The sequence below is a fragment of the Crassostrea angulata genome, chromosome 9 (genome assembly GCF_025612915.1).
Source record: "Crassostrea angulata isolate pt1a10 chromosome 9, ASM2561291v2, whole genome shotgun sequence".
Taxonomy (NCBI): domain Eukaryota; kingdom Metazoa; phylum Mollusca; class Bivalvia; order Ostreida; family Ostreidae; genus Magallana; species Magallana angulata.
The window spans coordinates 34,203,322-34,275,410 of NC_069119.1; the positions used below are offsets into that span (position 1 = coordinate 34,203,322).

Consider the following 72,089-nt stretch of genomic DNA (forward strand, 5'->3'; position numbering starts at 1 on the left):
TACAACTGCTTACCATCCTCAGTGCGATGGATTGGTAGAGAAGTTTAATGAAACCTTAGCAACTATGTTGTCAATGTTTGTGAATGATCATCAGCGTGATTGGGATGTTTATATTCCTTATGTGTTATTTGCGTATAGGACAAGTTTACAAGAAACTATTCAGGAGACACCATTTTATTTAGTTTATGGACGTGATGCACGACTACCGATTGATGTGGCATTGTCTGAACCAACAAGACTATATACTGATGTTGATGACTACAAAAGTGTTATAATCCAGAGACTGAATGAGGCTTTCACCTTAGTAAAGAACAATATTGAACTTGCGCAACAAAAACAAAAACAACATCAGGATAAAAATGCAAGAGAACCAGATTTTAGCATAGGAGATCGAGTGTGGATTTATTTACCAGTAACAAAGCCAGGTCTTACAAGTAAATTGATACATCCTTGGAATGGACCGCATCGTGTTATAGAGAAAACATCTCCTGTGAATTTCAAAGTGGAAAGTTGCGATAACAAAAAGAGACAGCAAATTATACATGCAAACAGAATGAAAATATTTGTTGATCCTGAAGATTTACCGCCAAATTTACAATATTGTGAAGATCAATGTGCCGATGAAGATAATTCTTTAGATGAAAACGCAGTCTGTCATCAGGAAGAAGGAAACAGAACAAATGATGAAATTGAAGAGGATCCTGTAAATGCATCAAATGCTGAGATTGTGGAAGTTTGTGATAAATTGTGGTCTAGAAATAAAAAGGGAAGAGCAGAGGCAAAATATTTTGTTAAGTATAAGAACGATGAAAAGGAAAGTGCATGGGTAGATTCTTCATTGGTCCCAGGAGATTTATTAGAGGAATTTGAAAGAAATTATAAAGGTCGAGGTGCTGCATACCGTCAAAGAAGAAACTAATGAAATGTTATTTGAATAAGAAGAAATGTAGTAGAAAACTGTGAAATTTCTTAATTTGTTGAATAGAAATGCAGATAATTTGACAGGAACCGTAACTTGTATAATGTACATTAAAGTGACCAGTGCTCCAAAACCATCTGGATGGCTCCAAGATTCATTGTGTGTGGCTCCCAAAACACATTAATTTTGAATTTGACATTCGACACTATATATACTGAAGAACTTCATCAGAAAACTCAAACTTACATTTGCCTTCTTCGAATACTCATGGATTATCCTCATTCTACTGAATATTGTTCACTTTGTGATCGGAAATTTAAACATAGAAAAAATCTTTATCGTCATAACAGAGAAATTCATGGACATGGAAGATTCCATCATCAATGCCCTGTAACAACATGTGGGAGAATTTTTGGAAGAAAATATGCCTTAAATCAACATTTGAAAACGGATCATTGCAGTCCCTATGAAGAGCCAGTATTTGTTACTGTTACCAATGATCTGTATTCAGACATTTCCGACGAAAATGACAACGACTTTGAAGAATTTTTTGACAATCCATATTCACCTGTAAGTGAAATATCCTTAACCTCATTAGAAGAAACAATGGACCGTCTGCAGTCTGGGAACGAAAACAATATGGAGGAAGAGGAATATACCATGAACGCAGAAAATTATGCAGACGAAGAATATATCCTGAATTTAGGAGAGGATGAAGATACTGTGCACCGCGAAGACGAAGAAGAAGATGTCATGATTCAAGAGGATAATGGAGTACCATTAGATAGTTCATCAGATGTCCCTCATTCTAGTAAAATTGACACTCGTGAAATAATGTGTATCACTTTGAGTTTAAAGAAATTTCAACATACCTATCTGGACGGGCACAAATCGATAGAAAGAGAGACAGAAATCAGTTACAGTGAAGACCTTGTACCTGAAGAAATTGACTTCTCCGCCGTAGCCGAAAACATTTTAAATGAAGTACCAGAACATATGGACAATTTAAGAAATCGATTTGTATCCGCAGAAAATATTTGTTAGTGATTTGGACATTTAAGTACTTCGATTAATTGGATTATTATTTTCGTGAATTGACAGTTAAAATTGTTACGAGTCCTATGAACAGTTAAAGATATTATTTTACTATTGTATAATTGATGTTTTGTTGTTTAATTCTTTTGTGCACTTCTTTTAATAGAATCATTTATTAGTAGTACTGAGATCAAAAATTAAGGTAGTGGGTAGAGAATTTTGATCATTAATTTGTGAGGTGTATATACTTAATGTTTAAGTAGTTTAGTGGAGTTTTTTTATTATTTCTAATCGTGTATTCTTAGTGGTAGTTTTTTTTTGTAGTTTTAGTTTACAGTTATTGTAGTCATAAACTGAGGACAGTTATATAAAAGATGAGGGGGAGGAATGATGAGGGGTAAATTTTAGTGTATTTGTTAATAGTGATTTATATAGAGTTACAGATTTGAGAATACGCTGTTCAGACAGATCAAGCTGTGTTTGGGTAATTAAGAATGGATTAATGTCTAGAGTGGTCAAGTTTTATGGGCTTTTAATTATTGGAGCTATGGGAGCTATTGTATGTAGAATTGGGAGCCAAGGTCAAGTTAGAGTTCAGACAAGATGATTAGAATTTTATAGAGATAGATGTAGAAATGGAGCTAATTAATTAATAGATTGGAGCTAATGATTTAAGATAATCATCAATTGGAGCCTAATAGTATATATATGATGAGCTTTAAGGATTAGCAGAGAGAGAGGGGTGTAGAATAGAGTAAGGAATAGAGTTGGAGATTCAAGGTGCACATGGATTAAACATAATATGTAATGTGACTTTTCTTTAGTGATGTGAATAAACTTGTAAATAGTTTCAAGCCGACTTTCAAATATGTGTAGATATAAAGAATTGCCGGTCACCTCCGTGACAAATCGAACTTGATCAGCTTTATTAACACTTTGTAGGTACGTGTTCGATGTACGTGTATAAATGATGGTTTAACCGAAATATTAAAGATTTTTTCTTTGAATATAACATATATAACATATAGAATTTTATAAATTAATTTACTTACTAGTGGAAATAAAGGTGCTCTTTTGTCGTCGTGTATTTCAGTGTAATTCAAAGGGACTTCAAAGGTACGACGCCGTTATAGATCCACATGGATTATATGTGTATAAAGAAAACATTTATGTATAAGTTATTTATGTGGAAATTGATGTTAAATATATATGTTTTCTAAATATAAATATATAATGATTGTTATATGGTATAAATAAGATACTCTTAATAGACCTAATAATAATGTGGACTTAAAAACTAAAACAGAAAGCATGATATCCCCTTGTTTTGTTTTCATTACCGAAAATCTTATGTTATCATTTGAATATCCTAGGAAGTAGATTTAGTATACCTCTGTATAAAATTTCGATGTCAAAATGCAACCAATAAACATGCTATTATCTGCATGGCCATGAAATAGTGGTCGTGCTTTCTGCCCATTTGAGTAGTTCTCAAAATTATTCACGACAGTATTCGATTTTCCTCCTTAATAAATTCAAACCACCAATGGTGTCAACCAAATCGCTTTCTTAAATTCATAGCTAGATAACTCTATTCATAGCATCAAGAAAATATGCATTTCCAACAAATAGATATTTGTCATCGGCTCAGCAAAAACATATTCGCTGAATATTAGGACAATAGAAAGTTTATTGTTCCCCTTTGAAAGCAACTATTTTGCCTGAAAGATTAACTATCCATCGGCATCATAGTTATCAAATATGTATATTATATTGTTATCTGGTGATATAGATAACCCGAACTTGGACTCATCTGTATATGCAACTTTATTATTATATGATTTAAAACCAACAAGAATTATATTTTTTTAACATCATATAACCATCTTTATATTAATTTTCTCTTAGAGCTAGACATCATAAACAGAAAATGATGCATGCCAATCAAAAACACAGATCAAGCAGCCTTGTTAAAGTATTTCGAAATGGCAATTCATCTCGCTCCTTGTTATCTAGTTCCTGCTAAGCACATTTTTCTTTAATTTGTTTGCCGATCAACCGATGAAATAAGAGCATTTTGTTTATGTGCTTACATTGTCACTGACCAATAATGCATATTATTTTAAAAAATTATATACGGCAATATTTACAATTATATTGTATTGAAGACACGTTTTGATTGGTTTTATGACAATTGATGATAAATTTGGATCAAATGAAAAGACTGGGGAAAAAATAATACATTTGCTTACCACTTTCAGTTTCTTTAGTACTTGGCAATTTACAAAGTTTTGCAGTATCTGCCAGTATATTGAAATTTATACGAGAACGGAGATATGTTTCAAATATCATAAATAAAATAAAGAATAGAAATCATTAATCATAATAGGAAGAACAGCACATAAATCATGGATCATAATAACAAGCGCCTTGGTTTCCAACAGCACACACTCCTGTTGAGTTCCGCTTACAACAGAAACTTATCGGACAATATTTCGACGGCACGTTACATAAATTAGCCGTAGGAGGGTCTAGATGAAACTGTACATTATTGGTTAAAAAAAAAAAGGTTATGTAAATGAATGATTGTTTAAATGATAGAATGTTATAACACTTTGCTTATCACTGTAAAAGAGAAATATACCTTTAAAGGTATTCAGGCTATAATTTGCGTCAATTAACGAGAATGCAAGTGTTCGATTACTCATAAAAGTTACATTTATGCTGTTAAAACCTTTTGTATTTAGAACAAAATTTACCCATGACACTGAACTGTATAACAATTCGAATTTGAGAACTCAAACTCTGAGTAAACAATAGTCGTAAGCATATACAAAATTGAGACGGAAATGCAATATGGCAAATGGCAACGGCCACTTGATTTCCCGCGGACATGCGCAATGAGGTCAATTTTGCTGTTCCTTCATCGATATTCATGATAAAGGTATTTCTTTCTTGTCAGGAAAATAAACAATTTAAATTCTTTGTAAGGTACGGCGGCGTGGAAGGGCCAGATGAAAAAATAAAAAATTCTTATTTGTTCGGACAAATAAGTTATTTGTTCGGACGAATTACGATTTGTTCGGACGAATAAGTTATTTGTTCGGACGAATTACGATTTGTTCGGACGAATTAGGATTTGTTCGGACGAATAAGTTATTTGTTCGGACGAATTAGGATTTGTTCGGACGAATTACATTTTTGTTCGGACAAATAATTTATTTGTTCGGACAAAAAAGTTATGTGTTCGGACGAATTACGATTTGTTCGGACGAATTACGATTTGTTCGGACGAATAAGTTATTTGTTCGGACGAATTAGGATTTGTTCGGACGAATTACACATTTGTTCGGACAAATAATTTTTTTGTTCGGACAAATAATTTATTTGTTCGGACGAATTACGATTTGTTCGGACGAATAAGTTATTTGTTCGGACGAATTACGATTTGTTCGGACGAATTAGATATTTGTTCGGACGAATTAGGATTTGTTCGGACGAATTAGGATGTCATAATCATGGATACATAAATGTGAAAAGTCTAATCAGTTTACATGATCATGCGCGGATCCAGAAAAATTTACCGGGGTAGTAGTGGTGGTGGTGGTGGGGGGGGGGGGTCTGATAGATAGTTTTGTTTGTGGGGTGGGGGGGGGCAAGGCCCCCCGACCACCCCGGCTCTAGATCCGCGTATAGATGTATGCCAACTCTAGTCAGCGCAGGTTTTTTCTTAACTAACTATAAGTTTTATTTCGCGCAATGCCAGAAGAAATGATTCCAATAGTCATAATTATATGATTCCGCTGGTGGATTTCGATTGTCGATGTTTATATTGAAAATGTAGTCATTCTCCTGTTTACTTGGGACACTGGACATACGAAATTATCTTACGCCTTAACTTTATACATATACATGTATACGATCAAAGTTAACTGATATGCTTCGTTGAATTGTAATAATCGCACAATTACTTAAGTGACTTATAAAACAAACTAGTTTTTACTTATACTTTATAATATAAAGACTACATGTATATTTAGACTACATGTATCTGCTCTGGTAATGATGTAGATGAAAGGGGGGGGGGGTCAAGCCACCCCTTTCCTTCAAATGATAAATTGTTAATAATATAGACATAGGTGTTACATGTATACTATCTGACATGTATGCAATATCTGACATATTGTGCTGTCAAGCTCAATTTTCAAACTCTATCTATCTAAAGGATTGGAGTTATATTATCATGGTGCCATGGGTTTTCGATAGTCTAAAACTAATGTTAACCTTAATGGTTGTCTCATTAGTCAACTTTGAATCTATTTAATTTTTAAAATCAGACATAGCATCAAAAATCGTCGATACAAAATCAAAGTTAGTCGTCATCATATGCAGTTTTTATCTATAAATAACCTGGATGCCGCATTCGACCGATGAAAATAGGCGTCAGATGTTTACGATAGTATGATTCATAAACAAAATTTTTCAATAATAGTTAAGAAAAATGAAATACAACCTTTTGAAAATATTGTATAAAATTGTCAATTGTTTTGTAAGCTTTTATTTCACCTTAAATCGTCCAATTATTTTAATTTTCCCCATAACTTGATTCAATCAGTTATGATTATTCAATCAGTTATGATTATTGATAATGTTTTTATTTGCGCTCCTAAGATTCCAAACATAGGAAAACTTTACAAAGCCATATGATAATTTTAGCATGCAAATACGTCAGCAGAGGTCTATTTGACGGACAATAAGTATTTTTATCATTAAATTCTATTTTTATTACTTTTTTGCATTATAGTTAGGATGTTGTGATATTTTGCTGACTTTATATTATAAAGTATAAGTAAAAATTAGCTTGTTTTATAAGTCACTTTTAAAAGTAACTGTGCGATTATTACAATTCCACGAAGTATATCAGTTAACTTTGATCGTATACATGTATATGTATAAAGTTAAGGCGAAAGATAATTTCGTATGTCCAGCGTCCCAAGTAAACAGGAGAATGACTATATTTTCAATATAAACATCGACAATCGAAATCCACCTGCGGAATCATATAATTATGACTATTGGAATCATTTCTTCTGGCATTGCGCGAAATAAAACTTATAGTTAGTTAAGAAAAAACCTGCGCTGCCTAGAGTTGGCATACATGTACATCTATACGCGGATCTAGAGCCGGGATGGTCGGGGGGCCTTGCACCCCCACCCCGCAAACAAAACTATCTATCAGACTCCCCCCCCCCCCCACCACCACCACCCCGGTAAATTTTTCTGGATCCGCGCATGATCATGTAAACTGATTAGACTTTTCACATTTATGTATCCATGATTATGACATCTCTCTCTCTCTCTCTCTCTCTCTCTCTCTCTCTCTCTCTCATACATGTACCACTATTAATAACTTATTTGTCCGAACAAATCCTAATTCGTCCGAACAAATCCTTATTCGTCCGAACAAATCCTAATTCGTCCGAACAAATAAGTTATTTGTCCGAACAAATCGTAATTCGTCCGAACAAATCCTAATTCGTCCGAACAAATAACTTATTTGTCCGAACAAATCATAATTCGTCCGAACAAATCCTAATTCGTCCGAACAAATATCTAATTCGTCCGAACAAATAACTTATTTGTCCGAACAAATCCTAGTTCGTCCGAACAAATAACATATTTGTCCGAACAAATAGCTAATTCGTCCGAACAAATCTTAATTCGTCCGAACAAATAATTTATTTGTCCGAACGAATCCTAATTCGTCCGAACAAATCCTAATTCGTCCGAACAAATAACTTATTCGTCCGAACAAATAGCTAATTCGTCCGAACGAATAAGATTAATTTTTTTTCTCATCTGGCCCTTCCACGCCGCCGTAGTAAGGCGATTTACAGATTACAGATATTTTTTTATAAATACATGTATACAAAAACTTGCGTTTCCAATGTCATCCAAAATTGACAAAAAATATAGCATTTATAGCTTTAAATAAAAGTTATTAGTAAGTAATTTTTGTTACAATTTGTCTTAATGTTATTGTAATCAGGCTCATTAAATTAACCGCTAGATTTCAAATACTATTTTTGCATATGTGTTAGATATTTTTTTTTAATATTGTAAATATTTAATCTAGTTTTCTTCTTTGAAAAAAATATCCTACCCGGACTAAGACACCTTTTTTCTGACTACAATTTGTTTCCCCTCCCCATCTTGCATCTACTTACTACTGTTTACAGATTTTTATTTACGACATGTCACATGTGGGAGTAGACGTGGGGTGATGAAGATTTTTTCTTTTACCTTGTCATAAATAGAGACTGAATGTCAAAAAAAAAAAATCACCATCAGATCTCACTTATCTTGTAATGATTCATATTTTAAAGTTTGAACTTAAAGAAAATTCATTAAATAAAGGTTTAGAATTTTCATGAATTTTGATAATGAGCTCTTCCTCTTCAGAAGATCGATTTTACCTAAAAATGTCAGCGCCTATCAAGCCCTCTAAAATAAGAAGCTTTTCCCATGGGCACCTTTAACTCTTTTTAACAAAGTTTTGCAGCTTTCAAATGTTATTTTATATTTTTCCTCACCGAATGAGTGTCCCATATTTAATGTCTTTACTGTAATGCATAAGCTAATATAGTATTCAAAATCAAACTATTTAAATGTTTAGACGAAGGACGCTAACGGACTGACAGTAGTTATTATGATATTAAAAATGTGTTGGGTATGTCCTAAATTTGTACATAAAACGAAATAAGTTGCCTAAATTTTAGTTTCGTTTGAATTTTTTAAATCAAAAACGTTATATTCAGACTAATTCATAGAGAAAAATTAATCAAAAGTACTTATTTCAGAATTCATGGCTATCTCCATCTATTTCAAAACAAGAGGCCCATGGGCCACATCGCTCACCTGAGGAACAAGAGGTATGATAAAATCAGCTCAATGGAGTCATAATACAAACTATCTGGACAATGTACAATAATTCATGTAAATCCTGTATAAATAAAATCCATTTTCCCCTGGATATTCTTATGTTTATAATCATTAGTCCCTTTTCTAACAGGATGAGTTTACAGTCATATCATATGTTGAGTATTGCAGATCTAAAAAAGATCCCTAACAATAGTTTATATATGGGATATAAACGTACATCAAACTCTGAACCTTCTCGTGAGGCCAAAGAATTGTCCTGGGGCCAAAGTCTTAACAATTATAAAGAATCATCTGGTTGATTAGTTTTTGAGAAGATTTTTAAAGATTTACCCTATATATTCCTTTGTTAAACTTTGACCCCCCCCCCCATTGTGGCCCCACCCTAACCTACCCCTGGGGATCATTATTTTCACAACTTTGAATCTACACTACCTGAGGATGCTTTCACACAAGTTTCAGCTTTCCTGGCTGATTAGTTTCTGAGAAGAATATTTTTAAAGAATAACTCTGTTTATTCCTATGTAAAACATCGACCTCCCATTGTGGCCCCTTCCTACCCTCGGGGGTCATGATTTTCATATCTTTGAATCTACACTACCTGAGTATGCTTCCACACAAGTTTTAGCTTTCCTGGCTAATTAGTTTCTGAGAAGAAGATTTACTGTATATAATCATATGTTAAACTTCGATCCCCCATTGTGGCCCAAACCTACCCCCATGGGTCATGATTTTCACAACTTTGAATCTACACTACCTGAGGATGCTTCCACACAAGTTCCAGCTTTGCCGGCGAATTAGTTTCTGAGAAGAAGATTTTTAAAGATTTACTGTATATATTCCTATGTTAAACTTCGATCCCCCATTGTGGCCCCACCCTACCCCCGGGGGTCATGATTTTCACAACTTTAAAATTTACACGACCTGAGGATGCATCCACACAAGTGTCAGCTTTCCTGTCTGATTATTTTCTGAGAAGAAGATTTTTAAAGATTTACTGTATATATTCCTATGTAAAACGTCGATCCCCTATTGTGGCCCCTCCCTACCCTCGGGGGTCATGATTTTCACAAATTTGAATCTTCACTACCTAAGGATGCATCCACACAAGTGTCAGCTTTCCTGGCCGATTAGTTTCTGAGAAGAAGATTTTTAAAGATTTACTTTTTATATTCATATGTTAAACTTCGACCCTCCATTGTGGCCCCACCCTACCCCCAGGGGTCATGATTTTCACATCTTTGAATCTACACTACCTGAAGATGCTTCCACACAAGTTTCAGCTTTCCTGGCCGATTAGTTTCTGAGAAGAAGATTTCTTAAGAGTTACTCTATATATTCATGTTAAACTTTGACCCCCCATTGTGGTCCCATCCTCAGGTGAGCTAAAAAGGTTAAGTTTACAATTCAATAAGTGGGTTTCTGGAAGAACAGATTTTGAAAATTGTCGTAATAAATATTGACAATTTTTTATACTTTTTTAATCTTTAGCTTTTAAGATCTGTGTACAAACATAGAATTGTGAGCAAATCTCTGTATCTTGCTTATAATACGAAGCTTAATACTCAAATATGGTTAGTAAATAGAAATTGTAAACAACATGCACTACATGTATAACAAATAAAGAAAACAATTTATTTTTTCGAAATGAATCATATATATATATATATACATGGATATACCTACATATTTCCGTAAGCGATATTAAACTCTATTTAAACTGAATAAACTAGAGAAAATGCCGAGCATCTCAACAAAACCTATTGCATTAATCTACCATTACGCAAAAGATAATGCCGAATTACCGATAGAATGAATTGTATTTCAGTACCCCTACATCAGACTTTGCTTAATATGCGCAGGTAAACAGTTAACGTAACTGTTTGATTTACCGAAGTCTCTGATTGATTTGATACGAAAAATCACGAAATACAGACGATAGTTTCCAGGTTACAAAGCATAAATAATGAAAACGAAACGAAAATCAGAACAAGCTAACACCAACGTCATGTGTGAAAACTGTCAACGCATTGAAATATTTAGCCTCAATTTACTTCACAAAATCGGCACCAATATATTTTTCATGTTTCAAAACTTCCCTTCATACGCGAACTGTTGCACAACAAGCAAATTCATCATAGTCAGATTGACCCTTTTTCGTATAATGTCATGGCTGCTTTAAACAAAGAACCTCGTTTTAGAAGTATGGAATACGAGTCTTGGTAAAATGGGTATGCAAACCCGGGCCGTGGCAAAATAAATGCCAGGGCAGATCGGCAATTGTCAATTCCAAATACGCATTATTTTGCAGCAATATCTACAGCGAATACAAATATACTAGTTCATCAAATATCCTGAAATTTTAATGAGATTGGCAGATTAATAACTGCCAATCTTTTGTTTTGCCCAGGCCAAGTCTTGCCTACCCATTTTACCGGATGCCGAGCCCGATTGAAATACGCCTTTCCTTTATTATTATTTTCGTAATAACTTCGATTTGAAACAAAATTACCACTTAATTTTTGCGATTTATATTTTCCTTCCCATAAGGATAATTTATGCTAAACTACGTTGAATTTGCCTCGGTAGTTCTTGAGAAGAAGATTTTTAAAAATGCATCCCCCTTTTTCTACAGTTTCAAGGTTTTCTCCGCTTTGAATACAGATCGGACTTTAATTTGCAATTTATATTCGCCCTCCCATAAGGATGCTTTGTGCCAAATTTGGTTGAAATTGGATAAGCAGTTTTAGAGAAGAAGTTCAAAATGTAAAAAGTTTACAGACGGACAGACGGACAGACGGACGGACGGACAGACGGACAGACGGACGGACGGACAGACGGACGGACGGACGACGGACAAAATGTGATCAGAATAGCTCACTTGAGCTTTCAGCTCAGGTGAGCTAAAAAGTCATAGATATCAGTCTTTATGGTTATATCTAATCGTATCGAAAATTAAAAAAAAAACACACATAAAAAACTATGTTTAACCATAGATAACTTGCTTGTTTTCTCAAACAATTAAATTCATTAAATGACCCAGTAAAGTGATCAATGACAGTTTGTAAATAAATATTGTATGATTGTTCCTGCAAAGTAAGAACAAGTCAAAGCATTAGAGCTTCACCAGTATTTATATACAAACTGAATTTTAAATATCAGCTGTAAGTTGTAACATAAAGCATTAAATAATAAGATATTTTGACTTTCAATAACAACGAAAAACGTTCAACGATATCTTAATCGAAAACAAATATGAAATTCAATATTTGAAATGAAGAAGGTGATAAATACCCTGTAAACGTCAGTCACCCGGTTATGGTATACACAAACTTACCGCCAAAATATCAGCTCCAAAAAATAGGTACAAATTTAAACTTCCAAGAGACATTTGTTTAATTTGATGCATTCATCAACTGTTCAAAATCAGTTTTAAAAAAGTACAATACTGTAAACCAACTTTATGTCGCGAAACTTAATTTTGTAATTCCACCTGGCTATCGGCTACTGATTTTCCCGAATATGATATATGGATTTTCTTAAAACTAATAAACTAAATGCTTTGAGAACTGATTAGCGGCGAGAAATATTTGCAACGATGAGAATCACGCTAACATCGCGAACATTTCTTGCGCGCGAATAAAATATGGTTTACAATAAGCGTTTTCGTTGTTAACCAGCTTACCATATTGTGCGGAGTAGAAATCTTGCTGTTTTACCGTAGGTATCCGGTCACATGCTTCTCTGGAAATGATGGCAAACAGTGCCATGATTCCAGTAAATATCATCATGTGAATACACGATCTGTCTCGAAAAATACACATGTTTCTATAAAGCCCTTCCTATCAATGTATTTCGAATGAGTGTTCCATCTTATATTTGCAAAACAGAAACCCATGCTAATGGCATCATTAGTATTATGCAACCTTTAGTGTTTATTTGTTCAGTGATAAATTGTCTGACAGTAGTTGAAGGTACAGATGTTTTTAGAAACGTCTATCTATCGTAACAATATTATCAGTCTGCTTGTTACACGTACCTTATTAACGCCTTTTTTACCAGAGGGGATGCTTTTGTAATGAAATTTGCAAACATTATTTGTAAAGTATTTCCACCTTTTCACTAATGTCAAATATCTTTATACAATTTTGGAAAAAAACCAGCATTAATATTTAACTGATAATGCCTTGATTTTGTGTCTGAGATATGTTATGATTATTGACAACTTACAATGATTGAAACATCATGTAAATAGCTTGAAAGGTTTGATTTTTAAAAAATTGTAAGAATTCACAATTATAATCCTTGAGGGCATATATCCATTGGCATGGTAAAATTGAAAAAAAAACTAATGTAGGGAAATGGGATGAAATAAAAACACAATCTTTTTTCAAACCATTGATATATATCAAGTCTGAACATATCATTCAACAGTAATTAGTTTCCGCAGAAAAGTGTTTGCCAGAGGGGGGCATCAATTAATCAACAGTTGGTTTAAATAATAACTGAAAATGCTAATTTTCTCTCACAGCTGTAGGAATACCGGAATGAGTTTATTTTCATATTTGGATATTTAATTATTGTTTCTCAACACAGTTTTTTCAAATGCTTTTGGCTAATTTTTTTTTTGGATATTGTATAAGGAACTACAGATTAGCGGTGTCGTGCTCTAGACAGCGGCTGCAGAATACCCTCCGTGTATCTATTTTTAAATTTTTTTTTTAATTGAATCAAAATTGTTTGGTTCTGTTTCTTTACACTGTAACAATGTGCCTTATTTAGTTTTTTTTTAACTTTTATTCAACATGAAGAAGAAAATTGAAACCCTACTTCAATAGGAATTTTCCTGTTTGAGAAAATTTATATATTTTTCAGATTATTGAGAACATCCACAATACAACAGCTACACTGTAATAGCTATATATGAACCATTCTGCTAATTTAACCACAAAAATTGATTACATTGAGATTGATGTTTTATTTTTCCTAGACACTACCAACAGTAATAGTTGGTCATAATTAATGAAATACCGCCGTATAGTGCAAACATCTTGTAATTCAGTAACATCGCTGTATAATACAACTAAGGTTAATATCTATTAAATGAAATGTACCTACAGCTTTATGAATTTCAAGACGTAAATTCTTTTAATGACGCTTTATAATGATAGCCTTATATGATAAGGTGTTCTAGTGCTTAATTTTTTTTTACACACATTGAAAAATCATGTCATTATCTATGGAACATAAAGGAAATATGTAACAATGTCAGATTTTTGTCTATTTTTTAACGGATGGAATATATTTAGGTTGCATACAGTCTCTCCAAAAACGGCATTAAACAAGCGCTTGACCTCGTCTTTAAAAGGATGTTAAATTGAAAATATGTATCGGAACTATCAAGACTACTTTTTTCATGATTTGATTTAGAATGTCAAAAAATGTTTCATTTTCTACATAATTCCTTTAAAGCCGAAAATTAAAGTACAGGAACATTGTTCATCAAATCAATTATGACGTCATAATGGTTCTTGCATCGATCAAAAGAACACTCTGGAATCATTTACTAGATCGTTACCTTAACATTAAATCTACAGTGGATTCATTAGATATCGTTGGAGCCTCTTTTTAAATATCATAAATATTACAGGTTTGTTGGGACATAAATGCAAGTATTCCGTATACTTATAATGTTAAACGACTTTATTGTACTCTTTTAGTAATCAAAGGAAGATGTTAATTCGGGAACAAGAGGTATCCATGAATTCCACAAAAATTGAGCGCTCACGTAATCTAATAAATCAACAGTAATTTCATCTTACGATAAATATGAGTTACTCGTGGTAAATATCCGATTATGTACCGAATAATAATGATAGAAGACATGGGAATTTAATTTGAATTTGCATCCATGGTTTAGCTAAGTCCTTAATAAATGCGACAGAAATATTTACTTATAGTATAATATAACAATGCTATAAAGCATCTTCTGTAACGAAATGTAATTAAATGACATACACAAAATATTTTTATCATTGAACAATTTATTTCATTGGAAAAGCTCTCTTTTGGCATTCATCCGCGAATGGACATATACTTCCAAATTGATGAATAATATGAAGAATAGAAAGCAATTTATTAATTTAATAACAATTGCCGTGGTTTCCAACAACACACGCTCCTGTTGGGTTCCGCTTACAGTAGAAACTTCTTCTACAATAATCCGACGGCACGTTACATTGGTCGGTTGTAGGGGGATTTAGCTGAAAATCTGCATTATTAGTTTGAACGGCTATGTAGTTGAAGCGTACCTAAATTAGGAATGAAAAAGGATATGTGAATAAAAAGATGGTTAAATGATAGCATACATGTATAATACTTCGTTTATTATTGTAAAAGAGTAATGTACCGTTTATATGTAATAGGTAGTCAAGATAATAACATGTGTTGTTATACTTTCATGTTAAATACTGAAATCTGATTGGTTTAGACGCAGTTCATAATCCGTTCTATTACCCTCAGCGTTAGCAACGCACTTAGTAACCGGTAACATTAAAAATTGTTACATGCGCAAAAATTATGCGCGTACGGTTCGCCGTAGAATTCACGTTATTCCTATGTAAGGCAGTTTAGTTTTCTTTAAAATTAAGACATACAGTATAACAAAAAAAAATAGTGCCTGTTTGGTAGGATAACAGTTGAAATTGACACCCCTCGAAAACCATCGTCAACCTACGCTTGGCGTCGGTTGACAATGGTTTTCTCGGGGTGTCAATTTCAACTGTTACCCTCCCAAAACAGGCACTATTTATATATTGTTACCTTTTTTAAAATTAGTGCATAGTACTCTAACCAGGTTCATCAGATTAAATGCTAGATTCCATATACGGAACAAAGCAGATAAATTGTGAATATGCCTATTAAAATAACCTTTTAAATATTCCGAAGACTTCATGTAGTTTCATTATATACCAAGTATCGTTTCTAGACTAAGACTCCTTTTATTGACTATCACTACAATGTATCCCTTTCCCATCACTGCAGTTTACAGATTTTATACACTTTAAGTCAAGTTCGAGGGGGGGGGGGGGTGGATGAAAAGTCAATGCCTTTTTACTTTGTTAAATAGGCTGAATGGTAAACAAATCCACCATCAGATCTCACTTAAATTTCTATAGTTGATGTTTCACTGTATAAACTTTTATTTTGTAAAGAAAAATTTCCATAAATATCTCATTAAAAAAAAATAGAATGTTCATATACCTTTATATAAAGCTTTCTTTTTTGGGGATTAATTCGGCCTAAAATTACAACGATCATCAAGCTCTCTTAAATACAGAACCTTCCCCTTGAGCACTATTCGCTTTTCATTTAACAAACATTTAAAGTCCCTAAATGTTATTTCATATGTTTTCCTCGCCCATTAAGTGTATCATATTTAATGTCTTTACTGTAATGCATATGCTTACTATGTAGTATTCAAGATCAGCCTCTTTAGACGACGGACTCTAACGGACGGAGAGTAGTTTTTTTGGAATGTGTCGGGAATGTTGTTAGTTTGTAAATACAAAGAAATAAGTTTCCTAAATTTTAATTTGTTTTGAATTTTTAAATAGAAAACACTTTATCTTGACATGTCTTGTCTTGACTTATTTTTTATTTTTTTGTTCTCAAACATTTAAATTCATTGAATGACTCAACGATGAAATCAACGATAGTTTGTATAAAAATACGGATGAAACTCTTTTGATTTGTTCTTACTTCGCATGAACAGTCATACATCTGTGACATTCTGTCGATGTCATCTTTTTCCACATATTGCATTTGTCTGTAGTCGTCTATTTGGAGCTCCCCTTCTCTTTCTGTAGCTGTTAAATAAAAAATATGATTTATGAAAAGTGATAGTCTAACAACAACGTCTGACCCAAGCCATCCACTGTTAACGCCAAAGCATGGAAAAAGGTTAGAAATTTTAAAAATGTAAAAATTTGTAAATGAAAAAAGTGATGCTTTGATTGATTAAAAGACCGTTGCAGAAATTTCGTGTAAAAGGAAAATTGCATCTTAGTGAAACTAAAAGAAAAAAAAAACTCTGGGTTGAACTAAAATATTTCGTAAATATAAAGAAATTCTAGGAAATAGACACAATGAATCTGCATTAGAAATAATAAATATTTTTCACGGATCACTGTGATGAAAAAAAAAAAAAAAAAAAAAAAAAAAAAAAAAAAAAAAATATATATATATATATATATATATATATATATATATATATATATATATATATATATATATATATATATATATATATATATGTGTGAATGAAGAACTCTATCCACATAGGTATGACGTGATTCATATACTTCTTTCTGACCTCCTGTTCATGTTACAATAATATAAGGAGAATATGAATATGCTGGATAGAAATATTACCAATTTCACAGGTATCATCTATTTAAGTGAATGATGCAGAAGTATCTATCTATCTATCTATCTATCTATCTATCTATCTATCTATCTATCTCTCTATCTCTCTATCCATCTATCCATCCACTAATCCATCTATCTATCTATCTATCTATCTATCTATCTATCTATCTATCTATCTATCTATCTATCTATCTATCTATCTATCTATCTATCTATCATCTATCTATCTATCAAATCAAAAATGAAAATGTCTCTGATAAACACAGAAATATGGAATAAAGAAAAGTGTTAAATAGGGTAAACTAATACTACACGGTGGCGCTTTTAGTGCTGTGATAGGTTATTGTTATAATCGATTCATTTCTATTATAGCATACGTTTCAGTTCCGGGCTTGTGAAACATTCAATAAGCGCTTCAATTCATATTCATGAATTGAATCCAAATTTTTGAAAATTATAACTTAAAAAAACCCTAAAAAACCCCATATTTTTTCTAGTTGTGGATTTGACTGGTACACGTTTTGTGCACTGTAATCAGATAAGTTTCTTTTAATTTTAAACCAATGTTGAGGTGTTATGTGCAACTTTAATCGTTTCTCACCGTACAGAATGTAGGAAGAATTCACGTCCAGCATCTGTGGTCCACACGATTTTGCACGTCCCTCTCCGTAAATTGTTTTAAAACCTTTAACGATATCTTTAATCCCGTTGTACTGTAAGTAGTTACATTAATAATAAGATGGCCTGACGTTCAATAACAAAGCAAGACGATCAGCGTTTTCTTAAAAGAAATTAGATATGAATTCAATGTATGAAATGAAAAAAGTGATAAATACCCTGTAAACGTCAGCCACCCGGATATTGTATACAAAACCAAACATTTCATTTTCCGAACTTCTGTTCAAAATGTCAGCTCCAAAAACTAAATACAATATTAAACTCATTAGAAGCTTTGTTCCTTTCTATTTGATACATCCATCAAACATATTTCATAATCAGTAAAAAAAACAACAACAATATAACACAATTAAAATTCGCGAAACTTATTTTCGTAATTTACGGCGTCAAACTGGTTTGCGGATATTACTGTTCGCGAAAAGGATACATAGATTATCTCATAACTAATAAACTAGATGCTTTTAGGGATGGTAAGCGGTGAGAAATATTTCCAACGATGAGGATCTTGCTAACATATATCGCACGCGAGAATAAGTTGGTTTAGCGTAAGAGTTTTCATTGTTAACCAGCTTACCATACTGTGCGGAGCAGAAATCTTGCTGTTCTACCGTAGGTATCCAGATACATGTTTCACTAGGAATGACGATAAACAGTACCAAGATTCCAGCGGATATCATCATGTGAAAACATGAACTCTTTTGGAAAAGATGCATGCTTGATATGAACCCCTTCCTGTAATTGTATTTCGAATGACTATTTCATCCTATATATTTGCAACATGGTGAACCATGTTAATGGAATCATTAATATGATGCAACCTTTAGGGTTTATTTGTTCAGTAATAAACGTATCAGGCAGCAGGTGGAGGTACATTTTACAAAAAAAAATAAAATAAAACGTTTATCTAACCGAACAGTATTATTAATCTGCTTGTTACACGTCCACTTATTAACGCGTTTTGTCATAGGGAATGCTTTGTAATGAACTTTGCGAACGGTTTTAAGTTCAATGCATCTAGCCTTTTAAATATTGTGTCTATTACTCTAACTAATTATAAAGGAAACTGAATAACCTTCATTGAGATTTGTCTTGTGTTGGTTTACTCGAACACGACCATTTCCAAAATAGAATAATTAATTTTCTTCTGTAATTAGTTAAGGTAATAGACACAGTATTCAAAAGGTTTGATGCATTGTATAATCAAAGTACTGAAGTACTGACGGGAGTTGATTTTATCGATTATCATTTATTTTAAAATCAACTTATCTTGCGTGGCAATTAGTTTCTAGTCTGTATAAATTATGCACTTTTTTAAAACATGAATTTTAATTAGACTTTTCAGACAAGAATTTAGAGAAACGCCATATGAATCATGTTGTGTAATATTTAATTAAATATAGATTTCAAACTATGTATTAGTAATCGAAACAATTCTAAAAATTGTATGGATCCAAGTACTATTGATATTGAACTCCAGCTAGTCTCGTTCAACAAGACGCTCAGCTGTCTCCGTTAATCTCCGACAAGCAAGAGAGCCTCTCTGTTTGTTTGAGGTTTGCAGAGACAGCCGAGCTTTTGGTTGAACGAGACTATATTAAACTCTGGCGTAGGAATACATGAGAATACATAAATTGTTCGTATTATATAAAATCTTACTATTTTCAAAGTGTTTATAGATAAGTTTCCTTTAAAAAACAATGCTTCAGCATACTTTACGTCGAATTTTTCTATTCTATTCAAGAACTCAGACTTGTCAGCGGTGATGATTTGTGCTTAGGTCCAAACACTGTTTCACTTTCGGTTTGCCAGAGTGACTGCATAGGAGAGTTGATTAAAATCAACTCCCAAAAACTAAAACAAACCACATGGATAGCATTCAGCAGGCCATGTTTTTACACAACACAACAAAATTACGCTACAAATTTGTAGTATTCTATTTAATTTAGAATAGAAAAAACATGTGCAAATTATTGAGGACATCCGCAATGAACCAGATGAAGTATGATAGCTGTCCATTAAAAATAATAATAACAAACCGTCAAACATCCAAAAATTCCAGAAAACGAAAATTGAAGCAGCGAAACACATACCTCCTTTCAAAAAGATGGAGAAAGGATCAAGTGCCTTGGAGGAGTAAGCATCTTTTGTTGACCGGTCACATCCGCTGTGTTCTCTTTGTCGTAATCGGGAAAAAACGGAAAAGTCCGTAGACAACTAGGTAATTAATTATCATCTAACAATTAGTATAAAAAAAGTCAGTCAGCATGCAACCCAGTGAAAGAAAAGTTTGTTTTTGATGACAAGGTCGTTGGTTCGACCATAAAACTTACGAAAACGATTCTGTTGGTAATCCTGTTTTATCAACTTGATTGTCAGTAGCTTGCCTCGCCTTATATGAGTATGAATACTTCTGTTAATTTTACAACAGAAAGGTTATGAGGTTGCGATCGATGTTTAAACTTGTTATTTTCTAGACTCATTTGCTAGTTTAATGGGTCAAAATATACAGAATACTATCGTATATCAGTATTTTAGAGCATACATTTTGTAACTCATTACCAACGATGCATAATAAAGAGAAAACAAATAGCAATGCCATCTAACAATAAACAGTGGATGCTTCTAGTTTATACTAGTATACGATAAACAAGGAACCAAAAAATAATGTAGTATGTAGGTACATGTAACTTCATATAAATTTACAAACATGTCTTAGTTAAGTCTAAATGCGACGGGAATTTATGCTTTACTGAAACAAAAAATACAATACGAGGGTTGTCCCAAAATACCGTAGACTGAGCTTATAAATTTAATCGAAAATCGTTGACCCCTTAGCTCAGTCTTCAGATAAGGGAACAGAGCAAAATCCATCGGTGCCAAGTCTGGACTGTATGGTGGGTGACTTATTCTGCTGAATCCGAGTAAGTCGAGTTCTAGCTTTGTCTGTTCAGCAGTATGACTCGGTGAATTATCCTGATGGTAAATTATATTTTTCTTATTTGCAGCCAATATCGGTCTTTTTTTTCTTAGTGCAACCTTAGAGTAATAGGCGGCATTAACAGTTTGTCCAGCGGGAACAGCATGGGTGAGAATCATGCCATGTCTGTCCATAAACATGATGAACATACTCTTACCGACAGATTTTGAGACTTTTGCCTTTTTTGGTGGTGGTGTTCCCGGTGTTTTCCAAACACTTGACGCTTGCTTTCCCTCTGGGTCGTCTGTCGTTATGATACGATCCAAGAAATTTTCCCGGCCTGATCGAACACGGCGAAGGAATTCCCGGGAACACAACACTCTCCGTTGTTTTTCTTCTTCTTTCAAACGTCGAGGAACCCAGCGTGCGCAAACCCTTTGCATTCTTAAATTCTCAGATAGAATGCGATGAATAGATGATTTGCCGGTCCCGAACATTTCTTCCATCTCCCGCACTGTCCGACGTCGGTCATCACGAATAGTGTCATTTATTATTTCCAGTACGTTGTCGTCGATTTCCTTCGGTCGGCCTCTCTTTTCCTGCTTAGTTTCTTCATACCCATCCGTGTATCTCTTATGCCACTTAAACACCATGGCACGAGAAACATTTCTGTGAGCTTCTGTTAGTTTTAACTTTTTGTGGGTCTCCGTTGGTGTCATTCCGAGCTCTTTACAAAATCTTATCACGTTCCGGTGCGCCGCCTCTGACGTTGAGGCCAACATTTCTCTTCAACCAAATTAATCGAAGCATCGCAAAATACGTCATAAAATCTTTAAACATTACGTCATAATTACGAATTTTTATGGAAAATTTAACCATTTTAAAATCATTCTTATGTATTTTAAGTTTAAAAAGACGTTTAATTTTTACTTTTTTAAACGATCATTCTTTTCATAGGAAGAAGTTTTTTAGTCATTTTGGCGTTGCGCCGCCTCTCAATATGTTTTACATGAAAAACGCTCATTTAAAGTATTTAAAGTTAACCGATTGTGTTAGAATATTATATTTTTCTTTAAAATGTTGTCCTTTTTAATGTGTACAAGTTTCATTTCTCTGTGACTTTATTTTACGGAAAAATAGAGCTTGTCTACCTTATTTTGGGACAACCCTTGTAAAGCTGGTTCAATAACAACAAAGTTGTTAAATAACGTACACAACAATACTTTTTATTGAAATATATATTTCATTGGAAAAATTCTGTTGTACATGTATCCAGCTTTAGAAGACCATCAATGAGATACAGGAAAACATTTGCGTCGAATTCTGCGAATCCCATTTAAATGAAAAATAAATTCTTAGTAAGAACACGGGCCCAGATTTCCACTCGTACACATCCCCTCCGAGTTCCGCTTACAGAAGAAACTCCTTATGCAGTATGCAGAAGGGACATCACATTGGTTTGCCGTTGGTGGGAACGATTCAAATGATGAAATTCCACTAAAACTTGGATAGTTATTCATACGTATCTGAAATAGATTTGATAAAGGTGGAAGAAATATGTAATGATTAAACATTTTTAAAAGAAGTATGTGATAAAAATCTACTACGATTTTGGATTATTAACCATGCGTACATGAACCTGAAACGAAATCGATATACATGTATGTTATTTAAAAAGTTGATGAATACAAAAAAAATATGAAATCAATGTTATCAAACAAGGTTATTAAGACTTGCCAAACCTATTTTAATAATGTCATAAATTGGCTTTAGTTCATTACTGAGAGAAACAAAATCTCCTTTTTTGATATTTTGATTGTTTCATATTGAGACCATCAAAATCAAAAACGAAATAAATAGATAAATGATTTTAACCAACCGATCAAATTTGTTAAAAAAATAAATAATATATTTTCTTGATGTTTTCTTACTTCGCACGAGCAGTCATACATCCTTGTCATTCGGATGATATCAGGTTTTTCCACAAACATCATCTTTTCGTACTTGAAGATGCGGAGCTCTCCCTCTATATCATCAACTGTAGGACGTATAAGAAAATAAAGAACAACAAATACGAACAAAACGAACAAATATTTGCAATTGCAAATGGCTTCTTTTACATAACAATGTTTTCACAATCCGCTGTTATTCCTGCATAACATCAGCCTGGATCAAGAAGATGAAATAGCACATGTATAATCTGGGTTACTACTTAAACTTTTACAATCTAATCAAACTTACGAAGTTTTATTTATTCATTTTTTTTCATTTGTAGCATATATAATAATAATTGCGGGGATAAATGATCATGGCTTAAGATTCACGTTATATTATGTTTATAGACCGACGTCCTAACAACGATGGAAATTACAATCGTAATTTGTCCTAGAAGTTGAAATCATTATCATTTATAGTTCATATCTGACTCTTATTACATGTCTCGATCAAAATTGCAAACGGAATATCACAGACCTTTTTATGTATAATCCAATCACTTCCAATTTTACTCCTGCTTCTCTGTTCGATTTGTTCCGTAAAAGAAATTACAATAGCTTGCACATATAATTACTAATGATTCTACGATAGAATTCCCTCTAGAAATACCTAAGTTGACTTAAATCGCTTTGTTTTCAAATTTCCAACCGCTCTGTGAGTTCAGTTTTTGAACTGATTTTTTTAAACCAACCTTAGAATATTGAGAGTTATTCCCATTTGCCCGAATATTACGATCCTACAATGACATCAAGTTTTGCGCAGACGACTGCCGAGGAACAATATCAGAAGAGAATTAAGCTATGAACTAAATTTTTATATTATCTTTTGTTTGTTTATATGTCAAACTTTGGGCCCTCAACAAAACAAAACACTTAGCAGGTTTGTTACTGACTGTCTACAAAAAATTGTGAGGTCGGTTAAGTCCAAAGAAGGCATAGTTTTGCCTCGCCTTCTATGGACTTTACTAAACCTATAGATTACTGTAAACAGTCAGTATTAAACTTAGATAAGTAATATTATGGTAATGAAATACTAGCAACATTGTGGAACTATTTTTTGAAACGTCATGTTAATCTAAAATATAGAACGGGATTCCATTTGCCATATACATGTAACAAAGGTTTTGCTTGAGGAAAAAACTTGCATTGGATACCTGTGTATGGAAAAAAAATTACATGAGAAAGTTTTTTTATTTATGCAATTGTCCCCAACGAAAAAATGTTTACAACAAATTGGATATGGAATCGACAAAAATAAATATCATAAACTAAAAGAAATTTCCAACAGATTTGCCTTGATTGGACCCCCACCAACCTGATGTATGTGACCAAGGCTTACCGTATAAAATGTATGAGGAATATACATCTAACAACTGTGGCCCACAGGAACTGCCCCGCCCCTCTCCCTGGATGGTTTTGAATCCTTTAACGTCCACTTGGTTGTCTTTGTTCTGTAAATTAACGGTTTAAAAAAGTATTAAACATACTGATCAAAAGTGCTTGAAAACGCGAAGAAAATGCAATGAACTGCATACTGCAGAATATATATAATTAAAAACCCACCCTGAAAACACCCTTAACACGAATGTCGTACACATAACCAATCATTTCATCTTCGGATTTTCTTTCCAATATTTCAGCTTCAAATACTGAAACCAAAAAAGCAAAAAAACAAACAATTGATAAACAAAGACAAATTTTTGTGTATTTTTTACTTGATGAGTTTGTGTCTAACTGTTGCAGCTAAATTGTTCCTGAATATTGGAGTGAACCGTATTACAAAAATGTAGTACTTACCATAGTGAGCGGAGCAAAAGTCTTGTTGCTCAACTTTTGGAATCCAACTACAAGCATCACATAGGCCTACGATGAATACCACTGCTAAAAATCTCGTGATAACCATTTTAGCTGTTTCTGTATAAACGGTGAACTGTCGTTTAGAAGCACGTGTATCTTTCATATATCCTCGATTCTAACGTATTTTATTGTATTTTAAACTATACTTGATATAACGTAGTATAGTTTGATAGTTTAGGCGATTGGCTATGCGTCATATTAATTGTGCAACTTTAGGGTAATTTCTGTTAGTCATAATTGAGGAGTGGACAGCTGTGCATTACTAAGTATACCTATGTTATGTTTTATATTATATAAAATATATATTATGATCTTTTGATGACATCAGTGCATGATTTTCTAGATTTGATAAGAGAATATCGACCATAACAAAGTCTGAGGTTGATATACTGTCGTAAGGTCTTTAAAACCATGCATTGACCGATATCAGAGGCCATAACTGTTTTATTATAATAAATCACAAATCGATTTTCTTCATTCTCTTCAGGCTTTTAATAATAAAATATTATGTTCATAATTTATAGATATTGATTTTGCTATTATGACGTCACGATATCGCACCAGTAAAACAATTATTTGGTCATTAAAATCAATTTTTAGTTTAGTGAGGGCTATAAATTTAGTATTTTTAGTAAAGAACGGTCTTTACGAGAATTTATAGTAGGGTAATGTTACAGCAATCAACCAATACGATATCATAAAAAATCATTATAAATTTCATTTGGTTAATATTATTTGCAAATTATGGCAAATATATGTTATCAATTTTTTTTTTTAGTAAAAGTGACCCAGAACAAGGTTAATTTAATTGAACAATAGTAGAGTTCTACGAACAGGTTTGCGTATCTTTAAATCAAAATGTATGTCTAAAACAATGTAAAATATTTAATATATGTAGTTTTTTTTCATAATCGCAACGGATCATAAAAAAACTGATAAAACGAAACATATTTTTTCATTTTTTTTTATTTTAACTTTATCAAAATACCTTTGAAAGAACCCGTTCTTATTTTTCCTATTAAAATGGGGTTTCCTTTCACTTAAGGGTGGTATGCATTTTATCAATGTTCGTTCCAGACAGTGTACCAGAAAGTAAAATATAAAAAAAACCGTGTAATCTGTATGCATAAATAACCTATTGATAGTTAATTAAAAGAGTTTGATTTCATAGAAAATGGTTCTTATATCTATGACCAAACAGAAGCTTTCAAGTATCGAAACTTTAATGGATATTACACTTTTAATGTATGTTTGATCTAAATAGCAATCAGCACAACAGTAGAGTATATGTCATTCTTCAAAAACCAAAAAGGATGAATTTTAGATAATACCGGATTGTAAGTTTTGAAATTTTTATATGCTTGTAACCCCCCTCCTAATTAAAATCGTTTAAGAACCATTGAACAGTTTCGTGAAATGTCCTTTAGAATAGGTTGGAATTTAATTTGAAGTTTTTGGTCAAAAATATGCTTTTAAATCTCTAAAACACCTCAATAAAATATTTCAACACAATGATAAAAAACAAAACATAAAACGTATAAAGCACATAAAATGACCTTAACCATATACGGTATATTCACCTTAAAATATAATTATTAAGCCTTTTTATAGTGCATATAGACCATGATAAAGACAAATTGATAAACAAAAAATTAACAATTTTATAGTGATGTTATATGTACAATTTTGCAAAGAAACGTAAAATATGAAATGTATACGGATACAGGCTTTGTATAAGTGGCGAGTGAAAATGTTTTTAAAATCAGCAATTTCTATGACCTTAACGAGGCTGGGTCTAATTTGTTCTGCCCTAGATTTTTGGATGAAACTTTTTACATGAATTTCTACCGATATAATTATTATTTTAAGATTTAAAAATAAGACATTTACCACACCGTTTGTTTAGGGGGTCATCTCAAAGTTTGTAAATCTTTAACATAGGACCCTATGGGATTTTGCTTGAAATGTATCAATTTTGCAAATTTTTTACATTTTTTCAAAACTTCTGCCCTAGGGATTTCTTTTTCTGTTCTACATATTAAAGTTATTGCTAAAGGGCATCAAATGGTCAAATAAAAAAAACCTTTTACCTCCTGGTTTGTTCCAGGGGTCTTATCAAAGTTGATTTTTGTATGCCCAATTTCCCAGATTCGTCAGATAATGGCTATTTTTTATATGACAAAGGCGAAAAAGGTGGTCTATATAGTATTATTAAAACATTCAGACATATTTAAGTAATAAAAAAATATATAACTTCACATATTAAGGGTCATTAATATAAAATACATGGTTACTGTCTTGAAATGTATGAATTAAGCTATATTTAGGCGGGTTAAGAAAACGTGACAGAGGGCTAGGCTTGCTGAACCCTCTTCACGTTTTCGACCAATAGCTTATACTTCGAGACATTTATGTTTATTCCACAATATAACATTATTTTTACGCATCAAACGAGATATTTTCAACAATTTTCGCTGAATATCTACAGTTGAAACTATCACGCCATTGCGTCAACTAAGCAAAAAGATGACGTCACAATACAAATGAAACGCTGCGCGAAAGCGTGCGTACTCGTTCTGTACTTGGCCTCGTTAAATCGTGAAATTGTTACACGACACATTTCCCTCCTTCCTTGCAAGTCTTTGTTACAAAATCAAAAACGGTATTAGTTGGACATTTTACGGGAGAGGTAACCCCATCTTTACACTGGAAGTAGGCGTCACCGGGACGGTCTGGAAATTAGGAATTTTCATTCGGTTGTACTTTACAGGATGGAAGACGTCCATCATCAAAAAAGTCGGTTGGTAGTGCATAAATATGTGTACATTTCCCATTGTATGGGAAGGTTTGGCCACCCCATATTTTGTCGCCATTGCAATGACCCACGTGAACAGTTCTCCCGTCCTTACAAATCATGTATCTGTTTGTTAATCCGGACTCTAGTGCAATATAAAAACCATTACGTTTGCCCTCGCATTTTGGATAAGATGCTTCGTAAGGTGAGCAATGTGACAATTTACATTGTAATCTGAAATAGCGACCTACAAAATAGAGTTGGAAATCAGTGATGTGAAGTTTAGAACCGTTAGCTGATGACCTTTCTCACCTGTACCCATAAATAAAGGTGTGTGCAATGGAGAAGTAAAACACAAATTCCAGAAAAAAAAAAGACTTTGTTTGATGTAATGTAATTGATACGTTATGCTATGGACTTCCATCTGTATCCTTCCTTACAAGGCACGCTCGTAAATTAAATTACATTTTAGGATATAATTTAAAAATAAGAAGGGGACAAAAATCAAAAACAAAGACTGTGAACATGCATGCAAAAAATTGTTTATGTACTTTATTTTTTAATGATATTTTAGTAGCTTTTTAGAACAAGAGAATACTTAATGATACAGTCTAATGACGTGTACTCACACGCCCAAGTGAGTTCTTTCCGTGTGCCACAATTAACCTTAATGTAGTTTTCACACTGCATTGTTTTTTCAGAGTAGAGGAATGGATAATGACACTCGTGTTTATATTTCGCTGGCCAAAATCCGTAATGATAAAATCAAGTTGTTAGCTTATAATCAACTCCAGAGCAACTATAATACCTGTGGGAATCATCAGGACTCCTCAATCAATTGTTTTGTCTATGAGGTACAAATGAAATTATGACAGTTCTATTCACCACGTTTAAATTAGTTTAATCTATGCTCATCTTCAATAAGTGCTGATGCATTGTACCATCAGAGAACATATTGCGATGTTAATATACAATGTACATGTAACAGTTAAGCGGTTGCGGGTGATCATGCTGTATATCATACATGCTGTATAGCCTTTATTTTACAATGGGCACACGGTACTTAGGTACAATTTGTACATCCAAGTCCAATCTGATATTTCCAGAACTTGTTGTATACAAGCTTTAATTGATTTTTGGAAAGTTAAACTGGCCGAAAACCATTACTAAAGGTAAATCCATATATAAGTTAAATCAGATTAAGATGATCAAACCTTTTTTGCACTTGTGTGCATAACTAAGCTAATCATGGTCGAAAAATAAAGAATAAATAGACTGATGATCATTCTTCTGTCTGTTCCTTTTAATTCATATTCAAAGTTGAGAAATTTGTTTCATTAAGGTTTTCCGCTGGGAGCGGAAAACCTTACTATTATTCTGAAAAATTTTCAAATTTCTTCTTATTTTTTTTTTCTTCTAGACGCCAACTTTGATCCTTAATATCTCGCTCGTTTGTTCACTGATTGTTTTGAAATTTTCACGACTGATAACATGCTGCGTGATGTTGACGTTGCATATTTTATTTGAGGAAAATCCCTATCCGGTTTTGAGTTATTCCCCTTTTAGTAAAATTTAACGACTTCTTTTGTCCAGGGGGTTTAGCTTTAACGATGACTGGCAGAGTCTCAAAGATGGGCTGGTTTGGAAGCTAATACATTGAATTTGTGCGAGATATATTTTATTTATTATTTAAATGCAATTAAAAGGGGTGGTATAGATGTTGAACTAAAGGTAAGAAAAAAAATCAAAAAAATTCGCGTATTTTCCGTGTTAGTTTTCTACCTGATAAAAATGTGTTATAACATGTATTTTAAAAGTTCTTGGTCTTACTCAGACCTTTCATTCGGTATGCCGAAAAAATGGCTGGCCCTTATATTTAGGGAGTTAGAGGCGTCCAAAGTTTCTTGTCAATAACTTAAAAAGGAATAAAAATTTCTAATGCATTATTGAAGCAAAGTTGTAAAGAAATTAATTTTGAATCCTTCTATAGTATTCAATTTAATGTTTTCGTAATTTATAGTCAGTATTTGCAGAAACAATTGTTGTCAGTTTGGTCCATTTTTGTGGGGGTGCGCACGTTTATGAGGTTATGAAAGGGCTTCTTGTAATGCACTAACGGATACATTTAGTGCGCAAAAATAATTCCACATAAAATTCCCAAATGTTTTTATTCATATGTACAATTTCATTTCATATAGATGAACCTCTTTGACCTTATTTTTGTTGTTTGTTTCATAACTGTGCCCCTGTCTATATTTAGATGCATTACGAGACTCAGGTAACCGATCGATAGGAGAGTCGCTAGCTGTATTCAGGCCGTCGCCTAGACGATAGTGCATGTGCTTGTAGAGCTGGACGTACACGTTTAACGCCCCACTGTGTTACTGTAACAAAGACATTTTGAATTGTTTCAGTACTGGGAGATGTGTTAATAAAATGGTTCCAATGCATGGTAATTAAACTCAACTTTTCTACAATACGTATATACGGCCGTCTTATAAAGCGCAATGTGTATTACTGACATGACAAATGTACGCTGGCAATTTAAACGAACGCGGGATTGCTCCCGATAGAACAATTCTTTTAAAGCAAAAAAAAAATAAATACTGATTTGCGATGGATATAATATAATTATCATCGTGGAGATGATTTTAAAAAGTGAACTTAATATTCTTATACGATAATATTTGAATCCAAAGCCGCTAGTTTTAAGTTACGGTTATTAGGGATATTAATTACGACTTGCCCCGCGTTTCAGGTTTTTTACTTGCAAAACATCTACAAACGAAAATACCAAACAACCTTCAGCAGCAACTTATAAATTATTTATTCCATACACAATTCTAAAGAGGTAATTCAATGAATTTTATAAATGCTTTATACTTGTATACATTCGCTATCTTCCATGGAAAAAAGTGGCATGGAAAAAATGTTGTTCAATGTTCATCAAATACGCTGTAGCCTTAGCAATCGAAAATAATTAACAAAATGTATATTGATAGATTGACATATCAACAAACATTCAGACCCGCAATGGGTTTTTTTTTACAAGTTCTATAAAATGTAGACTCAATGACTGAATTCTTTACCGTTTTCCGTGTTGTTTATTTTGAATCACGTGTGTACGTTATGTGTAGCCATATAGATGAACACTTTAACTGTTTAATTTTTAAAAGAAATTGTGTACATGCAGAGCAATGCAATGCTAGGACAATTAAATTCCAACAATGTATATGGTGAGGCCGGTCAGACTGATACTGGTTCTGCTTGTTCTATAAATAGCGAATGTAAGACGAAGTATTTGGGTGTTATATTTTAAACAAATATAAGTATTGCTTTCTTAAAAGCTTGCATTACTCAACAAAGTATTTTATTGGAATCATTCTTAGTTACCTTAAATGCATATATGTACCGCTCGGTCTGTGTCCCGGAAAAATTGACTACCATCCGAAATTTTTCATACAAGGTCTACAGACTTGCAGCTAACATTACCTTTAAAAATACATTTTAGAATTTGCCGCTGTTTATAAATTCATTAAAAAGACGCGCAGAATCAAGTGGTAATATATCGTTTGATGTGGGATTTATGACGTCTATTTTTATTGTCTTCATTAAAATTATTTCATTATTTCAAGCTTGTGGGTGGAATGAAATAAGTTTCACATGTTATGTGACATAAAGATGTCCTCTCCCCACTTTTTCTCGCAGCAACTATTTTTTTAAAATTTACATAAAAAATTGAATTATCATGGAGTTGCCCCCCCCCCCCCCTCCCCCATTTTTGTAGCATGTAAAAAAAAGGTATAAAAATCATGAAATTATGAGTGAAATTTTGAAAATTTTGGAAAATTCTAAAAAAAAAAAATTCTTTTTTTGCTTGTCAAGATTTGTTGGATGAGTTTGCCCCCCCCCCCCCCCCACTTTCCAAAGCGATGCTACGTGCTTGGAAATTACTCATTTCTTTATTCCCCTCTTTAATAAACAAAACAAACTAACAAACATAACCGATCCGGATAAACATAATTACATGTATCAAAAATAAACTTCAAAAACAAACTACACATTCATCCTTCACCCACAATATTGCCTTTTCGATATTTGTCATCGTTGTAGACCCGTGTAACAATCTGTTACATTATATATGTAAGTAGGTGCTTGCACGACAAAGAACCCCTTGCTGATCTACATTTTCATTAACGCATACAAAGAAAAAATATATTTTGATTTATTTTTGAATTTCTTTTGATGTAAAAAAAAAAAAAAGAGAAGAAATTGGTTCTCAGTCTCTCTTTATGCCTGTTTGTTAGCGGTTAATCCAAGTTCATTTTGAATATCCTTTTGTAATTTAAAAAAATGCGATGTAAATTTTTTTTCATGCAATATTTCGGATAAAGCAATGAAGAGTTGTTTCTTGAAGTTTTATTAGACCATAAAATTGTAAAATGCTAACATTGAAAATTGTGCCCGATTTCTTTCTTCTTTTTAAGGTAAAACTTAATTGATTTAAAAAATGATTCTTTGAGACAATCAAATTGACATAATCAATAAGAGTTTGACAATCTCTAACTGCAAATCTGTAGCTTTTAGTCAGAAAAAGAATCGGATGGACGACCTAGGACACAGATCGTCCATCCGAATTTCTTCAAAATTGCCATTATTTTCGTACGCGGACGCAATACTCAGCGAGACTAAATGGTTCGTATCTTAAGTTTTAACTGCTTTGAAAGATAATATTGGTTTTCTGATAATTATGAACATGAATAATTAAATAAAAATGGTTAAAATTATAGTAAAATTACCGGCATCGGTCATCTCCGTGCGCGGATCTAGAAGGGGAAGGGTTCCAACCCCCCCCCCCCCCCCCCCAGCGAAATTTCTTTCAGTTACGTGTACATTATAAACTTACCAAATATGCCTCGGACATCCCTTGGCAAACTCAAATAACCGTCTGACTTTTCAACCCCCTCCCCGGAAAAATTTTCTGATCCGCGCATGTTCCCCCTCCTCGAAATACAAAATTATTCTTCCAAACCCCTTGTAAAATTTCCAGGATCTCCGCATATATACTAAGAGATTCATTGGTGCTTGCGTTCGATAAAAATGCGTGTAAAACGTTTGCCAATGGTCTTTCTACCTTCGTACCGGGCACAACCACAGTCCCACTCTGTGAATAAAATGCGGCGAATCAAACTAGAGACAACGTGTTAAGATCTGCATTTGCTTATAAACATGTAGTATCATCGTGCAAAATGCACTGTTCAATTATAATTTTTTTTTTACTTTACTTGTAAAATTCGTAATTTTTTCTCACAGTTTATTTCTTACAAAGTTACTTTTTTATTTAGTGATTGACACTTTTAATTTTAGACTTTATATGTGATTTCAAAGAGACAGAGTGTCATGTCTCAAGGATTGTTAATCTCTTAAAACAACATTGTGCAATTATCAGATTTTCATTTCTTGGACATCAAAGACTCATTGAGTTTATTTAATTATTTTATATCTGTGAACCTTTCACTCAGCTTACTTATATCATTACCTGTCAATTTATAGTCATTGTTAAGATTCTTATAAATAGTTATGTACAATCGTCAATGCGCAGTCTGGAATACGGCGGCCAGCCCCGGCCACGTCCGACTCTCCCAGAGTCTTGAGTCCGGAGGCCACTACTGGCCATATCCGAATTGTTTGTAACATTTCTGTCTGTTAAATTGTTATAATGTTTCCATCGTTGAGTCTCGTCCAATAATGTGGAATCCTGCATCAATGGCCTGTTTATGTCTCTGGAACTGTATACTGGTGGACCTTCGGGAATACGGCAAACCTACCCTTCGTTTTAGCTTACGGCCCACAGCGCGCCACAACCTTATACCTTATACACTTTACGCCAACATTCCCTCACCCGGTTCGTACTGCACACGACCGATGCAGATCCAGACGAATTCTCTATCACCGTAAAATCTACGAGGTCACAGAAATATAATACTTTGTTTCTCAGTGTTTACATATCTAATATTGTACTATGGTCAGCTATCAATTTTTTGTAATACGTCACAAGTATGACGCAGCTACGACGGAAAACCTAATCGTTGCTTGCAACGAGCTCGTCTCTAGTTTTGTATTATGTTGGTTAGACTTCAATCGAATACGAATACTTTCACGCATGAGTTAATTACTGTACGTGTTTGTGCCGCCATTTATCGCATGGCGATTTCAACCCGCTGGTCTAAGTGCTCGTAAACGGTGTGAGTCATTTTTATTATTGCATACTTTACTTATTACTTTGATTGCATCGTTAGCTACCTGTAGCTGCACTGTCAACTATGCATATAGATGCGATTTTGCATAAATTGTGTTTGCAGTTTTTCATGTGCTCATTGTATGGTGAGCCATTTTTGTCTCAAGAGTAACATACATAATTATTGGCAATACTTGTCTTTATATCTTGATTTTGTGAATTGAATTGGACATATATATTTAGAACTTTTTAAATAGTGATACTGAGGAATAGTTTATCCAGCTTAGCTTCACTGTATGTACTAAAGTCAGGTTCAAGAAATTTTTGTATGCAAAGCAGTTAGTGTCAATACTTAATTTTGTTTTGTATTTAGTAGCTTTTTATCACACGCACGCACACGAACGAGCACCACGTGACTCAGTGTACACAAGTCATGTGGTTATCTATCTGCCAATTAACTATCAAACTGACTTGAGAGTTCTTGTGGCAGAATAATTATAATTTAGGTGATGTGGTGATTAATGTGTCAGATACATTGTATAAAACATAAAAATGAAATTAGCTTTACTTAAATATTGGTTAATATCAAAACAATTTTTACTTAAGAAAACATATACAATTTCAATTGACTTTAGATCTTGAAGAAGGTTAGCAAGCCTGTTGGGAATTTCGATTTAAGGTTGCGCTGTTACAAACTTCTAATTCACAAAGATTTATATAAATCATGTACATAACGTAAAAGACTACATGCATACTATTTGAAAAAAGATAAACAGTCAGTTTTTATTATAACTATGTAATACACCTCTCTTGCAATGAAAATATTTTTGACATTTCTCAAAAAGTAATGACAGCTGGTGATAAATCAATGAACAATTCAAAATAGAGGTTGCCTGTACCATATGCACTAGTTATTAGACATTGCCTTCGTTAGTGTGCGCACAGAACGCAGTTAATTGCAATTTGTATGAGTGGAAGAGTCTATCCAATTTGCAAGGACACATTAGTTTACAATGTTATTAATAATTGGTCTGGTATGATCGGGTATGCATTTTTTCAGAAGAAGAAAAGTTACCGGTCTTTTCATTAAAGTAGAATATCACGCACAATACACAAATATAGCAAGCGATCGTTTAATCTACTAACGTTTGAAAAAGTGCGCTTGTCGTTAAAATCTAGGCTGTCATGGTTTACTTGTAATCTTATTTATAATTCATTACTTTCGACTTTACAATTATTTTTGGAGTGGTTTGATAAGCCAGCACCATTAATACATTCACCTGTTTATAATGCATGATTTTCGCTGATGTTATTTTACATGGCTTTGATGTAAGCAACTGTCCGGAGGCTTGCTGAACGGATGGGGATTATTTGTCACTTATTAATCTAATCTAGTCATCAATGTGCTATAAGCAATGTGCTTTCATATAGTCATTATCTCATTCATTGATTATATGACTGTTTTGCTTTATATTTTTGATTTATTTGTTATTCAAATGATTTTTGTCAATGTTTCATATACAACCAACACTACTGGAGGAATTCAAACATAGCATATCATAATCTACCACTTAATTCATATTTTGATATTTTTGGTTAAAAAAATCTAAACATGAAATGAAGAAAAATTATGAATATTTTTTTTTTCCACAAGACTAATGATGTGTATTAAAAGTTTGATAAGAAAACCAATTATTTTAACGACATCACATTTTAAAGCATCAATATAAATAGAGCTAAATCGCTGTGACTATTTTAGGCTTTATAAATGAAGTTTTCTGTATAAATATTAGTTAAATTTTAAAGCTGAACTATCTTATTTTTTTAAAAAAACAATTTAAAGCCTAAAACATAATATTTGAAAGTTTAAGACACTTATATTTAATTTAATTAGTTCGTAAGAAGATGTTTTTAAACAACAAATGGTTAATGAAATTATTAATTCATATTCCTTTACGATTATTCTTAAAAATGCAGAAACAATAAAAAAAGTTTTAATAAACTAGATGAAATACAATACTGTAAAAAAAAATGTTTTAAAAAGTGTCTTATTATTCGGACTATAAAACTCAATTGATTTATATCTTCATTTTTAATTTAAGTTAGTATTTCCTGTGTGGTCACTTATGAAGTCATATCATTGAATCTTCCGTTATTACATGTAGCATGATTTAAGTTTATTGCGAAACATAAACTTTAGTATTCTATGTGTTAAAGGGTTTTAACAACAGTTTGTTTGCATGTATCATGTGTTTTAAAGAGACCTAGCTATGATTGAGCGTAACAATTGTTTTTTTTTCTTCTTCTTTTTTATTTTTAGAATGGTTATTATGAGTATTTTTAACGCTTTTTCAAAATTTTAAAGCCAATTATTGAATTAAAAGCAAGATACAGAATTTGATATTCTGTGTTTTTATACAAATTTCGAGCCCTTTTACTGCTTATAAATGTGTGTTTAATTGGTATAAGTTTCAACCAACTGTTGCTCTCTTCTGTTGATAATATCATTTATAAGCCTTTAAGCACGTTGTGTCAATTAAGTTTGTTTACCACGAGTCATTTTGTCCAACAAATGGCAATTTCATACAATACTTTATTTGTATCAAATATAAAATTTGAGCTCTGTTTACAAAACAATGAACTATTTTACCTGTATCTTTCTTATAAATTCATTTCTAACATTCAAATTAAGCTTCATCAATAAAAATGTGCAAATAAACTATTTTATGCATAAAAAAAAGTAGAAAAAAAATTAATGAAAATGTGCAAACGGTTCTCTGCTTCTCCGATTAAAAAACCACCTTAAAAGATATATATAAATGAATACATCGACTCAGATCGGAGTCACTTAGCGGGGCGTTAGAGAATAGATTCAATTCATTGATAGAGACAGACATTCTTTATTTCCTCTATATTTTAGAGATTAAATACATCAAACAAGTGTTTGGTGCAATGTGTTTACAATAAAGAGTGCTGAAATTTCAAGCATAAAATTATCACGAACACATATACAGTTACTTATATACAGAACACAATCAATGTTCAAATATCATGGAGTGTTCATCTTGAATCGCATATATTTTAAACAAAATAACGTTACAAGAGTGCTCGCATGTCCTTTATTATCTCTGTGATGCCTTCCGAAACTGAAAGCATATAGCTTGCCCACTCCTCCTCTGGAATGACGTCGTCGTCCTTCGATCCGAGAATAGTACCAACTATTACGCTGTCCGAGTTGTATGTCAACTTGACATATGTATTTACAGTCAACGAATTTACTATAAGATACATAAGATTCTTGCGACTTTTATATAGGACAGTAAAGTCTAGAATAAAATGCTGTACTATATCGTTTACTTTTCTTTTACAGAGCTTACACGACACTTCCTCTGTTTCATATGTAAAAGAAACGTTGTTTAATTCTAATAATTCCCAGGTGTATTCCGGATGCTGAAGGCTCTATGACCAGAGTGGATGATGTTCAATATATTTTTGCCTTTCGGCAAAGCGGCTAAGTTCTGGTCGACTTTTCAAAGATTCTCTCCATTCGTCCTGAGAAGAATTACGAATGAGAGTGTCGATGTATTGGCTCCAATTTGACTTTGAAGGTGTTTCCCTGTTTCGGAGATAATCATTAAAGAAGTAATCAATTTTATAGTTGTTCATGGTTCTATAGATACAATTAACGATCCCATTTGACTATGTTAATAACAATGCAAGGTACATGTTATTACATGTATGTCAGTGTCAATGTGGCATTTTGCAGCCGTCTAACCAGCATGAATGTTTCTAAATATTCAAATATGGACCATTCCTGGTGAGTTTTTTTTATCATTTTCTATTGAATGTGTACTTTGAGAATAAAAATCCATACGAGGAAAATATATATTTTTTTCAATAGGAAAAATATTTATATTAGAGGGTTTTTCGAATTACCCAACAGAATTTAAGTCTCGAAATGATTAGAAGTAAACTCTCCTAGAATTAAAACATCCAATTGAAAACCTTGATACATGTATTAACAACACCTGTTGTATGGAATGAATTAATGTAGGAAATACTTTTATTCTACAGAGAATTGGAAATAACGTTGATTGTGACAGTTGAAGTAAATAAAATTGCCTCTCATATACCATATTAATGCTTATAATGTAATCATGAGCTTCCGGAAAATTTAAGGGTTGTAGAAACCGGAATAATCTTATACATGTATCATTTATTTGTACCATTCGGATTTTGATTGACGGTAAATGACACATGCTGAAAACTACAAGATCTTCGCCCGACTATGGGACTGTGGTCATCATAGAATACGAGGTAAAAAGGACTCTCTAAAGGGAACGCATCATCACTTTCTCGATAATTAATAAATGGTTTATCAATTTCAGTTCAATTTAAAATGAACAGACATAACTATGTCAAATAACCCTCAAGGGGCCCCATTCCAAAATCTCTAAGTTGTAGCAACTCCTAAGATAAACACGCAAAATACATGCTGACAAAATAATAATTGTGGTTATTTTTAAAACTTTTAACAATTATTACCTGGGAGAAGTAGAAAAGACAAATTTCTATCAACAAACCTGTCCAGGAGAATCATCGCAGTCCATACATGTGTTTTAATTATAATAAATACGCGCGTGCGTAATAGAATAGAAGGCTAAACTCCGCAACACGTTGTGATGTATATCTTCATGGGTTATATGTACTGATTGTATTAATGAAATAATTAGATCTATCTGATGTAGAAATTTGTCATTTTCTAAAAGTTTAAACATTTGTGAATTGTACTTAAATGCCGAACCCGATCAGAATTTATTTCAAGTTGCATTTGAAAAAAAAAAACAAGATTTACCGTACTGTCTCTTTAAGCTGGTGCAGAAATGTCACCTTTACATTAATACAATCATCCGGCACATTGTTCCATACTTATAAGCATTATCTTTTTTTAAACAAATAAATATACGTGAAACTGTAACACCAATGCATACATATTCCGAGTTTGAAATATCAATTTGATGTACTTTACATAATTTCATAGTTTTAAAACTGCTTAAAATTTGGGGAAGTATTGTGGTAAGTGTCCTTTTACTAGCATGAGACGTTTGACAAAGTAAATGTCCTTTTAGGGCATATTATCGGCTGTCCATGGATACGAAACAGAGGCGCCAAACTAATTGTCTGCTATTTTATCAAGGTGTGTGCTGTTATATGATCTAAATTGTTACAGTTTTTATATCAGTATGTTATACCAATGATACTAAAAGGTGGTTTGAATTTTATTTTATGTCAAAATTTCTTAAGGAAAGACTTTTTGTTGGTCATTCAATAATAGATAACAGATGTAAGTTGTTAGAACTTGTTACCAATCCTTTTGTGTAATTTACACAATAAAATATGTTCAAGTAAAGTCAAAGATAACATACAAAGAAAAGGTGAATATGTACAATTGGCGATGTTTTATTGGAGAATCAAATGTATTCAATACAAATTGTTTGTATTCAATCAATTACAATCGCCGAGGTTTCCCCAGGTACATTGGCCCTCGATACTCTTTTTACAGAACCCACTATTTGGGCAGAAATCAGAAGGGGCGTTACACTCGTTACTTGCTGGTTCAGGTAACCTGCTGGATGGCATATTTATAAAGGCATCGTAGTCATGATTGATCTGAAATGACAATTACCGATCGATGACGTATTTCTTACCTTTCAAAACAATTAGATATAGACCGTTAATTTTGGGACTTAGTATCCTATTTGTGGCAAACTATACCTTGTTAAAATTGTACCATAAAAAAGATAAATTTTGTCGGCTTAAACATGCTTTATCTTCAGTTATGTGGTACTAAATCGACATTAAATTTATTTTCTACTTGTTCGACGAAAAAAAAAAAGAATATCAACAGTTAAATTATGCTTTTTTGTCAATGATTGCACATCTTAACTTAAATCAAGTTTTGAACAGTGTATACAACAAATATAATTATTTCTGTTACCAGTCGGTTAAGTCATGTAAACATATCAAAACAATCTTTTCGGGTTCTTACCTTACAGCTACAGTCGTAGAATTTCTCCATTCTTTCAATATCCTTGTTCTTTACGTCATCCATATTTTTGTATGCGACGATTTGAAGAGTATTTGAATCGAAATCATTTGCCTTTGCTGAAATAAATACGCCAACATTTTGTAAGCAAAATTTCGGGGTTTTTTATAGAGGGAAAATGATCTTACCCTATGTAATAACATTTTTTCCCATTATTCTTCAGACATTTCTATGAATAAGAAAGATGGTTTTTTTTGTGATTTTCAATAAATGAATTTAGGAAAAGAGTCTAAGCGTAACTGAGATTTTCTAATTATTTATTTGCAAATGGTTCAGTTAATATTGAATGCATAGTATATTTATGCACTGACTACTTATTTTTGGATATTATTGGTCCCATAACACACCAGGCCGTGCTGACAAATTAAATACCGCGCGTTAGCTCGGTATGATAATTTGCCTACACCGCCTGGTGTGTTATAGGACAATTGATATACAAAAATAAGCATTAAATGCTTATATCTATGGTTTTTTTAACTTCCTGACTTGTCTAAAAATGCAATTTATATCTCCAAATTACTGTATTATCCTATGTGTAGGTTAAAGTTAATATAAGAGCCACTGTAAAAGCCATAAGCCCAAACTTTGATTTGATAAACAACGTTCAACGTCGGTGGCATCATGTTAAAACTCATCATTAAACCGTTCAGTACCCTTTGTCTGTTACGATATTTTAACTGCAGTAGCTTTCCACACACGTTACATGCAAACAGTATGTGAGATATAAATATGAGCCTACGTATGCTTTGAATAATACCTAAAGGGTTCTATAATGACGTACTGATAATGTTACTCTTACCGTATATCAGGTACTCTTTGTTCGGTTCTAGCTTCTGTGGGCCACAAGAGTTCATTTCCCCAAATCCAACAAGTGTCCTACTTCCTGGGTCACCCTATAAAACCAGCAGGACCCAGAAAGAGACGTCAACAATTGGTTATTTAAAAAAAGTGGCATTTAGAGATTTTTTGCGGTACATATGTTTGTTGAATTTTAAAAAAAACACGTCATAATCAAATAGCTTTATAGTGATATTTGTATTCATTTGATTTTTAGATTTAAATTAATCATACGACATTGCTTTTTCTATTCAATTTTCGTTTTTTTAAGTATCGAACCTTTGCAATTTAACAGGTTTCAATTTTACTCACATATCCACCCCGTTTGGTGTACTGGTGATATTGGTGTTAAAAGAAATGTCTATATTGTAAAATGTTGAATGAAGGTGGACAAAGTGTTAACTACATGTATACGTGTATAGGATATACTGAAAAAATCAATGTTGTATATGAGAAGCCTAGTCGTCCTTTATATATGTGTTTTCAGTTTTAGTTTATAAATATGTTAAGCTCGATTTAAAAGGGTTATTCAAAACATAAAGATAAAGGCAAGATTTTATTTGATTAGGTTGACACAACTGATTTTTAAATTATATATATATATATATATATATATATATATATATATATATATATATATATATATATATATATATATATATATATATATATATATCGTATTTGGTATAATTATACTCTTTGGTTCGAATATATTGCCCTCTACATCGTGTCGGGCACTACTTCGTTTCTTGAGGAGCTAATATAATAAATGTTGTTCTTAGTTCCATTAAACATTTGTATATTATAAGCATTGAAATCACTTTTTATTACATAAGACACATAGGGGAATAAGTATTTGATTTTAGAATCGATTGGATCTGATAAACTTTTAAATCAACCTTACCTTGTACATTGTCTGGACAGTAAACTCGTACTCAATTTCGACATCACCGATGTTTCTCTTTGTAATTTCAGCCACGAATGCTAAAATTTTGAAATATAACAAACACAGACAAATATTCATGCATAAACAATGCAAATTTGAAGAAAGTGTTTTGCAAAATATTTATTAATAATTATTTCTATACAGATACTGGTGTTATTTTTTAAAACATCTTTAGATATCAACTAATGAAAACTTGTTCGGTTATACCAACCAATTCATAATTAGATTCATACATTTAAAAATATCCGACACAATGAAATATGTCCTAAAAATTTATAGTTTCAAAATATTTTAAGCTTTTAATTGCTTCAATTACCTTTCAAACGTACTTGTTGGTATTTTAAAAAGAAATTGATAAATATATGGGCACCAACATTTGTTATACATTTACCACATTTTCATATTATTTAATATTACTCCATCCCTATTCTGAATACCTTTCATTCATTCATTCAATTTCGCACAGGTAATGTTTTACTACATATTACCCTATTCTAACATCTATAAATCATTAACATTCTCACAAAATAATCTATTAAAAACTGAAATTTCCATTTGTTTACTCTCTTACAAAAATATACAACAAAACACCACTCAAATATGATGTATGTTTTAACGTTAATATTACTATCTTCTGTTTTCTGCATAAATGAGATTTAAACTTTAAGTAACTTAAACAAAACACATACCAGTATCAGCATAGCAGTAATCTTCCTGATCAACTCTCGGAAGTGGCGTACAGCCAAAACAAAGAGATGCTGCCCCCCAAAAAGCTGCGAGCCGGAACCAGACCATCATGTGTACTCGACAAAGTCTAACTGAAGTCTGAATTATGGGATCTTCCGATGTGAATTTATATATTTTACACGTGTCTGGATTGGACTGGTTGTACCCAAGATAAAACCAATCTGTTATGTGGTAATTGTAACTAATTTGGATAAATATGGTGCAATGATACGTGCTTAAGGCATTTTATGATATCAAACTAATCGAAGATAACATCTGTTTAGCGCAGTTATGACGAAATTAGATGTCAATGGTCTTTTGTTAAAAAAAATGAAATAAATCTGTACCCATGATTCATACATTTTTGTCAAACAGAAAAAAAAATATTTAATTTAAATATTGACATTTTTGAGTATAATTTTTTTTTTATGTTAAAGTTTTATGTTTAAACAACATTAAGATACTCGTTTCCAATTTGACGATTGATTTTAATAATTCTGGTATCTTAACACATTTGTCCAATAAATTATATGCATTATGAAATATGTAATCCACTGCATCACAAACTTTTGGAGTTTCTATAGTCACCTATACAACAGCATAGTGCTCTGGACTATATAACATGATATTTATTTACTTTTATCATCTTGTTTCCGAAATTCTAATAAAAAACTGCTCAAAACCTACATAGTTATTAAAGAGTTAATGTGTATACCACAAGTACATTTTTTCTATCGGTGAATAGGTGAACAGCGGTTAATTAAAAGAGTTTTACGTGCATCTCTTGTTAAATTGATATCGATTTGAACACAGCTGCTAGATTGCTAGAAATTAAGCCCAAAATCATTGCCAAATCACATTAAACTGTCCAAATTGTACCACAATAATATATTATAAAAATGGTGTGCTATATGTGCAGATGTTGCATATAAGTAATTATGTATTATTTCGATGTCATTGCAAAAAAATAATGTTTAATGACAATAAAGGAAGGGGAAAGGAGTTATACACTAACTTTAGTGACTCTAAGGATAAGTGTATTGCACTTTTAAAGTGTGAAATCAGTTAAAATTCACAAGACTTAAAACTATTTTGTAACTCTAACGACACAACAAGCAAAAGTTACAAATTGAATTGACAGCATGATTTTATCATATGACAGTTTATTTTCTGTAAATTAATAAAACATATAAACGGTATGATATCAAATCATTGTATTCATAAATTGAATTTTGTTTAATACTAAAACGAAAGACTACTAGTTACATGTAGATAATATTTTTGAGATAACACAATTAAGGCTAAATGAACCTCAAAGATTGTTTATTGTCTATTTTTTCAAATGCATTAAAATTTACAATATATATGTGTACATCGTGTTAACCTACATCTCATATTAGTCTTGATGAACATATTCTTCGCAGACAAAAATTAGAAAGAACCATATCGATTTTAACTTAATTTGATGAATAAAAGTTATGAATGCTGTCAATGGATTGCGGCAAAAACTAAGGCATCCGATTCCGCATTAATAACGTTCGCATATTTAAATACTGCAAAAACTACTGACTGAGGTATTGAAACCAAATAATTGAAGAAAAACATCGTTCTAGTGGAGGAATACTACAATTCACAATGCAAAGAAAAAATGACAAAACAAAAAGCAGGAGTGAAAATAAATAATGAATGATGTGTTGATTGTAAATAGATATCGGTATGTGGGATTTGGTGTCATGGGTTAGATATTCCTGGTATTTGTTGACGTTTTAAAGAATCTACACTTAAATTTTAAGTCATTATCGTGCACATGCATGGAAAAAAAAATTTAAATTATTAAGTATCAGCAAGACGACTGACTGCGATTGATACGAGGTTGTATATGTATCCCACAAATAACTAAGTAGTGTGAGTCTGGTCAGTTAAGAGGATATAGAGCATTTGTTGATAAACCATTTTGTGTCTACGTTTTGTAAAAAAAATAACATTTCACGGTTCTAATGAGCGAACTCCACAAAATGAAACTGACATAAGTTTAATTTGTCTAGTTGTTTTAATGATACCATAATCATCATGAGAAAACTAGGTAGGTGTTTACACGAAATGTCACCGAGATTATTATGTTGAACAATTGCCCAATATCTCTCGTTTTATCATTTATAATGTTTTTCGCTTTTGAAGACTTGAGTAAACTAGAAATTGCCAGTACTAATTATTATAATAACGGCAGTTATGCAATTTGATTTTTATCAACTATATATTTATATATAGTATATTGAAAACTAGATCACACGCACTTTTTTCTGCACTTTGTAATAGTTTTGAACTCTGCATTTGCAAATATAGTATCAATATTCAACAAAGTGTGAAAGTAAGGAAAGCAAAGAATGAAATTTCGAAGCGAAGTTTTTTTTTCAAATTTGTTTGCACTAAACAGCATTCATCTACAATCTTTACTATATTTTAAAAAAACAACAGCTTACCTTTGTAAATGGAGACATCAAAAGTGTTTTTAAAAAACCTTAAACCGAGCTAATTCTGTATTTTCTACACCATTAGTAATTTGATAATCAAGTTCATGTATCTAACATTTCAATTAAACTTAATAATGTGTATTTCAGTTGATTATTGAATGTATTTAGATATGGTAATTTAGATATACTTTAATAGTTAAAAAAACAGAGTGATCAAAATGACTTCAAATAGCAAATTTTAATAATCGATAAATACACCAAGGCTTTAAATATGATTTACATTGAAACTTTAATTAAACCTGTACATGAACTACTGAAATAACCCATATTACGAATTGAATGAACGAGCTACACCTATTCAAAGCCATATGTACATGTGATGCCTATAAAAATAATTTTCACTTTCCTGTTATTAACCTATCGTCTATGTTATTTCTTGTCTTGGGTATTTCTACATGTATACTACCAGAATAAAAACCTCTTTTAAATCAACACATTCACTCATAACTTAAAACTAGTCTCCATGTATGTGAGTAAATCAGTGAGAATGCTTTGCGGTGTGTTTTCCTTTTTTTATCGTGCGTGATCACAAACACATTACCTGTCGGAGTTTAGAAAACATTATATTTCATGAATTGCTATATTTAATCCAAGTACAGCTGTCGTTTTGCGATATCCCTAATAATCTACGAAGCATTGTTTTTTTTTAAAATAGAGACTATTTCGTTAAAATTATTTCAACATTATCTAAAAGATGCATGTAGCATTTTGCGTTAGAAATATAACCTTACATCCTGTCCAATGCAAAACTAGTTTAAACCTTAAATTTGTCATACATATTACTGTTACAGTTATATAAAAACAAAAAGAATGTTCCCCTCTCTATGAGATAAGCAAGTTTTTGATTACCAGTTTAGCCCAAAATGGAAGTATAACGATTTGTGCATCTGCTCCAGCCATGAACCTTATATATTTACATTTTTCAGTGTCTTTTCCTGTTATAGCATTACGTATCGATTTTGTACTATGTAACCCATAATTTCAAATGACGCCAAATCGAGGCGCCAGCGGGGTTTGCTTATTTCTATTTAAATATTTAATCGTACAATGGCTTAAAATTGTATAAATATAAGTAATAAGGAATAATTCTTTTAATATTATGAGGTGATAATTTCGGTCGAGGCGTGATCAAATCTATCATAAAGCCCTTCCGGCTTTATTTGATTTGATCACACCCCGAATGAAACTATCACCTCATAATACTCAAAGAATTATTTTTTACTCCTTAAATAGACGATCACGTAAAGGTGATTTCATCATCTTTTTTGTTAAATGATATCTTTTGAATAGGTTCAAAATATATAAAGAATATATAAAGAAAAGCAACTTTGGTAATCTTAAGTTTTTGTTTTCATTGCATAAATATTCTGGTAATCTCGGATGCTACACGTTCACATCCAGAATTCAGGAAGACTTAACAAATAAAAGAAAATCTTTTTCAAGCAGATCATTGTTTTCAAAATATAAAGCAATGGCTAGAAATGTTATTCATGTAAGAATCCATGCTAGAAATTTCTCGTTAAATTTTGTCCTAGGAAGCCAATTATGCTACAGAAGTTATTGCTCAGAGATTTTGGGCAGTTTTGCAACGAGCACGAATATTTTGTGATGATTTTATATAGCTCAAAACAACTTTCCTGAACAAGGGCGAAAATTTGAAATCCGCGATGACTGCTTCCCGCGATTTAACGTGGAAATTCATTCCTCGTGATTAAAAAGGAATTTACGTTTCGTATTTCATGACAAAATTTTTTGCCTTTCCTATCTAGATCGGACAGTAATAAAAAATTATTCGTGATGCGATAAATGATACGTTTTTTCCCCTCTTTTTTTCTTGCAAAAGTCATACAGTACCCGTATCGTTATTTTTTTACAATCCTATCGTATTGAGCGTGTGAATTATTCTATTGTGCGTTAATCCTATGCTATCATACGTTGATCCTATCATGTTATTCGTTCAAGTTTTGCAGTTTTCATGTTTGTCCTCTCGTGACACATGTTATCGTTTCGTCCCTTTTTAAAAACAAAGAAATTATTTCAAAGTTACAAGTCCTTTAGTGCGCCCTATAAGATAATTTATCGAACAAGAAATGTAAAATCCTACTCAGCAGTATACTATGATACTGATTTCTAAAAATTTTTTAGATAAAAATCAACCACTATTACTTGTAAATCATATCTGTTCTTAGTTTAAATGAAAAATTAATGTAAACGATCGAAGTTCTTAAGAACAAAGTAACATATCTACCTATATTTAAATGAAAAATTACTGTAACCTATCAAAGTTCTTAAGTAAAAGTAACATTTACTAATATCTACAAATATGTAGAATATATTAAATCGCACGCGGAGTGTATACCTACGTAAACAATAAATTGTATGCAATAAAATTCATTTTTACGAACATTTTTAAAACAGAATCAAAAGTATTTCTGATATATTTCAGAATTTTTTAAAGGAAGAATTGTTTTTTTATTTAACCTGCTATATTCTGTGTGATTTGATCTCGGGCTGAAATGTTCTCGGTGATGGACTAGGGTGTGCGGTAATAAAAACAATGTTAAAGAATCGGACAGGGTTATTTCTTTGGCAATCTTTCAAGGCTAAATATATAGCAATTACTTTCCAACTGACATCAATTAACAACAGATGCACGTAGAATTGAACTCACGAAGCGCCCGTTCCGCTGTTACTAAAACTAATCCGTTGACCCATTATAGCTTTTATTCCCCTATTTTTTTTAGGAATCAATACGCATTTATTTCTTTCATAACAAACGTTGTGAAATGGTGTCAAATGCACATTTAAATTTCAAAAGTACAGGACTATACCTGATTACTATATATTGTTGATATAATAATCTAAACTATTTAACCAATTTTTGAAAAGGTCCGTTATTTTTTTTCTATATGATGTACAAAATTCATTTTGAAATTATGAAATTCTTCTGAGAAAGTAAAATAGTGAGATTTACTGCATTTTTTTGTGATAGTCCACATGAATGAATATATCAATTTATAATGCTTGAACATCTGTCTTATAATTTTAACAATTAAATTGTGTTGAATTCGCCTTCCTTCCTTTATCACACAAAAAAACCATACACCTACAATGTGTTTTGTTTATTAATCCCATTAACATTTGTAGATTGTATTTTAATTGTGCCTTTAGATTAAAAAGCAATCAAAAGTTTAAAAGTTTACTGAGAATGATGAATACTGTACACGTATTTTTTCCACGGGGTCATAATTTTGCGGAATCACAATATCAATTTAATCCGCGGTTAAAAATTTGCGCGGATTCTTTGAATGAAAAAAAAAATCATTTGAATAATTATCATTGAATTAAGTTCTGAGCGATTTTCATTACCTAGAATTTATCCAACTTTGGAATTAAATTGTAAGAACTATTCACAATGAACAATAATTATCGGTCGGCACTGGTCGGTAGTCATTAGTTAGCCGTCAATATGTTACGACGCTAGCTAAAATCGTCTTGTGAAACACCACATGTCGTTTAAATTATGCGTTGATCAGTTTTATCAATTAAAAGTCAGAGCACAAATAGATCTAAAAATTGCTTCAAAAACACGGGTCTTAGCGTGTATTAATTGGGTCGTTGAAAGACAGACCCGCTTGGGGCTATATGATGCCTGACACGTGCCGCTATCTCAAGATGAGAGAAGATTAAATTTCATGCAAGTAAATTTACAGGAAATTCAAATCTTTAGGAGATTAAATTATTTATTATGTGAATTCTCAATACAAATCTTTTTGATTGTTTGCATAGATAAAAACGATATACATTGGGTACACGTATACGCAAGTGTGACATAATGTAGTAACTTCCGATTATCCTTATTCATGTAATGCAATTTCAAAATGTCATTCCATAATGCACTTTAAGTACACTGGGAAAAAATTCCGCGGAAAATTTGTGCCCGCGTTCATAGCGTTAATTAATACCACACGGACAAAAGTACGTCTAGAGTATCCCAAACTAAGTTCTATAATAATAATGATGTTCAAGTTTCGTTTAATATCAATATTATACATTAAAGAATATTTGGGCTGTAGGTGTAAAAAAAGAAAACCCCACCATATCATAGAGCAATTTGATTAGAACGTTCCAATCACTGCAAATATAGAGGATGTATTGTTTTTACATTTTTAGCGACCGTCAGAGTCAAATTAGTATGGATTGTGCTGGATGTTGTTTTAACTGCTGACATAAAACTAAAAATGAAATAAAGAAAATGTCAGGCTTATTATGGCATTGTTTTAGCATTTAATGACGCAAATTATCATTAAGTCACAGATTACATTAACTTCTATGTTGCTTAACTTTTTGTAAATCGTTACTTTCCACTGATGATAAACTGAACCCATTATGAAGAGTCATTTTAGTGCTCTAAATGAAAAACATCTTTTTTTCAACATTGTCCGTACACATAAGGGTGTATTTAGGAAATAGAAATAGTTTTACTATTAATATGGATAATTAAAATCATTCAAAGCAAGGCATCTTGCCAATATATTTCATTTATTAAAAAAACTGCTAATATTTAATTCCCATTTTTATAGCTTCTAATATCAAAAACATAATTCAATGAGGTTCCTTAGGGTTGAAGTTAAATCGTTTAACGCCCCATATAGTGACCTAATAGTTTCACAATAAATATGAACAAAGAAAAAAAATATTTTCTACGAAAAAAATAAAATTCTTAATTTTTTTTATTTACAAAATTGGAATTCGGTAAACTTATGATGATTTTTTTCACGTATTCATATTAATTTTTTTTTTACAGATAAGATATTGTTGAAGCTGCTTTTGGAAATAAAATATAAACAACCCCTTTCGAACAGTATACCAATCAAATCTAACGTGAATAGATTGTTATCTTTGATAAATTTGATAATATAAAATGCCAAAAGCACATACCAGTACATCTCATTTATCAAAATTAGCTACAATTACAACAAAAGAGATTGTTTTTCTCTCTGTAGAACAAGTTTGATCTAGACAATACAGGCTTCAGTTCTTTAGCTTGGAAAAACACAACATATTCTAGTTCAGGCTTAAAGCTTTAGTTAAGGGAGTATCTATATAAATGCAGTCATAAGATACAAATCTGTAATATTCAATTTTCTATACTATTTTTGTCAACCAATCGTAACGTGTAATCACCTATATAAAAAGTAAAAACTAAATTTTAAACAGTTGATCGAAAATGTAAAGTGCGTCTTTTTTCCAATGGACCGTCTGTTGAGATTTGTTATGTAACAATGACTTTTTCGCGTATGATAAAAAAAAAACATTGAATAGATCTAGATTTGAAATGGAAATCGAAATTATAATACTGTATCGTGTGACCACCTCAAGAACTTTTTTTAAAGTTTCACATAAATAAATACCATGATGTTTTGTATATTAAATGTCAGTTATTTACGAGAAAAAGATAGAAAGAAAGACAGACTATCAAATCATGTACATAAAACTTGTACAAATGTAGATTTACAAATATCATTATGAATGTAATGCTAATGCATATTTGTATCAGAGACAGACTATCAACCAATGTGTATGGTTTCTACAGTAAGCCACAATTTTTTCACTCTCTTTAAAATGACTATAATTGACTTACCTGGGGACATTGATTGACAATTGGATAAAAAAAAAAGCGCAGTGTGTGACTGCATCTTTTGATTTGGTTGCTGTACATTTCTGAGTCTCAAGACGATCACTGGTTTGCTGATTATGGTATCTGTTTTGTTTTAAGTGACATAGGTTATATATGATCAGACAGAGAGTCCTTTGAACTTACGTTGTTTGGTGAAATATTATTTGAATAAACAGGGTTGTTTTGCATTATGATGGTACTTTATTGTAGACTTTTTTGTTAGGAAGTGAATGATTGGTAGGTGTATGAAATAGAGTATTTATTATCATAAGTACGAGGGTCAATCAAATAAAAAAATACGAAAACAATGAAGCTGTCAACCATATGTTTCATAAAAGTCACAACTAACAGATTATTTTATGCAGTTACAGTTGATGAAAAGGTATTATTGTTATCCAACATTAAAACCAGCATGTTTTGTCACCACGGCGCACGGTAACATTCAAATTATCACGCAAAAATGACGCACGTACAGTTCATATAAATTCCCAATCTTTACATCTTTATATCACTGAGCCTCTTGTGTTTTAACCTTACAACTAAAAACAACACTATAGTACTTGCCATCTTATTTCTTCACATTTGTTGGATAATCATAAATTAGTTTTTGGGAGTTTACAGGTTTTTTTTTACCTCATGTCTCTTTGTTTTCAGTATGAAAACCGTTCACGTCGAATGACGTTACTCATTCTTTTGACCAAATACACTTACTCAACTATTTTTTTTTCGGGCTAGTTGATGTCCAAAATACAGTTACCACCACACGCACAATTCAATTACCGTCAAATGCATATGTGCAAATAGTTTTTGACATATGATTTGCACAATCGAGTATTTCTCTTATTTGCATAGGTTTTTTGCCGAGCTTAATCCATATTGTTTGTATCTTTCATTGCGCCGTGACTTCGGTGACGTTAACGTTTATAGTCAATTTTAAACAGGACTATCTGTCTTTATTAACCGATATCCGTTAAACGAAACAATATATCTCGTCAATTTTTGGAACATAAAAAAGCAAGAAAATACTTAATTTGAGGTTTCAGTATTCTTTGGTTTAAAGTTCAATTTGTAGAACGAATACTTTCGCCATTTTATGGTTTATTGTTGACATAACATAAGTTTTGACCGTGCGCCGTGACCTAATTTTTGCAGGATTGAATTTTGAATAGTTCTTAAAAATAAAGACATATACTTATTTATTTTGTCAAACTATTTGAAACTATTGATTAATTGTGGCTACCAAATTAAGTAATATTATGACGTTAAGTTAAATAGCTATAGTAAAAGTCTTCGTATTTTTTGATTGACCCTCGTAGGTTATTTTGTGAAAGAATAATTCAATGAATGATTAGCCAGGTAGATTTGTTCAAATCTGATAATTATCGAACCCAGAAAGTTTTATCGTATGCATTTTTGATTTGCTAGTATTTTTTTTCTTCAAAATATTTGTTTATAAGCAGGATTATCTTTCAATTTCATATGAAGTTGTAGGCCAAAGAAGAAAGTACATAAATAATGAAAAGCTAATATTAATATACCTTGTGTTACTATGTGTGACTTTCTTGGAGTTTTTTTTTTTAATTTCATTTAAATTTAAAATATGAACAGTATCCTGGCGTCATAGGTTCCCGATAGTCTGCCACTAAACGCTTACTCTAACGACTGTCTGTTTAGTTAACAATTTTGAAGCAATATCATTTTTTAACCTTGAAAATTGACGATACAAAATAAAACTTAGTCGTCAACGTATGCAATTTCTAGCTTTAAATAATTTAAACTGGATGCCGAATGAAATTGGGTGTCGTGTGTTTCCGATAGTAGGAATCATTTTTTTCAATAATACTTCATATAAAGTTGATATAACTTTTTGAATATATTCTAAATTATTTTCAATTTTTTGGCCAACTATTTTAACGTTTAACGTTCAAATATTAAATTTTCCTGATGACTTCATTTTATCACTTATGATTATGACAATACCGTCATTTGTATGATTATTGATAACGTTTTTATTTCAGAAGCTTAATCTATAGTGTTCCTAGGATTGCAAACACAGGAAAAGTTTATAAAGTCATATGATAATTTAATTTAATTGTATCATCAGAGGTCTTTTTTACATGACAATGAGAAAGTGTAGATACTGTGATATTATAGTTGGAATTTGAAGCAAATCTATAGTGACTTTATTGTAAATATTATTTTCTTATGAGTCCCTTGAGTAATGTTTGCTTTAACCATTTTACACAGCATTTTTTGATAGTGTACATGTATAATGACAAAAGGGGATTTTGTTAGTCTCGTGTCTAAGTAATTAGAATAATGACCATTTTGAAGAAAACTCATGACCAAAATAGACTATCGGAAACACATGATGATCGGAAACACATGACGGCACGTGAACGCACGATACGTGTGTTTCATTTAAAACCAATGTTATGCTTCTGCTTTGATTTTTGAAATTGACATTTTGCCTAGCAATATTGATTCTTATGTAGCAACGCATTTATAACACTTTCAGTGGATTTTGCATTTTTTTAAGTGCGTTAAATTCGGGACCAAAGCATTGCACTTTAAAAAGATGATCAAAGTGCGTTAATTTTGGAAACAAGTTTACCAACTTTGAAATGTTTTTCCAAAATGAATTATGAAGGTAAATCAGCTTTTTTAGTATCAAAAAATTAAATGCATTTAAAAAATATATGTATAAACAATTAATTTTAAAATTCAATTTCTAATTTGTTGATAGTATAATATTTGTTAACACAAGTGAATCTAATTTATTTGCGTCTTTGAGAAGGATGATTGGAGTAGGAGTGGGAGTTAACCTAAGATACATGTACAGGTCAATTACCAGTACATCATTTTATTGATTACAGGAAAAAAGTGACCTATCTCTCATTTTTTCATCCAAAACATATTATGATTTTCAGCAGCTTGCAGTAAACATCTAAGATCGAGAGAAAGAAACGCTATGTTATAAAAAGTTTTAAAATGATATTGAAAAAAATACCCGCAAAGCGAAAAAAAATTGTCTTTTTGGGGGTAAATAATCTATAAGTGTTTCAACATTAACCCCCTTTTCAAAATTCTACTTAAATTACTCACTTCATGATACAAAAAAGTTACATTGAGAGACATTTAATTGTTATAAACTTAAAAATAAGCATTAGAGTATGTTTTTCTCTCGAACTCATCTTAAAACGGTCATATTGTTTTTAATAAACATAACCATCCTTTCTTCATATCATGCTTGTTAATAAGCACAGGCAATTTAAGCCAAATGAAATATGCTATACATTGATCTTCATGATCAATATATAATATATAATATATACATATATAAATCATTTTCGTTTCTGCCAAAGCTCAATGTCCTAAATTAGAAGTAAATTTGCTGCAATCACAAAAAAGAAGAATGCAGTTATTTACCGATCTACTTCATATCATATTTGGATAATTCAAATTTCTCGAGTTATTATTTATGTGTAAATTGTAATACTACGTAAGCTTACATGTACGAGAAAAGAAAACTAATTTTAATCGAGAAAGTATTTATTAGGTTGCTGAGCATACATTGGATTCTTTTTAGATATATCCAATTAACTAAAGAGGTTAGTAACAGCGATTTATTGTACGTAAAAGTTTCAATTATTTCGACTAAACTCTAAACATTCTTTTCAAGTGCGTTAATTTATTTCAATAAAAAGCAGCACTGATTTTGTGTATTTCTTGGTGAAGAAATAATATCATCTTGACAAACCACTTAGTGTCGATATATTAAAACGCATCTTAATATTGGGTATCCAATACGGATGAAACGATCAATGGCAACCTGCTCTTCTTTCTATTATCATCAAATCTACAACATAACTAAACATTTTTCACCTTGCCTGTAGTAACAAGCGATAAATTGACAAAGCGTACGGATAAATCTCTATCCTTCGGATCCAAGATCCAAAGGTCCTCAGATTGCAGAGAAGAGAACTATTATTTTTAATTTCAGGATTTCCTGAATAGATCTCAATGAAGCAAGAGGAAAAATTAGTGGTGAGAAGACCTTCCCTTTTATTTTTTTTCCATGAACAATTAGTCTACTAGTTTATTTATATTTATATGGTATAACAGAATAAAACTGTACGTATCTAGTAATGTTTTATCGAAGAATAGAAATAATTATTATTTATGATTTCATTTAATTACAGGTAATAACAATCGTCGAGGTCTCCCTAAGTACATTGGCCTTCGATACTAATTTGACAGAATCCACCCCTTTTACAGAAATGAGTAGGAGCGTTACACTCATTACTTGCTAGTTCGGGTCAATTAAAAAAAAGTATCAGAGTCATGATTGATCTGCAATGACAATCTCTTATAAAAGACTTTTTTTTACCTTTAAAAACAATCAGATGTTATAAGTATATTTTGGATTCATTTTAGCCTTCTCGTGTGGGAAACTACATTTTATTAAAACCATACCATTTAAAGGACCAGAGTAAAAGCCTAAAGGACTCAAGGATAATTTAATAGGATTTGAATTATTACTGAATATCAAGTACTTTCTATTCGGGTGTAGCATCTCTTGTCCACAGGAGCTCCATGTGCCGAATCCTAAGAGTGTCGTACTCACTAAATCGTTCTGGAAAATACGCAGTAACATTCAAAACATTAAAAAGTGCGGTCATTTTCAAAAAGGGGCATTTCCTCCCTTTTTGACATAAATGTTAAATTTTTAAATTACTTGTTTAAAATGATCAAAATAATGAAGCAGTTTTTATTTATTTTTTAAAATTAATTTAACGTTAAACTTATTTATAAAACACTGATTTTTCATGTCAATTTTTATTATTCCAGATATTAAATGTCAAACCTTTAAGATGTAATATATTCCACTTTCAGGTTAGTGTTAGCGTATATTTTAAATCAACATGGTCTTAAAATTCCCATACCGACATTCTATTTGTTAGTGACAATAATTAACTAACTGAAATTAAAACTACTGATAATTCTTTTGTTAACAGAATATTGTATTTTTAAAATATCATCTGCCCTGAAGAATCAGTATCTGCTCTAATACATGTATTTTAAAGTTAATTGTATCGCATATGCAAAAATCTTGTATTTACATGCTTTTACATGCTTTACTGAGTGTAATATATTAATAAAAGTACAATAATCATAAGTGTAATGTAATAAAAATATATCAACGTCGGTCAGTAATGCATAAAAATCCAAGATTTTTTACCCATCAGAAGGCTGTAATTGTATCTAATTGTAATCAGCATGATACTCTCCTTATATATATCTACATGGACTTATTGTAAATGATTAAGATATTAGTTAGTCCAAAAAATATTGACCGGTCAATTTATATTTGTTTTAAGCATTGATAGGCTAAGGATAACAATGATATTTCCATCATTTCAATTAATCTCTTCTGATTAACGGTAACATAAATAAATATCTATGTAGTAGAATTATCTATGTAGTAACAATTATCTTTCTTGACCATGTTTTTTCTATACAGTCAGAGAGTTATTCCTCTTTGTGTGGAACACTTCTACATGTATGTTCATGGTTTCACATTGTGTACGTGCAGTCCCGCAACAGTGCTACACAATTTCATTCTTATCACATTTCCATGTTACATCCTTGGCCCCTCAAATTGTAAGTACATGCATTATATGCATCTACATGTCTAAAATATTCATTTTTTATGTTGTTTTTGCCATGACATGTTTATAAAAATAAAACCATAAAACACCCTCGTAATGACTGTTGCAGTAGGTTGTAGGCGCCATATTTTCTCGTGTTAACGTATCGATGTACCTGTATCATTTATGTAATTAATTTAATATTCATCTGGTCTTCTATTAAGTACACATTACTCCTATAAAGCGTAGTTTAATTTTTAAATTAAATTTTTCCACTTATTACTTCTCCTGGGCTATTTCAATACCGGGTGCACTTTCTTGGAATTTGTGAATTTTAATTATAGCCAATTTATTTCCTATTACAGCTATAATATACATATGCATTATTGCTAAATGCTAAAATTCTATTTTTTTCATGTCTACATACTAAATATTCCTATTGGTTATGCTTGCTTTTTTTTTAACAGCATACTTCAAAATTTTAAAACAAGATCACATTACATTAGGCCATCAGTCAATGAAAGTTAGCAACCGGTTCGCAATGTGGCGGTCTGTTAACATAACAAACCAAAGAATTTGCATTCCTGTATAATCCTGATTAAATCCTCAATGACATTCATATAAATCCGGGGTATCTTTTTAAATTAGATTTTTTTTTAGTATTATTCGGATGATTTGTCTCCTGACATTGATCTAATCTATTAAAAACGTCTGTGATGTCATCAATAAATAAGATATGTAACAAGAGGAGAAATTGAAGATATATTCAGGGATTTTCTTGTGACATTATACGCCTTTAGTTTTTATCATCTTAACAAGAGCAAATTTTACTCAATCGATCGCTGAAAGTATCATACCCGCGTGGCAATATTGTTGTTAGCCCCCTTTGTACAAATATATTGCCTCATGTTTCGAGTCGAGCATCATTTTTTATTTTAGGGGGCTAGTATACTCAATGATGCCTTAATCACAGTCATTATTCATATATTTTAAGCACTGAATGCACTTTTGTTGTATCTTGTACGTCACAGAAACACACAAAACTTTTAGTTTGTAGTTAAACAATAATTGGATACGTTGTAACCATTTAAAGATGTAGTATTGGACTCCCATTTTCATCTTGATCAGTTGTGCAAGATAAACCATGTATTTTATTTTCAAGTTTTGGCTGATTATTTCAAAAAAAGCATTCATGTTTTAGATTTTGTTAAAGATAACTATGTTTTTCCCTTTTCTTGGAAACTGTGGCAATAACAAGTTAACTTGAGTCCTAAAATTTTTGTTACGTTTGGGATTCATCCTCATCTTGTTGACAGAAATTGGGGTCACTTCTGGAACGACTTGATTCATCTTGTATCCTCTAATTCTTGTGTAGCCATCGGAGAAGTAGGAATCGATCCTACTTCAAAATGTTCCATACATAGCAACTGTAATAATGAAACATGTAGTCAATTCGTACAATTCGTAATTCGCCATCAGCAAATACAGCTTTTTCAGGAGTGTGTTCTACTTTCCAAAAATGTTCAAAAACCTTTAGTAATACACTGTCGTGATTCAGGGAATGGGGAGGCAGCCAATATTGCTTTGAATGTTCTAAAAGATTCTGATACTCTTCAACTACAAATTCATCGCCACTGTTTTTCAGGAACCATTGAAGAACTGACTCTATGGATTGATAAATTGCCAAATGTAAAGTTTGACATTACTTCTGAACATTTAACTGCTAATACTTTGAAGAAAATTCCCGTGAACAAACTTCTTTTGGAATCAGATAGTCTTTATTTATCTCCCCATGACCCTTGGTTTATTTCATCTTTGGCTACACAAGTATCGAATATTTTGATCATTCCACCAACGTTCTTATCAAAATCTGCAACACAATTGCTAGAGAAGTTTACAATGTATAAGGTACAGAATATTTATTTACCTGTATGTTTTATGCCTCTTGATTTTATGCCTACTATATACTATGATGTTTACACATCTTAGTATCATTTTTATGCCGCTCATGCGATTTTTAAATTATTATGTATTTAAATCTATAGTTTCATTTGTCTATAGATTTCATTAATTGTCATATAAAAAAATAATGGCAGTGTCTGTTCGAGATGTTTACACAGCTTTTTGGCACTGTGCATTACAATATGGACTGAGGACCATGGCCATCTACCGCTGACCTTTTGGTAAGCTTAAACGTAGATCTATATACAAAATAAATTAAATTATGCAAATAAATAGAAAATGTCTGGTTTTTAAACCATATTTTGCGAGAATTTTACCTCTGAAGATCTAAAATTTTACATCACTGACTACCATGTTTTACTATGTCAAAATTATATTTAATACATATCTAGGCAAACTGGATTATTCTTATAAAATTCTTAATATTCATTTTTTTAAACTTCAAATCAAATTGTAACTGTTTTAGAAATTGTCTATTATAAGTGCAAAAAAGTCACAAAAAATAATGCATCTTTGTACAGATTTCTTTCGTAATCCCTCTATTCAATGGGACCATTGTGCATAATTAAAACATTATTCGAAGAAATAAGGTTGCGTAATCAAAAACACTGACAACAAATCATAATGAGACTAAATAAATTTTAGGCACAAACAGGTCAAATTTAATTGCCTATGCTATAGGTAGCTCAACACAGTTTCGTATAAAATCCAGGGGGTTTTTCTCTGGGAGAAAGCATGATGGGTAGGGATTTTCTTTCTATTTTTTAATGCTGTATACATTAAAATGATTTTTTTAAATTCTTAATTGCATAATATAGTGGATCATCTTACGAATACATGAAAAAAGTAAGTAGAAAACATTTTAAAAATTGATTTTGTGAGACTTTAAACTGAAGGGAGAATACTCCAAAAACATCCGGATTTTACACATGCAGAATTTCATGAATTTTTAGCGGGTGACATAGCTCTTTGAAAAACTGGCGAATGTACCCTGAAAATACTATCAAACGATGCCTAGGGTCTTGTTTTTGAAAATGTACAGAAATCAAAATGGTTGGATTTGTTGCATTCTGCTTTTAGGGGGAGCCTTAAATGCAAGGGTATACTGCATTTGGAGGCACCCTTTTGTCTATTTTCCGCATGTTTTGAGTGCCAAAAAAATTCTATCAATAAATCACATGTGCATTAATCTTCAATATTTAAACAAAAATCACGATTTTATCTTTCTATTGATATACAGATATATATGTAACATGTTTTTACAATTTATTTTTAAAGGGGTCAGTTTTGCTTGCCCCTCATCTGAAAACGCCTGATAACATTACATATAAAACTGTGTTTTGCACCCATAACCCAGAGGGATGAACACTGACCCCCTTCCCCAATTATCTTTGTACATTTTAAATATGTTTTGTCTATGGATTTAAATTATATACTTCTCAAAAAGTTCTTGATACAAGGACATTGAGGAATGGGATACCTTAAAATATATCTTACCTTGTGCATTTGTTCGACGGTATATTCATACTCAATACTCTTATTTGTTTCTCTCTGTAATTTCAGCCGTGAATGCTAAATCATATAAGATAAAAATCACCAATAAGTATTTATTCATGCAAATGCAACGCAGTGGTGCAAACAATTGATTAATAATTATTTTTGTCCAGATATTGATGTTTTTTTTATTTCTTCAAATAATCTACAGATATCAACCAAAAAGATTTTGTTTGAATATAAAAAAGAATTAGCATTGGAAACACACATTAAAACACTATAAAATGAAAATGAATAAAAGTATTTATAGTTGAAAATATTTCCAGGCTTTTAAAGTTCTCCATTTAGCGTTTTTACTACTTGTTTCTATTTCTAATACCGGAAAACAAGTATGAGCATCAAACTTTGCCCCACATTTTTTTTTTATCAATTAAACATTATAATTTTTTTCAGTTTACTTTTCAATAACCCATTAACTATCCCACAAAATAATATAATAGTAAATATATACCTATTATTTAACGAGGCCGGGTTTAATTTGTTCTGCTCTAGATTTTTGAATGTATTTTTTTACATGAATTTCTACTGAGATAATTATTATTTTAAGATAAGACATTTACCACACCGTTGGTTAAGGGGTCATCTCAAAGTTTGTTAATTTTTAACATAGGACCCTATGGGATTTTGCTTGAAATGCACATTTTTTTTACAATTTTTTTAAAACTTCTGCCCTAGGGATTTCTTTTTCTGTTCTACATATTAAAGTTATTGCTAAAAGGCATCAAATGGTCAGATGAAAAAAAACCTTTTATCTCCTGGTTCGTTCCAGGGGTCGTATCAGAGTTGTTTTTTTTTTTTTGTATGCCTAATTTCCCAGATTTGTCTGATAAGCGCTATTTTTATTTAACAAAAGCGGAATTGGTGATCTTTATTGTATTATTAAAACATTCAGACATACCTTGGTAAAAAATAAATATATAACATCACATAATAAGGGTCATTAAAGGTCATTAATATAAAATACGTGGTTACTGTCTTGAAATATATGAATTAATCTATATTTAGGCGGTTAAGAAATCTGGCTTGCTGAACCCTCTTCACATTTTAGACCCGAGCCCAAATATAGCTTTTACTTCGAGACATTTATTTCTATTCCACAATATAATATCAATTTTACGCATCAAGCGAGCTATTTTCAAATAATGTTGCTGAATATCTGCAGTTGAAACTATCACGCCATGGCAACAACCAAGCAAAAAGATGACGTCACAATACAAATGATTCGTAATCGATATGTACTCGGCCTTGTTAAACCTACTAAATATTCACCTTCTCATAAATTAATCAACTATCAAAGATCGACCAACTCATTACACCTTGTATTTATTCTTTACTCTTTCACAGAAATGCTACAAAGTATCGCCTTTTCTAAATATCTCATCAATCTATCATATTCAATCAATTTCTCAAAAAATAGTCCATGTTTGAATAGTTAAAGTGCTCTCTATTTTTTTTTTACACACAAATAAAGTCACTTAAAAGAAAACACATAGGGCCTATCATAATTAGCAAAGCAGTAATCGAGTCAAGGAAGTGGCCAACAGCCAAAACAAAGAGATGCTGCTCCAACTAAAGCTGTGAGTATGAACCAGATCATTCTGTATTCTGTTGACTGAGTGTGATTGAAGTCAGAATTTGGGAACCTACAGATGTGAATTTATACCTTTAACTTGTGTTTAAATTGGACCTGGTGTATCGATAAAAACATATATAATATCAATGTGGTAATTGTAAGTCACTTTGATAGATACAGAAAAACTGCATGTGCCCTCAGAGTTTTGTCGGAAATTCATCATAGATAAAGCAATATAAAGCAATCCGTTGAAATGCCGTACATGTAATAATTATCATTAATACTGACAATGCTTAGTTAGAGATAGTTTCCAAAAGCCAATAAGCTCTAAAAAGATATAATAGCGATAGAATGTGCAACTGTTCTACGTAACAAAAACGATTACATTTTGTGTAAAACACCAGTTTTCCCAGTGTTAATGATTATGGATATTATAAAATCAACCATCTATATTTATATCAACTCCACTTTATTAGTTTGCTCTATTAGAACAGTAATTAATACTTAAGTTTAAAAGATGTGATAATCCAAACTGTAGTAATTGTAATTGTGGTTGAACCATTATGGTGCTTTATTTGCTTTCATATTTAGAAATTTATCTATCTCTTTATTTATCCCTTTAAGAAAATAATAGCGCATATTAAAGCCCAGTCTCAGAATATGCGCATTTATCTCAGTATACGTTCCATGCTCATTCCGGATTTATCCGGGTTGCGCATGCTGAGTTCCAAAATAGTTTTTTACTAAGTGCTTTTCTATATTACGTCATATCCTTTTCAATCTTCACGTCATACAAACTGGTAGGTTAAAATTTTCTCTGTTGAATTATCATTATTTGCCTAACAATTTCTTAAAAATAACATTCAAAAGTTTTACATCTCTTTGTATACGCTAACTTTAAACTATTATTCGTCGTTGGGATTTGCAGATGGCAGTTAATTTTATCGGATTGTTGTCTTTCACCAAACTTATTTTACTGTGACCTGTACACACGCCATATTCATTGGTACAACGTGGGCTATCGGGCCACGCTTCTTTCTGATTACGTGTCATTAGTTTATTTACTTTTTTTTAGTTGCTTAGTTAGACACTTTGTTCATTTTAAATAATTTAACAATTGTTTCTATATTTTTATGGTATTACCCAACGCAAACTATGCCGAAGACTAAGTCCAGGCAAGCAAGGCCAGCCCCCACGGAGCGGACGTCCAGGCGACCTCGACTCCACGCTGCAGCTAGGGATGAGCCCCAGACAGTAGTGCAGGCGACAACCCCACAGGCACTTTCAAGCCCAGTTGAGCAGTCAGCGCCACAGGCGCCCACAACCAGCGTCTGCACAATACCGGTCACTGAGCCACCTGTGCCCACAGGTATTTTAACTCTTGTTCCTCTTGACTCCAACCACACAATCCTGCCCTTACCTGTAGGGTCTACTCAATTTTCGTTAGGATACTATGTCGACCCTAGCACTAGGGATAAGATCATATCTGGTAAATACATTAACTTGGGGACATTGCTCGTTAGGGACCCAAACAAATCTCATGTTTCCTCCACTCTTGCAATAGATGCAACAGGCCAATTAATTGCCCAACCTAAATCTCAGCACAAAATTCAAAACTTTGATCGTTGGACAGATGCATTCATTATCTTCATGAGCATTTACACAGCAGCACATCCTGAAAAAATACAACAATTCTTAAAGTACATGCATGACATTAGGCTAGGAAGACAGAGATCACAGGGCTGGCTCACATATGACGAACAGTACCGCCTTAGGGCTTCCATTAACCAAAACACAGATTGGGGTGTAGTTGATCCTGAGTTATGGATGATTTACATTGACACCCACTGCACCCCAGACCCACACATACAACCAGACTCACACCTCAAACAAAAGGGTAAACAGTGACAAATGCTTTGACTACAACTTCAAAGGTGCATGCACCAGACCAAACTGCCAGTATGTACGCAGATGCCTTAGGTGCAATAATGCACACTCCTCTAACACCTGCTATCTGGTTACGCCTACACAAGCAACCAAAGTTAACAGGCCATTTCGCTTCAACACACCAAACCAAGGTCACCCCCCCCCTACCAATACAACAACAACCCCCAGCCAAATTCCCTCCACACCCCAAACAATAATACCCTTTGGTCTCTGGGAAGCACCCCAATCCTCATTAAGTCCATTTCACAGTATTTACAACATTACCCAGATAGGCATGCCGCACAAACTTTAGATACTGGTTTTAAGGAAGGATTTAAATTGTTGTATGCAGGACCTAGACTTCCTTTTTTTTCTCACAATTTAGTGTCAGCCAATCAATACCCAGATATTTTGCAAACAAAAATCTCTAAGGAGGTTGATGAGGGACGCATGGCTGGCCCCTTCCTACAACCACCAATGCCCATGTCTCACCAATCGGTTTAGTTCCAAAAAGCGACGGCGGTTGGAGAATGATAACAAATTTATCTTACCCACCGTCGTCCAGCATAAATACATACATAGACCCTAAAGATACAACAGTAACCTACACTTCCTTCGACACAGTCGTAAATACCATTAGCAAATTGGGAAGGGGAGCCTTGTTGGCAAAAGAGGATATAAAAAGTGCCTTTAGGCTAATAGCCGTATACCCTGGGGACTTTGAACTGCTAGGACTTTTCTTTAGGGGTGCTTACTATTTCGATAAAATGTTGCCCTTTGGCTGCTCAATTTCACGCAAAATTTTTGGAACATTTTCTACATTCATCCAATGGTTGGTCAGAAGGCAATCTGGTTTAGAAACCACCCACCATTACCTTGATGATTGTATTTTTGCGGGTCGGTCTGATACTAACCATTGTCGTATGCTAGTCGACACCTTTCATAGCCTATGTACAGATATGGGGATTCCACTTAATAAGGACAAAGCACAGGGGCCTACAACATCACTTGTGTTCTTGGGTCTGGTCATAGATACAATTCAAATGCAAATTCGCATACCACCACCAAAGATTCAAGAAATGTTGTCAATTCTCACACATCATATTCACAAAAGAACAATTACCATCAATTCACTGCAAAGCATTGTAGGTAAACTTAATTTCTTTGCCAGGGCTATACCAGGTAGTCGAGCATTCAACAGACGTTTTTATAATGCTATGATTGGTAAGGTTCAACCCTATCACCATGTTAACATTACTTCTGTAATGAAATTAGACATGCAAATGTGGCTCGACCTCCTGACCAATTTTAATGGGGTTGTATATTTCCCGGATTCCGAATGGAGTTCTCAAGAAACAGTTAACCTTTTTACAGATAGCTCTGGGACAGCTTCATTAGGATGTGGATCATATTTTCAAGGGCAGTGGGCCTATCTCCAGTGGCCATCGTCATGGGCAAACAAACCAATCATTCATGACATTACATTTTTAGAATTAGTCCCCATTGTTTTGGCATTCACCATTTGGGCTAAAGCACTCCGAAACAAAATAATAATCCTACATATAGACAACCTAGCTCTTGTACACATCATTAACAAACAATCATCCTCATCTGATAAAGTCATGTTTCTCATTAGGCCCCTCATGCTTGTCACTATAAAAAACAACATTCAGTTCAAAGCCCAGCATATTCCTGGCAATCAAAATGGTATAGCAGATGCAATATCTCGTCAACAGTGGGGCAGATTCAGGGAACTTGCTCCAGCAGCAGACCAGCTACCCCAGCCCATACCAACATCCTTCCACAACGTGCTCTTGAAGATGAAATGAACCGCCTTCTCATGTCATCACTAGCCAGTAACACTACCAAAGCTTACGCTGTGGGTCTGCAAGCTTTCGACCAGTTTAGATTAAATCAACAGTTGTCCATCCTTTGGCCACCACCTTCAAATCACATTTTAATGTTCATAGCTCACTAGTCCATACAAGGCTGCAAACAAACCACTGCTAGGGCCTATACATCTGCAATTGCATTTAAATGTAAAGTATTAGGGAACGGTGACCCTACAAAACATTTCCTTGTTGGTAAAGTGTTAGAAGGCATGAAAAGGCAAAATAACAACAGGGATGTGCGCTTGCCCATAACACTAGAGATTTTGAATCAAATCCTTCATAAGTTGCCTGTGGTATGCCAGGATACATATAAAACTTCACTGTTTTCTGCTGCATTTACCTTAGCATATTATGCATTATTAAGGGTGGGGGGAATTAGCATTATCTAAGGGTAACTCACCCGATAGAATCATCCAGGTTCAGCATATTTCAATTCAACACTCTATTATCAATCTCCTTATTAAACACTCCAAGACGGATCAACTAGGCAAAAGAACCCCCTTGCGCATCAATGCCACTGACACCCAATTTTGTCCGGTCAAAATTATGAACAAATATTTACAAGTCCGGCCAAATGTTACAGGCCCCCTGTTTTGCCACCACTCCGTCCAACCACTAACCCGCTATCAGTTCTCATCAGTACTGGCAAAAGCCCTACAAGTTTTGGGAATCAACAGCAAGTATTACAAATCTCATTCATTCAGGATAGGGGCAGCTACCATGCTGGCACAGCAGGGCTTATTAGAACAAGCCATACAAGCCTCTGGGCGATGGCATTCACAAGCCTATAGGTCTTACATTAGGTAATGCATATTCAGCATTCCCCTTCACTCAACTAACCACCGGCAGTTGGCGATTAATTAATATGTTCCCTCCCTTAAGATCTTCATTTTAATTCCCTATTTGTATCTGTCAATATTTAACAAAATGTTTGCATTCCTAAACCAATTTAATCCAAGTGGTTGCAGATCCAATTAATGTGTGGATATTGGGATCTTCCATTATCAAACATGCTACAGTAGCAGCCTCACAAAGAATCGGAGGAACCAACCTATCCATTCCAAATGCCAACATATGGTGGCAGGGGTACAGTGGCATGAAACTTTTGGACCTTGTCCCTAAACTCAAGTACCTCAAAGGCCTCAAATTGCAAAGTCCTCCTCACATTATTGTCGTTCATTGTGAAGCCAATAATGTTGGCAAAACTCGTCTTGACCGGCTGTTGACCATGGTACATGACATTCTGTCTCAATGTAAAACATTATTCCCAAAAACCAAATTTGTGTGGTCCTCTACCCTCCCCAGGATAACATGGCGCTATTCAACAAACACAAAAGCCATGAACCAAACCCGAACCCGAGTTGACCGCCAAGCAATTAAAACCATGGTGAGCCTGGGAGGGGCCTACATCAAGCATCCTCAAATTAAAATCAGTCGTACCCAACTTTTTCATAGTGACGGTACCCACCTATCCAAGTTGGGGAATGACCTTTTTCTCAACAATTTACAAGAAGCTATTGAACACATAATGGGGGTCAAGACCAAGTAAAAGCAATCCGATCCTCATTGGCATTGGTCGGCGGTATCTATTTGAGGTGGGGATGTGACGCCGTCACCAATATGTAGGACCTTTGGTGGCGGATGCATGTTCATGCATGTGGCGCTTTCGTCAAACCCCACCTCAAATGGAACAGTGTTTTCTAAACCGTGTATCATTTTTATGGCGCAAATAGCGCTTTTCATCATTGCAACTTTGATACATGCAAATTATTATGTTTAATTATACAATTGTGTATTAAATGGGATATTGACCCATTTAACCTTATTGCACTTTAATGCAGCTTTGATTGAACTTTGAACTCTGATTGAACTTTGAACTCTGATTGAACTTCGACCATATTGCATTTTAAGTGGCGTTGTGCATTTGTGACTTACCCAGTGCACAATTTAGCCCATTTTGGGGTCGCCACACTTGATTGTTTGCTGTTGGGGAGACGACCCTGCGACCGCTCCCAAATTTTGTTCCTTATGTCACCGCGACCAAATAAGCCAATTACATTAAAATAAATCCCATCCAAATTTTTACTTTGTGTCTTATATCTGTGATAAATACAAATTCATATTTCAACAGTACAGCAATAAGTGAACCAGATTACAATGAATTGCTGATATGGTAATCTTAGATAAGTGGCCCTTTAAAATAAAAATAACGTCCATTAGTTGGTTTTTTTTATATTCGTCTAAGTTGTAATGCAAAAATATCTATCATAAAATTCAATACTGTGGAATCATTAGATTTTGTGGTGGCTCAATTTTCGTGGAATTCATGAGTACCTCTCATCTACGAATTGACATCCTCCACGAATTATTAAATATGGGTTATAAGTCATATTTCCTTTTGTAGGTATAAGATAATAAACGAAAATACGTCCCTATTAACTTGTAAAACTTAAGCAATCCACAAAAATGGCCCCCACGAAATTTAAGATTCCACAGTATGTCCACACGGTGGTAAAATGGTAATTCTTTAGTATTTGCGGTTGAGCATCACGTATTATTTTAGAAAATACACCATATTGATTACCCTTTTCCCCTTTTATTACACCAAAAACAAATTATAGAAAGTTTATAGAAATGCTTTATTTTTATCGGTACATTTTCTAAAATAAACCAGTAAGAAAAAAATGAGTATTTCATGAAACATGTGTTGTTCATCTTTCTTTGAGAGACTTGATGGTCACCAAATTAACTAGCAGATCTGCTTTAAACTTTTGAATATGATTTTTTCTGGTCATAAAATAATATTTAGTAAACACAAATCTGAATATTTTAATTTTAAAATATAAACAGTGCCAAACATCTTTATACAGAGTTTTTTCGTTTAAAACAGGTAAATATAATCTTAAGTAAGAAATGACATTCGAGCTATTTTAACGATGAACTAAATAAAACGCAGTGTTATGGAAATACTTGATTTGTAGTCAGAATTATAATGCACATCCTACTTCCTGTAAAACAATTGCTTCACCCTGTTACATGTACTGTCTTTAACATGTAGACTTTTGCAATACTAGTCAAGAAATTAACTCCATAATGAATATGGATTAGAATCGATGGATTAGAATCGATTATCAACAGTCTTAAAATTATTAATGTCGGAATAAATTAAAAAAAAAACGCTTGTCGATTTGATACATGTGTACTTTTTTTCAACGCTACTTACTGTGTAAAGTCCACGTATATAGATGAAAATGTGTACGGATTAGTTTGATCCACGTGTTGATCTATACTTATTTTTTATCTTCAGTTGATAATATGAAAACGCAATGATTTATTAGCAATCAAGAGCAAACTCAGTCGCATTTGAAGAGCCGGAATCAGATATATTCATATATCTCCAGAGAGTTATATTTTAAACACGCTGAAAATTAGAAATCATATTGTCATATGGTAGATTAAAAATACAGACAGAATGTCATCTTCCTAACTGTATCCATAGAGATAGATTTGATTTAAAAAAATGCGCATTAATTGTTCTGTATTTGAATTCATACAGAGCATACCCGCAATATGAATATAATCGTCTACTTACATGTAACTGTCTGTATTTTTAGAACGACTTTTAATGCGTAACTGGTATTCGAATGTCCTTCTCCCCTTTAGGATAGAATTTCTCCTTTCTGCAACACCTTCTTTTTTTTTACGGAAAATGATATGTCGGTATTGCTCAGTAGAAAAGTGAATGAATATAACATTTTAAAGCAAAGCTTTTTAAATCCTTGTGCATGCCTGAAATTTCCATTAAATGAACAAAGGAACAGTCCAACGCAAGACGGTTTTTGTTATCCAAAATAATAAAAAAAAAAGTAAAACTAAACAAATAGGCAACAACCAAACCCTTCAGATACAACTACTGCCGATCACGGAATTAAAAGGTAAGCCGTAGAGATGAGAAGCGATTGAAGTGTTCACTACGCTACTTGGACATCCTTGGAACTCCAGTTTTGTTCACTATAAAATATGCCCTTATTGAGGATATAATAGCGAACGCCTTCTATATTAATTTTTAAAAAATATTAAACTATTTGAGAATCACGTATCGTTTTTGTGATCTGGAAAGAACGGAAATAAATACTTACTTTTAAATATTACATTTAAATTGAGTGAATAATTTTTCATATCCATCCACAATATGAGAAGAGAAATATTAAGTGTTGTGTTTTCTTTAAGGAAAAGGTTGTTTGTTATTTGGGGGTGGGTGTGCTAATGATAAACACCCCTCTTGCTGGAAAAAAAATCCTGGATCGTCTACTGCATTTTATCTTCATTTTATCGCCCATTGCTATTGCTTGATTGAATCAGCTAAAATCCATTTCTTTATAATTTCTTCAGATTTTTCAAGTTAAATCTAAATTGAGAATCTCAATATCGTGAATACTCTTTCAGCGCTAACATTGATATAATTAGTCAATGTCTGTAAAAATAATAAGAAGTGTCGTCTTCAAAACTTAACTATGTATTTCCACGACATGTTTTTTTCTGCAGATTTTAAAATAGACAAAAACTATAGCAAAAAAATAAGTGCTGTTGATGAGTAAAGTAACTCAAATACTCAAAGTGATACATGTATCAATATACATTTTATTGATAAAAAATTATTTCAGAATACACAGGTTTAAAAAAAGTTATGTACACATAAACCAAATAAAAAGAAATATGAGGAAGTCTGTTTAATATGTATTTACGAATCATCCTTTTTATTGACCATTATCCATTTTATGTTTAATCGTTTCTACAAAGTTATCTGCAATTCAAATTAATATAAATACTCCAATTAGTACTAAACTTGCTCGTTATTTTGCAAATAACATTCAATATTAGAAGTGTCAGTGCACTGTTTAATATTATGTACAAAATAAACATAATGATACAAACATTTCCTATCTCATGTCTTCTGTTTCCAACGAAAGGCGTTATAGTGATTGTAATGTTTTTTATTATTGTGTTTCATTCTCTTTTTTTTTGTCCACAAGATTACTCAGAGATGGCTCGATAAATGTTCTTAAAATGTTTAGTGATGATAGGGAGTTATAATATCTCGAGTCTTTTAAAAAGGAAATCGAAATTTATATCTGGTTGTCCATTTCCTGCTCCGCGACAAAAAGCTTGTCATATCGAGATCTCTAGGACGATAAATATTTGAGCATCAAGACTTTGTGGGATGATAGAGCTATAGCTCCAGATGTATTCAAACAATTTTGTTTTGTTCGTCGTAACTTCCGGTCGTCATCGGAAGCACTTGATAATTTATTTTTTTTTTACATATTTTTTTTTTACATAAAATAAATATATTAGTTTAACTCCCTACATTTATCTTCTATGCAATGTTTAATAAACAAAAAAAATCCTACTTCCGGTGAGATATCACAAATATCTCAAGTAGCTTTTTTTAAACAAATGTTGTACCCGCGAGATTTCAGTAACTTTAAGTGACCAAGGAACGAAACTTACTGGAATAAAAGACATTTAAAGTGTGTTTTCGGGTTTCATTTTGTCGATTGTCACTTCCGGTTTACACCAGAAGAGCTCAAACAAATCAAACTGTTTAGAAGTTAAGATTTTTTCTTTAATTATTTTTTTCAGTCTAATGAACAGTTATGTATCGGAGATAAATATACTAATAATACCGCTTTAAACGTATTTCTTCACTTCTGTTTGTCCGCTTCCAGTCCTGAGACCCAAAAGAAACCTTTTCTCAATGAGACCTCAAAACTGACAAAAAACTGAACAACCAAACTTTGAGGAAAGACAAAATAATGTATGAAGAAAATTGTTCATGTTATGTTTTATCCGGCAAAACTTCCGTTCATCACAAGAAGTACTCTAAAATTGACTTTTTGTCATTTTCTTCTGTTTTGCATAGAAAAAATTATTGCAAAAATCCTTCACAGTATATGATATTATCCATTTTCTTTTTACAAGAGGAATGCATTTTTTAAAAAAAAATTAATACATAAGGAACGGAAGACCTTCTGGTTGCTATAGCAACAACAGTCTAGTTTATCATAATAATTATAAAACAAAGCAAAATATAAATCAATCAAAATATATATAATTATAAAAAATAAACAGAAGTTTATATATTCATATTATGGTTTAAAGGAGTTCAATGTTGACAATGAACATACAGGTAAATAAAGTGAATGCACATAGAGAGTACTGCTACATTTGGCAACGAAACAATTCGAAGTCAGGCTCGAGGACGTATCATTAACCGTATTGTTTTCAGGGATATATACGAACTTTTCCAGTGATACCATACATTGTAATGCCAGCCAGTTTTCTCAGAGTCGGTGTAGGGTCCATTAGGGTTGGCTTTGTAACACTTGTTGAACCACCATCCACAATTGTACCCGCCGGCACAGGAACCTGTGTCCAGGTTATTATCCTGGTCCGGTGTTGAGAACTTCATGTTATTGTGGTAATCCAGGCTATCCCCTACAATCACAATGGTGATGATGTGTGAACTATGTCAATAGAACAATAAATATAAAAGATGTAATCATAACAGTTATACATGTATCTGAAATGAAAATCATTGCCAACAATAACTATATTTGGTACTTTAAATGGTTGAAAGAAAATGATTAATATATAGAATCGAAAAAAAATAATTATTAACATATTTCATAATATTGTACTTGATCTGTCGACGTGCAGAAAATGATAAAGGTTCTGTACGATAGACACGCTGTATAATTGTAACCTGCATTCCCACTTTATCCAGTCACCTGTAACTGATATTTACTGGCCTCGTCCCCGACAGAAAAACTTGAGTAAACAGCATTGGCCTTTTCACCGTTGAATCGGTCTATATCTACCCGCAGTTCCTGGGCCTTCAGTG

The 72,089-nt window shown here is 32.5% G+C and overlaps 4 protein-coding genes and 2 pseudogenes across 4 annotated transcripts; 1 reads left to right on the plus strand and 5 right to left on the minus strand.

The window, feature by feature from the left end:
• Nucleotides 1–14,941: 14,941 nt before the first annotated feature.
• On the minus strand, nt 14,942–18,746 carry LOC128164240 (uncharacterized). Its single transcript, XM_052828009.1, has 5 exons — nt 18,576–18,746; nt 18,160–18,245; nt 17,925–18,036; nt 16,655–16,761; nt 14,942–15,204 (listed from the first exon to the last, which is right to left on the minus strand). The coding sequence occupies exons 1-5, from the start codon at nt 18,712–18,714 to the stop codon at nt 15,037–15,039; spliced, it is 612 nt and encodes a 203-aa protein (XP_052683969.1). The 5' UTR covers nt 18,715–18,746; the 3' UTR covers nt 14,942–15,036.
• Nucleotides 18,747–20,837: 2,091 nt separating this feature from the next.
• Nucleotides 20,838–21,637, minus strand: LOC128162299 (protein GVQW3-like). The gene is made up of 2 exons (XM_052825453.1): nt 21,136–21,637; nt 20,838–20,944 (listed from the first exon to the last, which is right to left on the minus strand). Exons 1-2 carry the CDS (start codon nt 21,635–21,637, stop codon nt 20,838–20,840), a joined length of 609 nt encoding a protein of 202 aa, XP_052681413.1.
• Nucleotides 21,638–22,194: 557 nt separating this feature from the next.
• LOC128162369 (uncharacterized) lies at nt 22,195–24,842 on the minus strand. The gene is made up of 5 exons (XM_052825530.1): nt 24,710–24,842; nt 24,476–24,561; nt 24,252–24,363; nt 22,850–22,956; nt 22,195–22,444 (listed from the first exon to the last, which is right to left on the minus strand). The coding sequence occupies exons 1-5, from the start codon at nt 24,813–24,815 to the stop codon at nt 22,274–22,276; spliced, it is 582 nt and encodes a 193-aa protein (XP_052681490.1). The 5' UTR covers nt 24,816–24,842; the 3' UTR covers nt 22,195–22,273.
• Nucleotides 24,843–39,237: 14,395 nt separating this feature from the next.
• On the minus strand, nt 39,238–42,540 carry LOC128163860 (uncharacterized). Its single transcript, XM_052827532.1, has 5 exons — nt 42,380–42,540; nt 41,649–41,728; nt 40,707–40,800; nt 39,851–39,966; nt 39,238–39,471 (listed from the first exon to the last, which is right to left on the minus strand). The coding sequence occupies exons 1-5, from the start codon at nt 42,486–42,488 to the stop codon at nt 39,307–39,309; spliced, it is 564 nt and encodes a 187-aa protein (XP_052683492.1). The 5' UTR covers nt 42,489–42,540; the 3' UTR covers nt 39,238–39,306.
• A 19,982-nt stretch (nt 42,541–62,522) lies between these two features.
• Nucleotides 62,523–65,992, plus strand: LOC128162300 (uncharacterized; annotated as a pseudogene).
• Nucleotides 65,993–71,405: 5,413 nt separating this feature from the next.
• LOC128163680 (fibrinogen-like protein 1) overlaps nt 71,406–72,089 on the minus strand; it is a 3,255-nt pseudogene continuing 2,571 nt past the window's right edge.

Excerpts from the sequence above, each read along its gene's own strand:
- LOC128164240 (XM_052828009.1), bottom strand. The coding sequence starts at position 18,714 with ATGCATCTTTTCCAAAAGAGTTCATGTTTTCACATGATGATATCCGCT. Across the intron at positions 18,037-18,159 it reads GGGTGGCTGACGTTTACAGG|TACAACGGGATTAAAGATAT; the intron begins GTATTTATCACT and ends AACTACTTACAG. Across the intron at positions 16,762-17,924 it reads TTCTTCCTACATTCTGTACG|CTACAGAAAGAGAAGGGGAG; the intron begins GTGAGAAACGAT and ends TTTATTTAACAG.
- LOC128162299 (XM_052825453.1), bottom strand. The coding sequence starts at position 21,637 with ATGACACCAACGGAGACCCACAAAAAGTTAAAACTAACAGAAGCTCAC. Across the intron at positions 20,945-21,135 it reads AAAAGTCTCAAAATCTGTCG|ACAAAGCTAGAACTCGACTT; the intron begins GTAAGAGTATGT and ends ACTGCTGAACAG.
- LOC128162369 (XM_052825530.1), bottom strand. The coding sequence starts at position 24,815 with ATGGTTATCACGAGATTTTTAGCAGTGGTATTCATCGTAGGCCTATGT. Across the intron at positions 24,562-24,709 it reads CTTTTGCTCCGCTCACTATG|TATTTGAAGCTGAAATATTG; the intron begins GTAAGTACTACA and ends TTTTGGTTTCAG. Across the intron at positions 22,445-22,849 it reads TGTATGACTGCTCGTGCGAA|ATACGTATGAATAACTATCC; the intron begins GTAAGAAAACAT and ends AATCTATTTCAG.
- LOC128163860 (XM_052827532.1), bottom strand. The coding sequence starts at position 42,488 with ATGATGGTCTGGTTCCGGCTCGCAGCTTTTTGGGGGGCAGCATCTCTT. Across the intron at positions 39,967-40,706 it reads CAAAGAGTACCTGATATACG|CAAAGGCAAATGATTTCGAT; the intron begins GTAAGAGTAACA and ends TATTTATTTCAG. Across the intron at positions 39,472-39,850 it reads TCTACGACTGTAGCTGTAAG|ATCAATCATGACTACGATGC; the intron begins GTAAGAACCCGA and ends TTGTCATTTCAG.